Source organism: Panthera leo, chromosome A1, assembly GCF_018350215.1.
Source record: "Panthera leo isolate Ple1 chromosome A1, P.leo_Ple1_pat1.1, whole genome shotgun sequence".
Lineage (NCBI taxonomy): Eukaryota > Metazoa > Chordata > Mammalia > Carnivora > Felidae > Panthera > Panthera leo.
In genome coordinates, this window is record NC_056679.1 from 38,526,498 (window position 1) to 38,598,586 (window position 72,089).

At 34.7% G+C, this 72,089-nt stretch overlaps 1 long non-coding RNA gene across 1 annotated transcript; it reads right to left on the bottom strand.

Moving 5' to 3' along the window:
• Positions 1-30,500: 30,500 nt before the first annotated feature.
• LOC122199151 lies at positions 30,501-42,752 on the bottom strand. The gene is made up of 3 exons (XR_006193383.1): positions 42,666-42,752; positions 38,206-38,243; positions 30,501-30,733 (listed from the first exon to the last, which is right to left on the bottom strand). It is a non-coding gene; the product is annotated as an uncharacterized LOC122199151 (long non-coding RNA).
• Between the last annotated feature and the right edge of the window lie 29,337 nt (positions 42,753-72,089).

Here is a 72,089-nt window from a genome sequence, read left to right on the forward strand (position 1 = left end):
CATACATTCATCAGTTGATGGACATTTGGGCTCTTTCCATACTTTGGCTATTGTCGATCATGCTGCTGTAAACATTGGGGTACCTGTACCCCTTCGAATCAGCACTTTTGTTTCCTTTGGATAAATACCTAGTAGTGCAATTGCTGGGTTGTACGATAGTTCTATTTTTAATTTTTTGAGGAACCTCCATACTGTTTTCCACAGTGGCTGCACCAGTTTGCATTCCCACCAGCAATGCAAAAGAGTTCCTCTTTCTCCACATCCTCACCAGCATCTGTTGTTTCCTGAGTTGTTAATGTGAGCCATTAACATGAGGTGGTATCTCATGAGCCATTAACATGAGGTGGTATCTCATTGTGGTGTTGATTTGTAACTAGAGTTGTATTTTAAATTAATCTGCTTATTCAACAGTCTGATGGCCACTGCATATGATGGGCTATAGAGTCCCAATTTTCTGAAGGTAATGAGATCATTACCACATTTAATTTCAAATGAGTCGAATGCTAAACACAGTTTCCCAATCTTTAGATTTGGTGCATAGGTCAAACTTTGTTGACCCATGATTTGGAGAAACAAAATGGGTTTCTTACTGAATTGTAAGGGCATGACCCCAGAAATTCTCTTTGAGTTGACTCTTAATAAACTGTCTAGGACCAGGGACTCTCATTCCCTGAAGTGGATTCTTTATAGCTGAACTTCACATAGTACCAGAAACTACCCCCTACTCCACTATTGGGCATGAACCCAATCACATCTTCCCTTGGGTTTTCAGTTGCTGGTAACTGTAATTATTAGCAGTTGTTCTTGCTAGTAAGTGTCCAAACCCATTAAATGACATAACATTTTGAATGTGTTCTCTCAGTAGGAGTTGGATATCATTTGTGAAGTAATTGTTACCTTACTTGAAAGTTTAGAGCTTTTTTGTATTTATCCTCATAAAATTAACATTTTAGCACTTTCCAGCCTATATTGTTTGTTAACAAATTCTACATTTTCTTAAAAAGTATGCTAGAAGCATGCATTGTGACTGTCAGACTTAAGTAGAAAAAATGAGCCAGCATTCCATCATTCTTGAAAATAGTCACCCAACTTTCAATACGAGCTGAATGCATTTAGGTATTATACCATTTGTATCATCCAGGAAATAGGTATCCTTTCCCTTTCCCAAATTATTAAATTTGTCTGTGGCTTTATATACCTTGCAGATTTTTACATTATAAGAAATCATAAAATTTACTGTGTACATGTTAACAAGTGAGTGATATTAAAACATAGATAAATATAAAATTAACAAAAGAAAATCATATATCACTGCTACATGACAATTTTAATCTGTTTTATTTCATATGCCCTTTAAGTCACTTATATATGTATATATTATATATAATGTATATAAATTATATATATACTGTAATTGTAAACATGTTCTGCAAGTTGCACAATAAGGATTTTTATTTACTGTGTCACATATATTTAGCAATGTGTATTCTAACAGACTGCATGATATTGAATAAAATAGATATAAATATGTCCTAGCTTTGGTTCACAGTTCTGTTTGCAGATATCTCAGTATAGGGTTAAATTTTTTGCATTTAACACATTACACAATTCATATTGAAATGTATTTTAAGATTAATTTATGTATTTTACCTGGTCAGATAATTTAATGTTTACCTTAGATTAGAAACTTTATGGGTCTGAAGTAAAATGGGCTGAACGCTCTTTGACTTGATTTTTCCATAAGAGGGGTCATCAGCCAAGTTTATGATGAAATTTGAATTGTTCTGCCATGCTCTTTGTGCCAAATTTCCTCCTGATGAATTTGTCACTATATATTAACATGTTAGGAAAAATGATGTTTTTACTTTTAGTCATTCCAACTTAAAGATTATTTCCTTTTTTTCCCCCAATAGGCATATTAGTGTATTGAAACGATACCAGCATTATGATTGACAAGGTAAGCATGTGAATCCTGGCTTTACCACTCCTAAGTAGAGCAGTCTTCCAGAAATTAGTCACATTATTCATTTTAAAAATCTGGATGATAACTCCTACTTCAGAGGATTATATTAGAGACAAAACAATATATCTGAAAGCTCCTCCCTTATTGCCTACTACATGATGTAAATTCAAAAAATATTACTCGTGAAGTTTTAACCCCCATTATTTTGAATCTGTAATAAAATGAAGCAATATTACTGATTCAGTAACCCACACGGTTTATGTATTAGAAATGTAACTTTAGTTATACTGAGTGTGATTTAAAAAACATGCCTACCAGTAATAGTAGAGACTGTTGGTTCCATGATTCAGAATATGAGATTAATTTTTAAAAATCAGTTTATGCACACACAAACACACATGCACACATAATAGGGAGAGTGTAGCTGATGCTGCCTCACTTTTCACAGTCAAGTTGGGGATTAGTACTTGCTCTTTTATTGTGATCTTTCATTTGCAGAGACATTGTAAAACTGAACTTAGTCTGATGACTTACTGGACATACATCTGTTTTTTTGATTCTCAATTAAGCAGCAGGTTGCTGGCCTTACTGTCAACTATAGTTTTGTTGCTTTCTTTTTCATATGCATTATCTGTCTGATTAACATTTTAGGTAAAGGTTAGGTTTTCAATAAGAAAATTGATACATTTATTTTCTTTAGATTGCTTCAAAAGCTGCGTTGGGTTTAAGAATTCATCAACTCTAGACCAGAGTCTTGCATGTTTTAAGAATGCTGATTTGATATTTCTGTGCACATTGTTATTAATTGCTCTGTAAATGGTTCCAAGTAAAACTCTCATGCATACCTATTACTCATCTATATTTCATAGTTTAATACAGTTTTCTAGAAAGTCTTAATGTTTTGTTTTAGTGCTTAAATTGAAATAATAGATTAAAACCTTGGATATAATTAGCAAACATTTTTGTAGTTGTGCAAAGGTAAACTAAAAGACATTTATGTGCTTAGTTCCAACTCTAATGGAGAGCAAATTACATTTTTATTGCAAATGTATTAAATAGTGGAATATATCTTTGTGTCTAAAATATAATATTATCTCTTATTGTCTACTATGAGATAAAGTGAGATTATATATAATGAAGCTTACACATAATGCATTTTAGTAACAATTCAGTTCCTAATTTAAATTTGTCATTCTAAATGAGAATTTCTATAGGTAGGTGACGTATTACTTTGTGGAATTTGGGGCCTGTACCACAGTTATTATACTGTTGTTGCCAACATTGTACATTACTTATGGAGTAGTTTGAATAAACCAAGCCTTTGAAAATTAATTCTAATTATCAGATCATTAGTCGGGCCTCATCATATGATTAGTTGTGCCTTATATCTTTCATTGAAATGAAAGATAATATTTTGACTACCAACCATGTAGTTGATGAAGTTAACATTTTGTTAAAAATATAAGCGATTGCTTTGAGGTCTTATGCTGATTGTGGGTGGAAGCAATAATCGTGATATAAAATGACCTTTACATACAACATACACAGTTATAGATTATACATAATAAACTGTACATACAACTCAATATTGAACATATATAAACAATACATGTGTATGATATACATACCATATGATGAACAGACATTTATTTCACAGTTCGATAAATGTCGAAATGTACACATTTAAGTAGTCCTCAGTCAAATCCAGATGCATTCCTGAAAGTCCGCTCATGGCTTCCCTTTTACTCTCCAAAGTAAACAGTGATCTGTTTTACTGTGGAAATGGAATCATACAACATATACTGTTTTGTATTTGAATTCTTCTTTCAGCATAATGACTTTGAAATCCATTCCTGCTTTTGCAATTTTCTGCTTTTTATTTTTTAAGTTTCTGAGCAGTGTTCCATGGTATGGGTACCAGTTTGTTTATCCATTCATCTGTTGGTGGATAACTGGGCTGTTTTCAGTTTTGGCTATCATAAATAAAGTTGTCATGACAATTTGTCTGAATGTTTGTATGTGTGTTTGTATGTTGCTGGTTTCCTGTGGACATCTGTTTTTATTTCTCTTTGGTGAATGCCTGGGGTGTACAATTGTTAGATCATATGGTAACTGTATATTTAACTAAAGAAAGTATCAAACTGTTTTCTACAATTGCTTTACTAGCTTTAGAGTTCTACCAGCAATGTATGAATGTTGGAGTTTTCCAAACCTAGCCAATATTTGGTACTATGGTTCTTTGAATTTTTAATTGTAGTCAAGTTTTAATATTTTTTCTTTTTTGAGAGAAAGGGAGAATGCAAACAATGGAGGGGCAGAGGGAGAGGGAGAGAGAGAATCTTAAGCAGGCTGTGTGCCCAGCACAGAGCCTGATGCTGAGCTCAATCTCACAATAGTGAGATCATGACCTGAGCCAAAATCAGGAGTCAGACACTTAACCAGCTGAGCCACCGGGGTGCCCTCACATTGAGCATTTTAAATTGTACTTACTGGGTTCAAAATCCTAGCTAAGATATTTTATGTGTTTATAAATATTTCTGGACTTTATTTGTTGATATTTTTGATAATATTTGTTGAGAATTTGTTGCCTGCGTTCATAAAGAGTAACATTCTTATGTGAGATCTTTGTCAGTTTTTGGTATCCTGGTAATATTGTCTTCATATAATGACTTAAACAGAATCTCATTCATTTTTACTTTCTGAAGGGCTTTGTATGCTATTTATTTGTTTTTTCCTCAAAATGTTTGGCACAAGCCACTAGTGAATTCATATGGGCATTTGATTGTCTTTATAAGAAAATACTTGACTTAATATATTTGCTTGCTATAGGAATATTCAGGTTATCTTCTGCATCAAAATTTAGTTGTATTTTTTAAGGACTTGTTCATTGTTGTTAAGCTGCATTTAAAAAAAATTAATGTTATTTAGTTTTGAGAGAGAGAGAGAGAGAGAGAGAGAGAGAGAGAGAACACGAACAGAGGAGGGGCAGAGAGAGAGAGGGAGACACAGAATCTGAAACAGCCTCCAGGCTCTGAGCTGTCAGCACAGAGCCCAACAAGGGGCTCAAACTCATGAATCGCGAGATCATGACCTGAGTCAGATGCTCAACCCACTGAGCCACCCAGGTACCTCTAAGTTGTGTTTTTTAAAGACTTGTTCATTTTCTTTTTTTTTTTTGGCAAAAATGTTAACATGATTTTGATCATAGTGTTTTGTGGGGTTTTTTTCTTTGTATTTTTAATGGCTGTAGGAGTTCTAGTGATACCCTGTTTCATTCCTGTTACCAAATGCACATTCATGGGTGTGTTTCTCTTTTGCCTTCATTAGCATTTGTACAGTTTTAACCATTTTATGGAATTTTTCCAAGAACTAAATTTTAGCTTCTTAAAACATTCTTTTCTTCTACCTATTTTGGTTTTAATTAGCTTTTCTTATTTCTTTTTTGTTTGTTTCTTAATATTCCATTACATCATAAATTTTAAGTTTTTTTTCTTTCCCAAGTTAAGAAAAGTTATAATTTCCTCACTATGCCCTACTTTAGCTGTATCCTGCTTACTACCTTCTTCAGGAGTCTATAAAGGTATAGGGCACGGTGGATGCAGCACCTGAAAGTAAGCATGAGGAGGCCCGGACATTGAGTCCTGCCATGTTGAAGACGTGAGAGAAATACCTTGGTCATGTCACAGATTCTTCCTAACAGCATAAGGTTAAATCTGACCCTCATTATCTCTCTTCTGTTCTCAATTCTGTAGCATTCTCTTTCTGGTGAGTCTTGTGTGGCTCCCTCCGTCAGCTTTAGCAGCCCCCCACCCAGGGCTCAAGGGGAATAGTCTTACAGACTACTTTTTGACTTCCCCTTCCTGCTTCACAGTGCCTGCACTGTTGTCCACAGATAACAGAAATGTCTGGGTCTCCAGCTCTAATCTGTCTCCTCTGTTCAGGGGCACCACCCTGTTAAGCTTGAAATTCGGCATCTTCCAGTAAAGGTCTCCAATGTCTTCCGTTAGAGAACCTCAGTAATAATGGGGTTCTTCACAGAAGTTTCCTTCCCTTGTGAATCACAGTTTTATGGTTCTTGCTGCCTCAAAACAGTTTTCTCTGATATTTTGTCCAGTGCTGTGTTTTGTTTACCTCGGGTGCTGGCCCAACACCAGCTCTTCCATCATAGTGGAAGCAGATGTCACTCTAGATGACTTTTAATTATTTAATTTAAAAGACTTTCAACAGAAACTTAAAGTGGTGAAATTAATTGTGAGTTGTTAATAGACCTACTACCAGAAATTAGTAAGTAGATAATTACTATAATTCTATTGCAATTTATGTTTTCTAATGTCTAAATCTTGCCATCATTTTCCACTGTGAACAAATAAAACAGTACTCTAATGGACTTCCAAATCCTCTGTTTTGTTTTCTAGTATCACTGAGGAAAAAATATTTTCAAGGAGAAAGAAAACTTTCATACATTTTAGAGAAGCACCAGTATAGAATGTTACAGCTTGTTTGAATGGTGATTTTAATTTATAAGTAGTAATTTGATTCACCTACCAAGGCACTAAAATCTTTAATAGAACTTGCACTGTCATTATTATTCATTATTCATAAAGTGATGTAAATGGAAATAGTGTCTCAGAAAGGTTAGCATACAGATAAATCCATGCCCTAAAGAACTTATAATTTTAAAATCCTTTCAACAAGCTCCCCACCACCCAACCCCTGGGCACTCATTAGAATCAGACAGCTTGTGAGCACTATTCCGTTTGGCTTTGACAGTATAAAGAAGTCCAACTAAATAGAAGCTGTAATATAATTCAAAAGTGTGTTTTCAAGTTTGAAAGCAAAACTGTAATACTCTTAGGATCCACATTATCTTCTTAGGTTTAAAGTGGATATAAATATCAAATGAATGGTTTATAGTATAGCAGTAGAGTAATATTTTATCTCAAATTTCATATTATACCTTTTATTATTATTATTATTATTATTATTATTATTATTATGGCAACTAGCAGGAAGTAGAGAAAGAACAACTCCTCTGGTACTTGCACATTGGACTGTACTAAATGATTTTAATTTTTGCCTGTGTCTAAATAATTTAATGAGGATCCTTTTCCCTGACTCTGGTTGCTGTGGATATGTCTATACAATCTTGTGTTCCCTTAGTTATTTCTATTTTGTTACTTATACTATATTCAAAAACAAATATGATAAATCAGAGTACTTCAGAATTTCACAGAAATTAAAAATATCTTGATAAATATTGGAATCATTAAGACAACTTCATTTAAAGCCTGTCTTTCTGAGCAGGGTGGAATGATTACAAATGTTCAGAGCATGGAAAATCCTTTTCTGGATTTAATTCTGACCTGAGATATCCTCCTTAATGCTTTATCATTTGAGAGCAATATGGCTTCCATTTTTAAAATGCATAAGTGGAGAGTCTGGTTTTTCCTATAGCTACATGAAAAAGTTCTCCTTCAGGAAAATACTAAATCATTTTTAAGAATTGCAACGAGAGAATAAAATTGCCCCATTTTGTGGAAGTTGGAAGAGTTTCTTTCGCCTCTGAGAGTGCAAAAAAGCCTCTACCCCCAGCAACACAGGAAGGAGGAAGACAAGGTGGGGGTCAGGAATTAGGAGATGGAGGCAGGTGTGTGAGTCATTCACTCCTGCTTCTAGGAAGAGTGATCCTCCTTGTGTTCATGCTGTCTCGGCTTTACCCTTTTTGGGGGAATGCTTCCTCCTACCTGACCAGCATGGTAAACTGGGAGTAAAACTTCCTCTGCATCAGGAGGGCCTTCTCCTATTAGGTAGGGAATTTAGGCCAGTCCTGTAATCATATTTGAAAAAAAAAAATCATTTTATGTTGGTGCTCTCTCCCTGATGTTCTTTATTTTCCCCCCATTCATCTTCTGATCATAAAGTTGTAAAACTTCAAGGGCTAAAAGCAGGAAGGAGTCTCCAATGGAAAAAAAGACAGTTTCTTCAGCAAATGGTGCTGGGAGAACAGGACACCAACATGCAGAAGAATGAAACCGGACCACTTTCTTACAACATACACAAAAATAATTTCAAAATGGATGAAAGACCTAAACTGAGACAGGAAACCATCAAAACCCTAGAGGAGAAAGCAGGCAACAACCTCTTTGACTTCAGCTGCAGCAATTTCTGACCTGACCCATCTCCAAAGGCAAGGGAATTAAAAGCAAAAACGAACTATTGGGACCTCATCAAGATAAAAAAAACTTCTGTACTGCAAAGGAAACAATCAACAAAACTGAAAGACAACTGATGGAATGGGAAAAGATATTTGCAAATGACATATCATATAAAGGGCTAGTATCCAAAATCTATAAAGAACTCACCAAATGCCACATCCGAAAAACAAATAATCCGGTGAAGAAATGGGCATACAACATCAATAGACACTTTTCCAAAAAAGATATACAGATGGCAAACAGACACATACATCATCAGGGAAATACAAATCAAAACCACAAAGAGATCCCACCTCACCTGTCAGAATGACTGAAATTAACAAGTCAGGAAACAACAGATGTTGGTGAGGGGGATGTGGAGAAAGGGGAACCCTACTGCATTGTTGGTAGGAATGCAAACTGGGCAGCCTCTCTGGAAAACAGTATGGAGGTTCCTCAAAAAATTAAAAATAGAACTACCCTATGACCCAGAAATTGCACACTACTAGGTATTTATCCAAAAGATGCAAAAATACTGAATCAAAGGGTCACATGTACCCCAATGTTTATATCAGTTCTGTCATCAATAGCCAAATTATGGAAAGAGCTCAAATGTCCATCAACTGCTGAATGGATAAAGAAAATGTGGTGTATATATACACAATGGAATACTACTCAGCTATGATAAAGAATGAAATCTTGCCATTTGCAACTACATGGATGGAACTGGAGGGTATTATGCTAAGTGAAATAAGTCAGTCAGAGAAAGACAGATATGGGACACCTGGACGGCTCAGTCATTTAAGTCTCCAACTTCGGCTCAGGTCATGATATCATGGTCCTTGAGTTCGAGCCCTGTGCCGGGCTCTGTGCTGACAGCTTGCAGCCTGCTTCAGATTCTGTGTCTCCCTCTCTGTCTGCCCCTCCCCCATTCATAGTCTGCCTGTCTGACTGTCTGTCTCTCTCTCTCTCTGTCTCAAAAATAAACATTAAAAGTTTTGTAAAAAAAGAAAGACAGGTATCATAAGATTTAACTCATGTGGAATTTAAGAAAATTAACAGATGAACAAGGGGAAGGGAAAGAAAAATAAGATAAAAACAGAATGGCAAACCATGAGACTCTTCAAGAGTCTCTCCAAGAGAACAAGCTAAGGGTGTAGGTAGGTGGAGGGGTGAGTTAAATGGGTGATAGGCATTAAGGAGGGCACTTTTAGAGTTGAGCCCTGGGATGTCATATGTAAGAGAAAAATCACTGGGTTCTACTCCTGAAGCCAAAACTACACTATCTGTTAACTAACTTGAGAGGGGGAAAAAAAAAGAAAGATGTAGGCCTAATAGAAGGCTTGGGACATCAAGATCAGATGTGGAATTGACTCACTTAGGGTCTCCATTTCAGACTTTGGGACAAAGCATTCCAGCAATTAACAGTATGCTTTTGTTTGGGCCATCCCTTATGCTGTTGAGTTCCTAAATCTGGTGGAAGGGAGTGAGTAGAGAATTGAGAGAATACAAGGTTCTTGATCTTGCTAAAATCCTTTACTACAGAAGAGCTAACAAGAGCTAAGAACTTTATTGCAAGTTGTTAATTATTGTGTTAACAGCAAGTTATTTCAATTATGGGGTTCTTTTCTTCTAAATTAAGTGTAACAACTATAAAGTTGACTCTCCAGTGTTGTGATAATACAAACTCCAAAATGTAACACTTGCCAGGGTTTTAAGAAAGTTCTACAATAGGACTTTATAGTGGGGAAAGTGCTAAAAACTGCTTAATTTAATTTAATTTTTAAGTTTATTCCTTTATTTAGAGAGAGAGAGAGAGCACAAGCAGGGAGGAGCAGAGAGAGAGGAGAGGGAGAGAATCCCAAACAGTCTCTGTACTGTCAGCACAGAGCTGACAGGCTTGAACAGACTCAAGGCTTGAACCCACGAACTGTGATACCATGACCTGAGCCAAACCAAGTGTTGGACAGTCAACTGACTGAGCCACCCAGGTACCCCAAGACTGCTTTATTTATTTTAATACATTGAGATACATTCTAATAAAATGTTAATGATTACTGCATATGGCACAATAGTTTTAATGTAATATTAAGTGAGAGTAAATTATAAGCAATTCATGCAATGTGATAATTTTTTAATATAATTAAATCTCTATATCTATATGTGATATGTATAAGTTTTAAGGTCTCCACAGCCTTGAAAATTGTAATATATAAACTATTGAATGTACAGGATTTTGTTGATTTTTGAGCTCTACATTTTCTTACATTGTATATTCCAATGTCAGGGTAATAATAGATACTCTATTATCGTTTAATAGGTAGAGTTTTTCTTTTTAACTCAGTGGTACATTTCAATATTACTGACATCTTAGATTGAATAAAATGTTATTTTGAATCAGCTTTTCTCCAGTTCTGCCGGTAACAAAATACTATTTAGCCACTTTTTCTCATTCCTGCACAATTCCTTTTTGTTTATAATCTTAGACATTTTCTTTTATGGTTCTATATCAGTGGTTGTCACTCCAGAAGTGATTTTGCTGCCTAGGGGACAATTGTCATTGTCCCAAGACGTTTATGATTGTCACAAAGGTATCCAAAAGTATATGGTCTAAATTGTCAATAGTACCAAGTTTGAAAAGTTCTGCTGCCAGGAGCAAAATCACCCCCACAAAATCATTCAGACTCTAGGGTATGAGTCACATATGTGGGGGTGTGGCTTTTCACCATTCCAGATAAAACAAAAACAAACAAAACAACAACAATGGAAATCTCTCAACTCATTATAGGAGTGGTACAGGAAAACATATTAACTGTCACACTATTTTTACTGAAATATGCATTTTTTACTTAAACTCTCTATGGAGTCACCTGGAAAGCTATGAAAATGCTGGCTCAGTCCCATCTCCAGAGATTATGAGGTAGCTGGTCTGGAGAGTTGTGGAGGAAATGATGGCCTCAATTCTTACACTCTTGGAGAAACTCTCAGAAAAGAAAACATTGAGGAATCAATCCTATATATGTTACTGTCCACAAGTACCATACAATCAGTGGAAGATAAGAGAAATATCTTATTTTTGTTAGATAAATACCCAGTGCCCTGATGAGGTTACTATGATTTTTAGGTGGCATATTTTTCCACTGTGCATTCTTTAATGGAAACTTACAAAAATACTGTGCCAATTTTAGAGATTGGTGTGATTGCATAATTTTTTTTATTTTTCTTGAATATCTCAAATTCTCAAATTATCTATATTATTTTTACATATATGTATATATTTATTCAGAAGCTGCTTCCATTTGCACAGAAAATGATTCATTGCTTTATACATCTGTGCTGGAGTGAATGACCTTTATTAATTAAAAGGTAGATACGTGATAAATTGGAGAGACAAATGACTAATTTGGTGTTAGCTATATTGAGTTTTATTTTCTGGTAACGATATTTTGGTAGACAGCACCTTTAGGCAGTTAGAAATATATAGAATAGTTTATATGTTCAAATTATTAATATAAATGTAGCAATCTTGTATAATTAGATGGTGTTAACAGTTTAAAAATAAGAGATAATTTTATCTACAGTGGAAAGCATAAAAGTGAAAGAAGGAAAATGGTGATTGAAGGGATCTGGGAGAATCACTGCATCTGGGTAGGGAGAGAAGAGGACAAGGAAGCAGAGAAGGAACAATGAGAACACAAGGGACATCATCAGTTATCCCTTGCTGCATAAGACAGTAGAGGAGGCTGTTTGAAGGTGAATGAGGATAATAAATTAGCAAATGCTAAAAGGCAATTAAAAATGATGACGAGCAGTCAGTGTATTGACTTTAGTATATGGGAAATTATTGGTGACTTTTGAGATCATTGCTCTAAAAACAACTGAGTGAGGGATGCCTGGGTGGCTCAGTCAGTTAAGTGTCCAACTTTGGCTCAAGTCATGATCTCACGGTTCATGAGTTCGAGCCCTGCTTTGGATTCTGTGTCTCCCTCTCTCTGCCCCTCCCCCACTCACACTATATCTCTCTGGCTCTCAAAAATAAATAAACATTTAAAAAAATTTTTAATCAAAAAGAATTGAGCAAAATGGAAACAGAAAGAGGAAAAGCGAGAATAAATGGAGGCCCTAGCTACAGACTGTGGAACTCTCGAGTTGAATAATACAGAAGGAAGAAGAAAGCCAAGTAGTTTGAGGTGATAGCCATGTGCAAATAAGATACGCATTTGTTTGCTTTTAAGTATATTATGATGCAATTTTAATATATTTTTTCAACAGTGAACACAGAGCTTATTAGTGAAGAAGAAAAAGAGGACAAGGGGCCAGTAAAAGCTAAAAAAAAAAAATTAAGATCAAAGTGTTGAACAGATACTTGCTATACTCTGAATAAATAATTGATAGCATGAATTATTGTTGCACAGTGGTAAGAAGCATTGAAGATACCTTAGCTTCGTTAAAAGTAAAGTTAGTTTTTAGCTTTATTGTAAGTAAATGGGGTCAAAAAGTACAAACTTCCAGTTCGAAATTAATAAGTCATGGGGATGTATTGTGTGGCATAGCAACTGTAGTTAATATTGTATTGCTTATTTGCAAGTTGCTAAGAGAGTAGATGTTAAAAGTTCTTATCACAAGAAAAAAATTATGTAACTGCATATGGTTGCACATGTTAACTAGACTTACTGTGGTGGCCATTTCCCAAAATATACAAATGTTGAATCATTATGTTACATACCTGAAAGTAATATAATATGGTACGTCAATTATACCTCAATTAAAAAAAATTAGAAAGCAAAGCTTATCAAAATATGCTAAAGTTAATTTACCACAAGGAGAAAACAGTGATGCAATTTGGAATGTCATGTTAGAGGCAATTTAATCTAAGAATGAGAAACTTGGGTATCTTTTCATGGAATTAGTTTCAAGTTGATATGCATTAAATGCCTACCATACTCCAAACAAAATATTAATACTAGGGATACAAAATAATACATAGTATCTGCCCACAAATGTCATACAGTCCAGTGGAAGATACAAATAAATTTGTATTTTTTTAAGATAATGTTTCCCTGTGGGGAGTGATATGATTTGGGATAAATTGATAAAATAGACTACAAAAATGAAATAGAAAAGTTGAATTTTGAATCAATAAATACTAAAAGATAATTTGAATTTAAAAACCTTTCATCCATATGTAATATTCCCAAATAAACTTCTGGCAGGAATTCAGGACTGACTTAGCTTACTTTTATGTATTCAGATCTTTCCTCACAATTACCAATTGTTCTTGATTATGATTTAAAAGATTTAACTAATTTGGGAGGGAAAAAAACTAAGCATTTATCCTCAGGGTATTTTAATTTGGCAAAAATCTAATTTTTCACAACTATCAAGTACATGATGAATCTATATTTATTTTCTCTTATGTATTTCTCTTCAAAATACAGTTCTTAAATGTTTTCCCACTGTGTGAGGCAAAGACTTTCCTCCTCTGTGGGATCATGGCTGAGGTTTTCAGAAATGCATAATTAACTCAAAACACTTTAAAGAGATAGCCAATGTAAATTTTGATAGAATTGTTTGTAGTGTTTTTCCTTATGTGCCTCCTTTTCCCTACCATCTCAAAAATACTTACCATTTCTTTGGTTGCTTATGGGAAATAACACTTATCTGCTGATCAAGCTAAAACTAATTAAACATTTCTGTGTTCAGTTTTATACATAAATCTAAAGTATCAAAGAAACGAGAGAAGGCAGACAATATTGCAAAATACAAATCTTCTAATATACGTCTAAATACACAAAAACATCCGAAGTCCCAAATTATTGGTTTACTTTCTGAATTTAATATTTAATTGCTTTAATTTTACATTCAGTGTTAATCTTGGAGAAGTCGAAGTTAGATTGCACATATTCTCTCCATAGGGGATGAAAACAGTGTAGAACAATGGAAAACAACTCCTGCTTAGGTTTAAAAAAATTTTTTAAAGCAAAGCAGTGGTACTTACAGAGAAAAGTACAGAGCTATTTTCAAGTCAGAGGAATTGGAATTTGAGCATTGTCTTTGTACCTGACTAGTTGTACATGGTTGACAATTTATATAAGCTATGTGGTGTTTAAGCTTCTTAAGTTAAAAAAAAGAAAGAAAGAAAAGATGAGGGGCGCCTGGGTGGCTTAGTTGGTTGAGAGTCTGACTTCGGCTCAGGTCAGTGTGGAGCCCACTTCAGATCCTCTGTCCCCCTCTATCTGCCCCTCCTCCACTTACCTTCTCCCTGCAAAAGAAGATGGTAGTAATCATTAAAGACATTGTTTTAGTAGTGACCATATAATCCACAGTACAAGTACAATAGTAGTTGTTATTAATAATTACAATGAAGTGATAGTAATAACAATATAGATAGCAATAATAAAAAGGAGCCTTGTTTCCTTGTACTGTGTGGGCTAAATTATATAAAACGTTATAAAAAAGTATACAAAAGTGATTATTCATAATCTTATTTAAGATCTGCTTTTGAAATTGTTTTTTGAAATTGTCATCTAAGTAGACTTAATTTTCTGCTTGGCTAATTGGCCATTTAACCCCTCAGTATTCCACCAGTGCGGTGACATCTCTTATTTCAAGAGGATGAATAAAGAGAAACAAATGCATGCTCTCCTGGAGGAATGTAATCACGTCACCCTGGGGCTATGGCGCCTAAATTCTCTCTCTGACAGATTTATGAGGACGTGAGACTGAGGATAGCATGCAAATGGAATTAGACACTAGTTTAACTAATCTGTTCTCAGATGTAGATATTCTATTGCCTCTAACTCAAGCCAGCTTTAAATATAGGCAAAGTAGATAATTGTGTAGGGCTTGAACTCTGAAGGAAATTAATCATTTCTCCAGGTAATGAGTCATTGCCATCCTGGAAATAATTTTTTTTTTACTGCTTTGCAAAGCTGTGGTTCATTACCAGCCAATAATTGGGGTGGTGTGTGCTCAATATCCCGTAAGCTACTTCTTAACTGAGTTATCTAGATAAGAATTCCCAGTATATTGTGTGATCTTAATCCTTCCTTTGCAACTACTTAAAAATATATTTCTGTATATATCCAGTGATGAGACCAATCCTTAAAGCTCTTCATTTAAAAACACTTGTGATAACCCCTCAATATTTTATAATTGTCACTGTATTTCAAATTGAATAGACTGAGTTTTGAATGTGTGCATGTGTGAGAGAGATTGGGAGAGAAGAGAAAAAAAAAGTTTAGAGATTGATGTCAGGAAAAAGCTTTGAAGATACTCAGCAGAAAAGCACTTAAGATTTGCTTTTTTTGCTTCTTTTAAAATGCTAAAAAAATTTTTTTGCTGTGCTTAGAATATGGAAGTGTGTTAATACTTATTTTGGATTTTCTAAAATGTCTTTATGGACATGACCTTCAAATTACTTTGAAAATCAGAAATAACTCACATTGTAATGCTATCTTGAACTGCAGATTTATTTGCCATCCTTAGGATAATATTGGTCAGATCTGAAGTTAGGGCACAAAAAATAATGACTACTATAAAGTCTATTTAATTCTATGTTTCTATTGCATGTAGTTAACATTACACTAAGTATTTAGGATCTAACAAAGCCTTACAAAGTAGATTACTTGTGAAGATATTTTGGAAAACATTGACAATGTTTGAAAAACTTGATGTGCCAGGATTAAAAGTAAAATATACGAGATTATTGGGTGAACAAAAGAAGGTTACTACATAAATTGAGTTGAAGTTCTTTGTCTGGTACTATAGATCTCTGAGGGTAACTGTGCTTAGTCTACTCAGAAAAAAGGTACCAACTCAGAGCTTGACCATACACTGCTGTTGATTACATAGGCATCCAGTTATTTCACCCAGAAGACAAAGATCTGAATCCTGCCTTCTCCATAGAGCATCTTCCCTGCTTACTCAGGGGTTTAATTTTCTTAGGACCAACAGAGGGCACTTACATGCTATTCCAGTCAAAGCAATACAAATAGATCTGATCCAACTACCCATCTCTGCTGAATCAATTCACTCTCAGGCTTTCTTCCCTTTCCCAGACCTGAGCCTCAGTTTTCTTAGTCTACTTAAAATAATTCAAAAAAAAATTATCTGTATTATAAAATATACATGTGTGATTTTATGTCTTTCAGATTATACAAATAATAACGTAATTTTTTTTTTCTTTGCTGAAAGCTAGATGTGGTTAAGTCAGGAGAAGAAACTAGTGATTCTGTGTTCACTATATACTGGAAAACATCGTAATTCATAACATAATTTTAGGTTTTTACATGTAAATCATGTTTATTGAGTAATAATTGGTACAATTTACATGTTCTAAAAGTTACCCTTTTGGCGAGTACCTTTTCTATATTCTGGTAAGTACCCGGTGTTGTGTAACTGCTACTGTAACGGAGGCACAGCGTATTTCCAACAGCTCTTAGCTCTCTAGCCCATGGCAAGCATTGATTTATGTTCTGTCACTCTGGTTATTGCCTTTTAAGTAGCTGATAAAAATGGAATTATGTGTTATCTAAACATTTGTACATGGCTTCTTTTACTTTTAATTATTATTGTTTCATGCCATTAGATATGTAAGTAGTTTGTTCCTTTTTATTGCTCAGTTTTATTTTGCTGGGTGTATGTACCACAATTTGTTTATCCATTCACCATTTGAAAGACATTATAACTTATAGTTTTGATAATTATGAGTAAAACCACCATAAAAATTCACCTTTAGCTGTGTGTGTGTGTGTGTGTGTGTGTGTGTGTGTGTGTGTGTTTCATTTTTCTTGGCTAAGGATCTAGGAATGGATTGCAGAAAAATGGAAATTCTGAACTATTTTCCAAAGTGGCTGTGTCAGTTTGCATTCACATGAGCAACATAAGAGAGTTTTAGTTGCTTCACATTCTTTCTAGCACTTAGCATTGTGAGTTTTTCAGGGGGCACCTGGGTGGCTCAGTCAGTTGAGCGTCTGACTTCGGCTCAGGTCATGATCTCACGGCTTGTGGGTGACAGCTACATAGGGCTCTGTGCTGACAGCTCAGAGCTTGGAGCCTGCTTTAGATTCTGTGTCTCCCTCTCTCTCTGCCCCTCGCCCGCTCACGCTCTGTCTCTGTTTCAAAAATAAATAAATATTAAAAAAATAGTTTTAATGTTTATTTTTTGAGAAAGAGCGTGAGTGGGCGAGGGGTAGGGAGAGAGGGAGACACAGAATCCGAAGCAGGCTCCAGGCTCCGAGCTGTCAGCACAGAGCCCGATGCGGGGCTTGAACCCACATGCCGTGAGATCATGACCTGAGCCGAAGTTGGACACTTAACCAGCTCAGCCACCCAAGTAGCCCTCAAAAATAAACATTAAAAAAACAAACAAACAAAATTCAAAGTGGCTGTGTCAGTTTGCATGTGTCAGTTTGCATGTGTTATGTTGCATGAGCAACATAAGAGAGTTTTAGTTACTATACATTCTTTCCAGAACTTAGCTTTGTGAGTTTTTTTAACTTTATCCTTTGAGAACATTTTAATGGTTTAGTTGTAGAAGTTCAGTAGTCTTGGATTTTACATTTCATCCAAACACACTTCAGGTTAGTTTTTTACAAGTTGAAAGTATGGGTCAGGATTCATTTTTTTCCCCATAGGGCCATGAAGTTCTTTCTATACCATTCTGTTTAATGTTTATTTATTTTTGAGAGAGCACAAGCAGGGAAAGAGCAGAGAGAGAGAGAGAGAGAGAGAGAGAGAGAGAGACAGCCAGCAGCTGAGCCATCAGCACAAAGCCTGGACACGGGGCTCAAATTCACAAACTGTGAGATCATGACCTGAGCCGAAGTCAGACGCTTAACTGACTGAGCCACTCAGGTGCCCCTCTATACCATTTTTGAAAAAAGATGATTCTCTGCTCAGCATGGAGCCTGATGCATTACTTGATCCCATGACCCTGGGGTCATGACCTGACCTGAAATCAAGAGTCAGACACTCAATTGACTGAGCCACCCAGGCACCCCCAAAAAGATGATTCTTTGTGCATTGAGTTGCCTTGATGTCTTTGTCAGAAATTAATTGATGGTGTGAGCATGGGCCTATTTCAATTATGTTGAATGATACTTCTGCCATTTTGACAATAACACACTGTGTTTATTTCTGCAGATTAAATCTCCACACTTACCGTTGTTTTTCAAAACCACTTAAATTCTATTTGTTCTTTTGTTTGGTCACATAAATTCTGTAATTAACTTGACAATGCCTACAGAAATACTGCTGGAAGCTTGACTGCTCACACCTTCTGTGTGTCTGCATAACCAACAAGGGAGTCTCTCTCTAGTTTCCTGTTCTGCCTTCATTTGGTCTCAAGTAGCAAATAAATGGAAGTTCAAGAAAAAAAGAGTGTAAATGTGCACTTCCTCTTTTTTGGTGGAAATCCCAGGGTCACCACAGTATCACACTAGTCTATATTTGGTATTTTGCTATTCATTAAAAATTTAGGATATTTCCTCCCTAATATATACTACTTTCTCCCACATACAAAACTTCGAATCTCTTTAGCCTGTGCTCTGTCACAGGTGAGGCAGTTACGACGACTTGTTTTCCCTTAACAGAAGACTGCCTTTGGATTGAGGGTTATTTCGTTGGCCTGGAATTTTGTCTTCTCTTATGTGTTCAAGGTGGTTATGATTAGTAGTTGTATGGATTTTTTTTCATTATTAAGAATAAACTTTTGGGGTGCCTGGGTGGCTCAGTTGGTTAAACATCTGACCCTTGGTGTCAGCTCAGGTCATGACCTCACAGTTCTTGAGATTGAGCCCTGCGTCAGGCACCGTGCAGACAGTGCAGAGCCTGCTTGGGATTCTCTCTCTCCCTCCCTCTCTTTGCCCCTCCCTCTCTTAATTTTGCCTCTCAAAATTAAAAAAATACTAATAATAAATTAAAAACTTAACAAAAAAGAATAAACTTTTTTCTGCTTTCTACATACTAGCTAGAAAGAGAAGTGAGTCTGCCTTTCGTTACTATTTTTAAGAAATTTAAATTATTGATTGCTAAGTTGTGATGTTAACTTTTTTTAAAAACCATTTTGGAAGAGGCTTTGCTGGTTGGGATGCGTGGGTTATCAACACTATACACCTATCAATGGTGAATTCAAAAGCAATGTCATTTTTTTTAATGTTTATTTTGAAAGAGAGAGAGTGTGTGAGTGGCAGAGGGTCAGAGAGAGAGGGAAAGAGAATTCCAAGCAGGCTCCACACTTTCAGTGCAGAGCCCAGATATAGGCTCATTCCCATGAACTGTGAAATCATGATCTGAGCTGAAATCAAGAGTCGGACACTTAACTGACTGAGCTACCCAGGTGTCCCAAAAGCAATGTCAATATTGATTGTACTAATAATTTACATAAAATCCATATGCTAATGAAATGACTATAGTTAACAGTACTTGTATATACAGAAAGAGATATGTTAAGAAGCAGCAACCAGGAGCCAACCTTAGAGGGACAGCATCTACAGTTCTGTCAACTATATGTATTCTGTCTTACCCTTACTTCTTCTTTCCTTCCTTGTTTCCTTCCATCCTATTTTCTAATCCATTCTTTACTTCAGGCCCTTCTTCATCTTAAATTATCCCCATTAACTTTACTATTTATCAAAACATTTATGAAATATCCATATATTACAAACAGTCTCTTAAATGCTGGGTATACAGTCATGTTAACAATATTTTCAATATGAAGTGACTCACAGGCTAATGAACTAAAACTTGCAACTAATATGGCAAGTGTCATAACAGATAAATGAATAAAATGTTTCAAAACACAGTATAGTATAAGAGTAACTGTCTCAGGGAACCTGGGTGGCTCAGTCCGTTGAGCATCCGACTCTCGATTTTAGCTCAGGTCATGATCCTAGAGTCATGAGATCAAGCTCTGAGTCAGGCTCTGCACTGAATATGGAGCTTGCTTGAGATTCTCTCTCCCTCTGCCCTTCTCCCCCAGTTGCATGTTCTCTCTCCCTCTCTCTCTCTCTAAAAAAAAAAAAAAAGGTAACTTTCTTGGAATTAGATGTAGATTGACACAGTTATATCTTGAAGAACTCCTAGGGTTTGTTACATGAAGATTATGGAAAATGACATTTTGGAAGTCACCCTTAAGGTCCTTAATTAAGGAATGCAATATGAATGTCATAGTACCCGAGTGGTAAACTAGACATTCTTGATAATTCCAAAAAAATATCCGTGAAGATATATCACAGTGTAGTAACCAATTATGGAGTTAGCTGGAAATAGCTTTTTTTTTCATTTGCCAAGAAAATGCTTAGAAGTGTCAAAGGCTATGAACTCAGCAAAGTCATATGAATTTTATTTTTCTTTACAAATTCTTTTCTTGTCAAAATAGAGCTTTCGAATAAAGTGAAGATAACTTGATATTGACCTCCAATTGAGAATTAAGAAGTTATTTTTTCTTAAACTATACAGATGACTTCACAATTCCCCCTTAAAAGTTACCAGAATTTGTTTCTTTTTCTCTAATCAAGAAATCACGACTTTAAAGTAATCAAGATTTTAAGGAAATATTGTGAATTTAATTTTACTCAAGAGTTGGAATGAATTTGCAAACAATACATTCAGTGTTCTCATTATCTAAAGCAGTATGTGTGTCTTTTGTGAAGAGTGCTTTTCTTGAAATGTAGTTGATATAAATCAAACATATAGTAGTCCTCCCTTAACCACAGTTTTGCTTTTCCTGTTTTCAAGTTACCTACCATCAACCATGGTTCAGAAGTAGATGATCCTTCTGACTTATCATCATAAAATCAGTTGTAATCTAATGCTGCATCACAGTGCCCACGTTATTTACCTCACTTCATCTCATCATGTAGGCATTTTATAAATTCACATTATCACAACAAAAAGGGTGAGTGCAGGACAGTAAGATATTTTGAGAGAAAGAGAGACACTAAATTCACATCACTTTTATTACAGTATATTGTTATAACTGTTCTATTTTATTATTCATTGTTCATTTCTACTGTGCCTATTTTATCTGTTAACTTTATCATTGGTACATATTTATAGGAAAAAAAACCATAATGTATAGAGTTTAGTACTGTCTGCAGTTTTAGGCATCCACTTGGAGTCTTGGAATGTATCCCCCAAGAATAAGGAGGGACTACGGTATTCTTCAATTATTAAAATTTGTTAAAATAAATCCTAGATAGTTGAGAATAGAAAGTCAGGGGCGCCTGGGTGGCTCAGTTGGTTAAATGTCCGACTCTTGATTTTGGCTTGGGTCATGATCTCACAGTTCATGAGCTTGAGCCCCTCATCGGGCTCTGTGCTGACAGTGCAGAGCCTACTTGGGATTCTCTCTCTCCCTCTCTCTCTGCCCTGCCCCCACTTGTGCTCTCACTCTTTCTCTCAAAATAAATAAATAAAATTTTTAAAAAGCATAGAAAGGTCATATGTGGGACATGTAATACATTTTATTTATCATCAACCTCAATATTGATTCATCTGATATTAATAAGGCATTTTATGTAGGTAGAGCTTATTTTACAGATGTCTTTGCTACCAAATACATCTAATTCTTATAATATCACTTTGATTTATGTGTTTTGTTTTTCTGAAGAAGTTAGGTGATCATTTGAAGTCCCTCAGCTTGGAAACATTGGATTATGGCTTTAGGAATGGTGATGCAGGGTCTGCAAACTTAAGGTAATGAGCTACAAAGAGACAAGCAAAAGTTAAGTGAACAAAGAAGATTTGAGACAAATGAGTCTGAGAGGGGTGATTTAAACACAGTAGGTTAAAAACTATGCCATTGTAGAATACCCTTGTTAAAATTAGAGTTGTTTGTCCTTTGAAATATACCTATGCTAGGCTAACAATGTCTTATTATTTTAAATAAGTCAGATGAGCAAGTTAAAACAAAAATAATTTGTATGAAGTACAAATACAAAACTTAATCTCACAATTATTGTAAGCCCCTAACCTTTAGTGTCCCTTACACATCAAATAGTCTTGGTGTATAGACTCATATATGAGAAGCCATGCCTTTTTGTTTATTTTACTCACAGTTCAAATCTTCAATTTCATTTTGTACACAGTGGGCACAGATGGTTCCAAATTTGGTTGACTGCCTCTAAGTTATTTTTATATGGATGTAATTTTGTCAAAAATGTTATCTCATTAGATTGGAGAATAATTTGTAAGTGAGTTTACAGACATGTGTTTGTGTGTGTATATGTGTGTGTTTCTGTATGTGTAGCTATCTGGTATACTCATCTAAATAGAAATATTTCCACTCAAAAAATAATAATTTCATTGTATTTTTAAGTCTTTTGAGCAAATTCACTTTATACTTTGTTGATATTTAAATGTTATATATTAATACGGGAGGTATCAATAAAGATATCTTCAAGGTTTACTTAGAGCCATCACATAAACAGGAACCATCAAAGACATATGTATGCTCTGGAAGGAAGAGTGATTTCATGCCAGTAATTGCAAATTGGAATTGGAAGAGCCCCCTTTGGAGTCAGTTTCAGCATTTACTGAGACTCTAGGTAACTCACGTAGCTTCTTAGTACTACAGTTGTCTCCTTAAAAAAAAGTTAATAAGGTGAATTTTTAGGCTGAACAGTTTTGTAATGTACCCTGTGGGTTTGAGCTGGTTTTTCTTCCTTCCAGCTTGAAAAATCATTTGACTGTATTACAAATACATAATGACTATCTCAGGATTTGTTAAAGTACTTGTTAGTTTTGGTTTAAATATGAATTTTTCAAATGACAGTAAGTTTCGATTATATTAGTGTATGTATACTCCAAATCAGAATCATTTTGAAAATTGGTACAACATAAGAGAAACTCTGTTTTTATGTGGATACTAGAGATACATTGTGTCATTGCACTAATGAGAATTATTTCAGTTCCAAGAAAGTACATCAGTGTATCGTTTTCATATAAAATATTTAACATGTCTTTGTTCTAAAATACTTAGGAAGTCACCTGTTCTTTATAATACAAATGACAAAATTACATTTAGTCCTATAAGGATTCGCTTTTGAGCATAAAATATTTTAATTTGATTTTTAACCACTGTCGCATATTTCCATTGAAATTATTTTTTAACATGATGGGGAGCAATGGCATTGTTATGAAAGTCCAACTTTTACGGCATTCATCTTTAAGAAAAAAAAATGATGCCCATAATTGTTGTTAATGTAATACATGTACTAACATTGTATTTTTGCTATCAGTTTCTAGGCCATAATAAAGATAAATAGGCAGCTGACACAGCTTTGAAGATACCATTCCAAATGTCTGGCTTGTAAAAAATTCATCATACTGTCTAATACTTACCAATGAAAGTAATTCAAGGACAGCTCACTCTGTACCAGCACTTCATCATTTCAAAAAGCTTACAGCCAAAGGATAGTTTTTAATTGTTTATGTGATATATGACTTGATCTTCTCCTTCACTCTGCACCTAGGAAGAACAGAGTAAATTAATAATAAGCTTAGGCGCACTGCAAAGGAAGCTGCTAGGGAATTCAAGTGATTTATATCATGGGTGATGATTCTTGGACATTAGATAAGTAAATAAGGAATATAAATTTTCTTCTGTATCTTAAGTCAGAATCTCGAATGTAGGTTTCCCAAATTTCAGTTGAAACAATGGTCTTTGAACTGTGAAGGTTAGGAAGAATACGATTGTGTGTTAACACTGATGGGAGAATAGCAGATGAAAATTGAATGACTTTCTTGACTATATTCCCTAGCTTTGTCACACATTTATATGGAGCAGCAGGTATTGAATTCCTACAAGGAAGCAATAATGAAAAGTAATGCAGACAGAAATAGCTTGCCTCCAGCTAGACTAATGGCAAGGTCAGATTACATCAATTAAATCAGTAGCTCTTCAAGATAAAATTCACTAACACACTCAGGGATTTTATTTTCCCCCAAATAAATGTCTGATTTTATAAGTAGTAGAATTTCACTGTGCTTCCATATCGGTAACAAAATAAGGTGAACAACAGTAAAGAAAAACAAGGACAGTTTTATATATATAATTTAATTTTTGTAAAATAGTATTTGCAGGAAATACAGAATAGACTAAGCTATTAAATATGTATCATTATATTTGTTGATATTATTTTTAGTAACACTTGGGTTTCAGGAGCAGTAGGAAGGAAATGGTTCCAAAAACTTTGCTGTGAAAGTATAATTAAGACTTTTTTGAACATCACAAGAAGCTGTATACATTTAATGTGTACAACTTCATGAGTTTGAAAATAAGTATAAACCTCTGTAACCTTTACCACAATCTATGCCATAAACATATCATATCCATCACCTCCCAAAGTTTCCTCCTGTGCTACTTATTTATTATAATTTTGTGTGACAACACAACATATGACCTACCGTCTTAAAAACTCTTAAGTATACAATGCAGCCTTGTTAGCTGTAAGCAATACACTGGGTAGTAGACCTGTAGGGCGTATTTGTCTTGCATAACTGAAACCTTGTACTCTTTGCCTAATTCCTCTCTGTTTACTCTTCTCTCAACCCCTGGCTACTACTGTTCTACTCTGTGCTTCTACAAGTTTGACTATTTTAGACAATTCGTATAAGTGATACCAGGTGGTACTCATCCTTCTGTGTCTGGTTCATTTCACTTAGAAAATGTCCTCCAGGTTCATCCATGTTGTCACAAATGGTGGGGTTTCCTTCTTTCTGTGACTAAGCAATATTCCACTGTGTGTGGACACCACATTTTCTTTATCCATTCATCGATCAGTGGACATTTAGTTTGCTTCCATATCTTGGCTATTGTGAGTAATGCTGCAATGAACTTGGAAATGCAAATAGATTTTACGTTTGCCTCCAAAACACGTGTTAACTTGAAGACTATTGTGGCCCATTTCAAAAATGTATTTTTCTGGGGCACCTGTTTAGCTCAGTTGGTTAATTATCTGACTCTTGATTTCAGCTCAGGTCATGATCTCACAGGTCATGAGTTCGAGCCCCGTGTTGGGCTCTGCACTGACAGCAAGGAGCCTGCTTGGGATCCTTTCTCTCCTCTTTGTCTCTCCCCCGCTTGTGTGTGCATGCTTGCTCACATTCTCTTTCTCTTTCTCTCTCAAAATAAAGGAATAAACTTTAAAAAAGTATATTTTTCTTTCTCAGTATTATTTTAAATAACATTAATCATTTGAGACATACCATACAAAGTTAAGGAGTGGAGTATAGATAAAAGTGGTAGGTCTATATGGAAAATGAGTTTTAGCATTAAAAAATATATTTTTGCTCAGATACTATTTTTCTTAAGTAATTACAAACAGAACATCATTTTTATATACAGGAAATAAAGTAAGAGCATTCTAGTAGCTATTTCCTATTAACAAGCCTTTACTGATTGCCTACCGTAAGCAAAACTTGATGGTAAGCAATCCAGAAGAAATGAAGATGAACTCTACAGGAGGCCTTCACATAGCTTGCAGAGTAGTGAACAAAAGAGGAAAGCACACAAATAACTATTGTATAAGAAAATGCAGAGGTTTGAAGGTGAAAGGATTTTCAAAAATGATGATTTTCAATCAAATCATATGTGACAGATGTGTCCAATTAAATAAAAATTTCTATGCATTTGGAGCCTAGAATGTGATGTTTCTGTATTGTCATACTGGAATGTGGAAAGATAACCTATGAAATCTTTAAAAAGCACCACTAGAAAAATAGTTACTCAAAATTATAGATAGTAAAAAATTTACTTTATCTGTATAAAATGAAAGGGAAGTTATAGAGATATTTGAATCTGGCAGATATCTTTCTAAAACAGATTCTTGTTCTCTTTGCTTTTATTATTCCATTTAATTTCCAATTGTGTTTTCTTGTTCAAGACCCCTCCTCCCAATGTATCATATACACTGCACTCAAAATAACTTCTCTTGAATGCTAAAGGCTTTAGAAATTCTGTTCAGCTGTGGACCTTTGTGCCATTCTAAAGATTTTATTTCTGAGTGAGATTGGAAGCTACTGGATGGTTTAAGTGGTAATCATCCCCTGATTTAAGATTCAAGGACACATTCAAACTATGGAAATGTACCCATGTCAGGGTGCAAATGTGTAAGTGAAGAATACTGGTAAGATGCTATTTTAATAATCCAGTCAAGAGATCATTGTGTGTTAGACCAGATTGATAGCTGAGAACATCTAAGAAATGCTTGGATTTTTAATATATTTTTAAATATATCTAGTTTTGGAACTGAGAAGTAAAATAATAGGATGTTATTAGTGTTTGTGACATAAATAGTTAATGGCCAACCCATCATCTAATTTACTATATTTTTTTAAAATAGAATCCTGGTTTTCCTGGGTGTGTCAACTAAGAAAATTCTCACTCAGGCTTGAAAATATGATGACCAGTGATTATATTAGTAGTTGTTAGAGGAATGCAAATTCAAATCACTATGAGATACCACTATGCATCTATCAGAATAGCAACAATAGTTTAACAATGCTAAGTGCTGATGAGGATTCAGAGCAACTATCATACACTGTTTAGAAAACAGTTTGGCACTTTCTTTAACATTAAACATATACTTAGTGCCTGACCCACTAATCCAACTCTTAGGTGCTTGCCCTAAGGGAAGTATAGCTTAATTTTCCATATTTTTTTTTTACAAGGTTTTGTTCTTAAGCAGCAAAAATTGGAAATAACCCAAATGTCCTTCAGATGGTGATTGAATAGAAAAAAGGAGGTATATTCATATAATGAAATCACAAGTAGCAACAAAAGTAACTGCCTGCTAATACAAGCATAGATGAGTCTCAGTGTAGTTGTTGAGTGAAAGAAGCCAATTTCAAAAGGTGGGATACCATTTATATGGGAATCTGCCAAAAACAAAAGTGTGGGAAAGGACACCAGATCAGTGTTTGCCAGGGGCCAGGGGTATGGTAATGGGTTGACTGCAGAAGGGCTCAAGGAGAAGATTTGCCGAGATAGATAAGTTTTATATCTTGATTATGGTGGCCATTCTATGACTGTATGCATTAGTGAAGATAAATAGAATTGTATTTTATAAAGGGCAAATGTTATGAAGTGTGAAATCTATCTCAAAAACATGACATAAAAGGGTGTAATTAAGGCTAGGGTTGAACTTATTCAACCCTATCTACATATGGGGCCCCTGGGTGACTCAGTCAGTTCAGCGTCCAACTTCAGCTCGGGTCATGGTCTCACAGTTCATGAGTCCAATCCCTGCATCAGGCTCTGTGCTGACAACTCGGAGCCTGGAGCCTGCTTCGGATTCTGTGTCTCCCTCTCTTTCTGCCCCTCCCCCACTCATTTTCTCTCTCTCTCTCTCTCTCTCTCTCTCTCAATAAACATTAAAAATTTTTTAAATTTTTTTTAAATTTTTTTTTAACGTTTATTTATTTTTGAGACAGAGAGAGACAGAGCATGAACGGGGGAGGGTCAGAGAGAGGGAGACACAGAATCTGAAACAGGCTCCAGGCTCTGAGCTGTCAGCACAGAGCCTGATGCGGGGCTCGAACTCACGGACGGCAAGATCATGACCTGAGCTGAAGTCGGCTGCTTAACCAACTGAGCCACCCAGGCGCCCCAAAATTTTTTTAAATTTATTTATTGAGAGAAAGAGAGTGTGCATGAGTGGGGGAGGGGCAGAGAGAGAGAGAGAATCCCAAGCAGGCTCCACACTGTCAGCACAGAGGACACAGGACTCCATCTTTCAAACCATGAGATCATGACCTGAGCCAAAATCAAAATTTGGACACTTAACTGACTGAGCCACCCACCCAGGTGCTGTACACCTGGGTGTTGTAATTTTAGTGTAGGGGACCCTTATACCAGTGGATAGGAGAAGATAAGTAAATGCTGATGAGAATGGTATTGTATCATTGCCTACATGGCATGCAATTAAAGATCTTCATGTATTACTGAATGTAATCAGACTTCCAGTTTGTGAGTTAAAATTCCTAAAATTAGAGGCACTGTACTAAATACACCTTTCTAATTATGATGTTTAACATGTTATCAAAAGGCACATGTCTGGTGTTCTTCTCTTAAGTAATGCTAGGTATCCAAAAACTCTTCTCATCCTCCCATCCAGTGGTCTTAAAGAACAGGGTCCTTGCATTGGGCAGTGCCTTCTGATATTAAATCACATGCGCATGAGATACACCTTAAAGACTGAATATTTATCATTTTCATTTGCTTTTGCCATCACTTGTACAACAAAACAAGATATTAATCATCCTGTCATTGAAACTGTTTGGAATTCGGTTGTATACTATTTTACTTGGTAATTTTTACTTTTGATGTGTCATATCTGTGATTTGTCGATTGTTGTTTATATCTGTCATTGAAGTTGGTATTTCTTGATTTTCTACTTTTACAGAAATATTTGGAAGTAACTTTGGCAGTTTGATCTCTTGACTCTAAAGTGCTTTCAAATAGATCATTTTTAATAAATACTAATTGAGTAAATGAACTAATCTTTTCTTTAATGTTGTATATATTATAATTTCTTTAAATAAAAATTTATTAAAATTCATCATCAATGTTCAAAACACACAATTAAGTCAAACTATCTGGCAATCTTCTGACAACATTCAATTTTATCCCCTTTTTTCTTATTGTATACATTTTGAAATTTTGTCTCCTGTAAAGGTTGGATGTTCAAGTCTGTGTTTTTGTCTCTAAAAGTAAAAATAGGGGCACCTAGGTGGCTCAGTTTGTTAAGCACCTGATCTTGATTTCAGCTCGGGTCTTGATCTCAGGGTCATGAGTTCAAGCCTTGCATTGGGCTTCTATACCAGGTGTGGAGCCTACTTAAAAAATAATAAAGTAAAATAAAATAAAAGTATAAATAAGTGTTAGTCCCATGACAGCTCTACTTTCTGTTATTTTCTGGGGCGTTAACAGTAACAACAATAGAGGGTAACTCATCTTGCTCCTCCTCCTCCTTCTAAATATTTAAAATTTACTGATTCAATAGTAAAACTTCAGATGACTAATGAAGTAAAAATTGTAATGGGGGACATATTTTAGTATTAATGTATCATTATTAATTGATATTCATAATTATTTTAGCTTATTTTTCTTTGTAAAAGAACCATATTAACGTCTTCTGTGTGTAGAAGATAGAACATTTCTGCCGCTTTGCCTTGTAAATATATTTCATAGTAACTACACTAGTTCGTGATGTAGTCAGAAGTCACTCAGATATTTGGATGAATCTTAGATAGTGCCTCTGGCTTAAATATTGCATTTGACCCTTATGTGCAGAGAAGAGTATATGTAGCAAATCGTTCATGTTACAAAGAGAGATCTATACTATACAGGGCATTATTTTCTGTACTTACGGGGTTTGTTTATTTCTGGGAATTTGCAACTGTAGACACAGAGGTAAATAAAGGAGAGGATAACAGGTATTAACCAGAGCCTTGCATGCAAGAGGAATATTTAATTTCAAATAAATTGTATTCTTTAATAGGTTAATCAAGTTTAGCATTATAGAAAAAAGAATAATATTAAGGGATTTTTAACTGCTGTCTAAAGACGGAAGTAACTGAATCCATATGAATGCTCATGTTCTTTATGAACAATTGCTGGGCAGAGAGGCCTATACTCAGCTGATGCTTTGTTAACCAAGGAGTCTTATCTTTATTTTAACAAATGTCAGCATTTTATAAATTACAAGATAACAGGTGATTGTTTACTCTGTTGACATACTATCAGTAAATAATACTAATCCATAGAATCAACTGGGATAACTTTAAGATATTAACTACTACAATAACAATATTAACCACTTTTAGTATTTAGATGCTTGAATAAAAAAAAAGCCACAAGGTTTTCTGTTGGTGTTGCTTATATTTTCAGAGCTTTAAGCTTATGGAAGCTGCTGAATGTAAAATATTTAATGTTTCCAAATAAAAAGAAATCTATTTAAAGAACTTTAGTTTTGTATTGAACATGCAGCTATCATTAATAATCATGCAAATGTGTTTTTAAGGATCAATGTGGCTTCCTTCAAATCATCTTAATTTCATTGGAAACATCCTTAAAATTTGTATTTTACCTGAAGTTATTTTCACAACAGTTTTCTATTACATAATCCTATGTTGAGATTGTGTCATGCTGACAAGAAGTTAAAGAAAAAAATCACAAAATGTTTTTCTATATAAGTTATATGCTCTTGTGGCATATAATTTTGGTAAAAATTCAGTTGCAATTTTAAATTTAAAAAAACTTACAAGATTGGTAAGTAGGAGGAAATTCAGGGTGAACAAAAAGATGAGTAATGATGAATTACCAGTAATAACAGGCAGAGATGATCTTCTAACAACATTCGCCCATCTCCAAAGTCATAATTTTTGTTTTATTGTGTTTGTTGCTCAGCTTTCTATATCACGTTAAGTGTATATCATTTCTCTTTAGAAAATATTAAATGGTTTCAGAGTAGAATAAATTGCCAGCTTTCTTTCAGTTTTCATAGTGTCCTTGACCATAGCAGGAAGTCATTGATGCCACAAGGTGCATCTGAAGCCATACAGGAATCTGAAATGGAGTGCATATTGAATTTAATTAGAAATTACAGTCCCTAATACATTCGCAAAATATAAAGATTCCCCCCCATCCACATCCTCAAAGAATGTTTTCAGTTAACACTAAACTTGTTTCTCCATTTCTTAGAATAAGGTGATACTCATTTGGCTTTGAAAAACGAAAACGCCCTAAAAACTATGGTCTCCATCTCACTGCCTCTGTACAACTCATGCTTCCAGAGAGCTCTGCAATGCTTTTAATACAATCTTGCTGCTTTTGGTTTGGAAAAGAAGCATATTAGGGATGGCACAGTGTATACTCTTAGGCCTAGCAGCTCACAGTGTGGGAACATTTTCCATCTCTAATGTATAACACGTGCTTTTTAAATATGAATTAAAATAGTATCTGTGGGGTGGGGTAATTTTGTTTTTTAACACTGGATGTTAACCTTGGAATTTAGTCTAATATTGCTTTATTTTTATCTTCAGAACTGCATATTTTACTTTTTAATTTGTATTAAATTCATTTGAATTCACCAAATAGTTCCATGATACTGGAATTGTATGCAAGGAGTGCTAGCAACTTATAATCTAAATAAGCAGGTTAAGCGGGTTAATTGGGTTTTCACTTTCCCAATTACATTCCTGCTTATTTTAATGAATATTGTTAAAGTATATTGATATTATATTAGCATCTGCTATATAATTTCTTTCATTCATGTGCAATTTATAGTGTTTGCCCTTTACTTTGGAGAAGCCACTCTTTCAAGTAAAATTATATTTCACAACTATGGATGCCTTTTTTTCCCTCCACTCCTCTTTTTTAATGTGTCTCAGATCTAATTAAATGTCTTAGAAGTTTGTGTCTACTGTTTGAACACAATTGAATGTATACATGGGGCTACCCCAGTGATTTATTTGCCTGAATTTCCATAGTTTGCTTATCTGTTCTCTCTTACCGACCCTGAGGAAATTCAAGACATAAGTATAGGACCGATAATGGATGTCACCACTTAATGTCAGAAGCCTAAATCAAAAATTTTGATTCAGTAGGTCTTCCTATGGGCTTATTCTTTATTTTCTATGTCAAAATGATCTCATCTGTATAATTGATATTACTACTGTGTGGACTAGGTGAACTTTTCACAGAACACCATTTAGTGGGTGTACAGTTGTTTATGTTTTTGAGAAATACTTTATTAAAGTACATATAATACATATCTAAGCAGCTTCTTTTCCTCTGCTCATTATCTTCACCATATTTTTGCCACTCATTGGCCATCCAGCCTTCTTCTTTGATATTAGCGCTGCACAGTTAGTACTATTTATGATGTCTAAGGAAAGATAAGTCACACACACACACACACACACACACACACACACACACACACACCCCAAACATATGGTAATGTTAGAGTGCAGTATTAGAGTAACAAACTGCACCCAAACACAGTGCATTGTAATTAAGAAAATACCCTTGAGTGGCTGGGTGGTTCAGTCAATTGATTGTCCAACTCTTGATTTCTGCTCAGGTCATGATCTCATGATCTCATGGTTTGTGAGATTGAGCCTCACATCGGGCTCTATGCTAACAGCAAGGAGCCTGCTTGGGATTCTCTCTCTCTCTCTTTCTCTCTCTCCCCCCTTCTCCTCCTCTCCCCTACTTTATTTCTCTCTCAAAATAAAGAAATAAACATTAAAAAATACCCTTACAACTAGACATCTGGGGTTCAAGCTTGACTCTTTTCCTAATAGCTATGTGATTTCAGCCAATTTACTTAACCTTATTGTGTCTTAATTTCCTCTTTTTAAGAATGGCATAGCAAGGCACACCTGGGTGGCTCAGTCGATTAAGCGTCTGACTGCAGTCAGGTCACGATCTCAAGGTTCCTGTGTTCTAGCCCCACCTCAGACTCTCTGCTGTCAGCACGGAGCTGGCTTGGGACCCTCTGTCTCCCTCTCTGTCACTCCTCCACTTGCACTCTGTCTCTCAAAAATAAATAAGCATTTTAAAAATGGCATAGCAATACTACCTATTTGGGAGATATTATGAAGGTAGGATGAGTTGTTTTTATATATCAAGTGACTGGAAGAAAGTCTGTGCTAAATAAATGTTAGCTTCTATCAGCACTACAGAAAATTTGTCATGAAGGGATAGATTTTCTAATACTATACATTATCTAGATAATGTGTTTTGTGGAAGGCCATAAATCTCAGTTTGCATGAGAAAGTTCTGGTTCATCCCTGTGGCCCTCTTCTAATAATTCATTCATATGATAATAATTCAGTGCTGCATTTTACTCTCAGAAGTGTAAATTATAGTCATCCAACTTCCTCCACATAGAATTCACTAATTTTTTAGCTTCTTCCTGTACTTTTCTAGTAATGCTCTTCTGAATAAGGTCATCAAGAAATGTTATGGTATTCTCATTTTGCATTTTGTTTTCTTCTCTGAATTGAGTGTCTTATAGCATATAGCATTGTTGACTACTTCCTCATCCATAAAGTTTTTTCCCCTTCTAGAATTTGTCTTTCCTTCTTCTTGCATTTTCATTCTCATTTTCTTTTGTATGATCCTTTTTTGTCCCCTCTCAATTATAAATTTTTACTTGCCCATTGTTTTCTTCAAGGTTCCATTTTCTTGTCATCCTATACCTTGTCCCCATGTTCCTTATTTATTAAATGAGCTATCTGGAGGAAGTTAGACTAAATGAAATAAGCTAGTCACCGTAGGACTATAGGATTTCTTCTGTGTGAGTTATCTGAAATAGTGGCACTCATAGACGTGGAGACTATAATAGCAGTTGCTGGTGGCTAGAGAAGTGGAAAGTTGTTTTTCAATGAATGTAAAGTTTCAGTTACACTAGATGAATACATTCTAGAGATCTACTGACAACATAGTACCTATAGTTAACAATATGGTATTGTGCACTGCAATATCTGGAGGTTAGAGCTTAGGTTAATATCTACTTTAAAACAATGAAACAACAAAAAATAAAAAGAAACAAATAGACATGAGGAAACTTTGGGAGGTGTTGGGTGGGTCTACTATCTTGATTGTGGTGATGGTATCATAAATGTAGATTTCCAAACTCCTCACATTACACACATTAAGTATGTATAGCTTTTTGTTTATTAATGATACCTCCGTAAAGCTATTAGAAAAAAGACCCTAGTATATAATAAATGACATATGAATTCCTCCATATTATTATTTATTGGTTACTTGTACTTTTTCCATGAATTTTCTGTACAATTTTTGTGATTTTTGCCTAATTGGCTCTTGATGCTTTTACTTTCAATTTGTATGAGTAATTTATATATTGAAAATATTAAATTTGTGATAAAAATATATTAGGCTGGTAGGATTTTAAACTACTATTCCTAGCACAGGCTCATTTATAATAAACACTTAAAACCCAGATATGATACTGTTCACTGGAATGTACCACAGACATCACAAATACAACCTGTTCAAAATTTGACTTGTCATTTACCTGCTGCATATCTGCTTTTCCTATATTCACCATCTCAACATTTCATGCTATTGTTCTACTCAATGCCCTCAGCTATAATTATGGAAAACATTCTTAAATCTTCCCTGTGTCTTATTGAAGCCAAATATAAAATTATTGTCCTTTTAAAATATACCTCTAAATGATCTCTGTCCTTTTCTTTATTACATTGGGTGACTGTACATTCTTGCTGGAATTAACATGACAGCATATTACCTGGGCTCTCAGTCTCTATTATTGCCTTCGCATGACACCTTCTTATACTTTGCTGTAAGATTTATCTTTACAAATGCCAATTTGTTCATATTCCTCTGTTTGTTTCACTAGTTTCCATTGGCTCCAGAATCTAATAAAAATGACCTAGGTTGCTTAAAAGGCCTCCAAGTTCACCCTTAACTATCACCCCTCTCATGAACTTATTGTTCATGGGAAAGATTTTCTTTTAATTCCTCTCATCCAAAGCTATAATTGAATTTCGTACAAATGAAATAGATTCTCTCCTATACCTATTTTAAATTTTAGTTTTACCTCAAGAATGAACAGGCTACCTCTCTTAAAAACTACCTGTCCCTACTTTAGAATTCTTTTTTATAGGCACATAAATATCTTTGTATTGGAACACTCTGAACCTAGTGATTCCTATGAGCTTTTATTTTTTCCAGAGTAATCCAAGAGGATAAAAATATATGGGTCTAGGAATAAGCTTGTGGAGACACTAGAAGTGATTCTCAGAAGTCTTTATTTTACATTGTTTGATTCTCTATAGTAAATAATCTCAGAGTTTTTAACAAACATTAGTCTTTGAGTCCTTATTATTTCATGACATATCAATGCAATTCTTCAAAAGGATGGCACAGCAGTGACAGCTTAAATTGAATGAGTAATTTTCAAAGGAGGTACTTTTCATAAAATAGCACTGAGCATGTCTTCCATACATCATCAACAGATGTGTTTTGTTGATGTATTTCACTACAGTCACACTTAATAAAGTATATGAATATTTGTCAAACATCAATTAATTGGAAGTTCACATTATGAAAATTCAATTTCTTCAAAGGTTTCCCATTTATAATTATCCCTAAGGTGTTGAACAAACAACAAACAATATAAATTATCAATAATGTGCCTTCACATCCACTGTATTCAAGAGAGAAAGTTTATTATAGGACTACGAGCTACTTTATTCTAAAATGAGTAAACTTACCTAACTTTTTCACATTATAAAAGTCTTTGTATATGATGGAGATATTATGTTAGATAAATCATTTTTTTCTCAATAAAAGTGAAATACACATCTCAGTAGCAAAGTCTCCATGGTAATAATAAGAGATTTTAAATGATTTTGTTTCCTCAGTAGAATAGGACTTTAAGCCAATTGCAGAAAATGCCAACAACAATCAATTATGAATGAATTCACTTAGGGGAAAAAAAAAAACCTGTATTACAGAGGTCTGTTTATGCACCAACAAAATTATACTGGAATGTTTCATTATTTTATGATTATTCTATGATTTTGAAGAATTTCTTGTTTTTTTTCCATTTGGTTATGTATGTGTGGACCATCATGCAGAAACAAGATTTTTACACATGGACACGATTATGGAATATGAGGAAGAAAGGGGAGCCTGGGTAGCTCAGTCAGTTAAGCATCCGACTTCAGTTCAGGTCATGATATCATGGTTCGTGAACTCGAGCCTCGCATCAGGCTCTGTGCTGATGGCTCAGAGCCTGGAGCCTGCTTCGGATTCTGTGTCTCCCTCTCTCTCTGCTCCTCCCCCACTCACATTCTGTCTCTGTCTCCTCTCTCTATCCTTCTCAAAAATAAATAAACATTAAGAAAAATTTTTTTAAAGAGAGGGAGAGAGTAAGAAGGGAGAGTAGGAGGAAGGAAGCAGGAAGGATGGAGAGACAGAATGAAAGAAAGAAGGAAAGTCAACTAACAGAAACAACACACTCTAAAACAAGGCCACTTAGGCCTTGAATCTCAGAAAGAAATGTTCTGGATAAGAATGGCAAAGAATTCTAGCTCCTTCTGCACAAAAATTGTTGTCTGTGTACCTCCTTTTTTAAAGAACAATTAACCATTTTTGGAAAACATTAGCTAATTGAAAATGACCAATGTACTTTAAAACCAAGTTTTGGAGAAACACCAGTTTTGGAAGGACCTCCTGGTAATTTTAATAATATAACTCATTTTCTATAAGAATATATATACATACATGTACTCCATACTCCATTGTGGCTATGACTGTTTACACATTACCTCTGTCATTTCTTATTTATCCTGTTTTTCATTTAATCTTTATTAAAATCCTGAATATCTCTTAAGTAAGATGCAAAGTACTTTACTACATAAAGAGTGATATGGGAAGGGGTTACATAATACGGTAGGTCAAAGTTGAAGAATAGCCCCTGGACTACAACAAGTTACAACTTGTTTCTAAACAATGAGGGACTCCCCCCATTCTTAGATTATTGTGTTATAGACGCTTAATATATATGTTTGTAAATCGATTTTATGCCAGTTTAACAAAAAATATATTTCACAATAGTTTACAATTCAACCAAGAACTGAAACTTAAGGATAAACAGCATAAGCCTTTTATGTCCTATATCTCTTTGTATCATCAGTAAGGTTACCACAGGATGTTGGCCTCAAAAAACTAATATAATTGATACTAAAGTGTATTCATGATGTAATTGATTTGAAAGTGCATTCATGGTGTATTCATGATGTTCATGAGATTTGTAAGCTGACTATTCTTGTTTGGAGATCTCTAAAGGTATTTAAACTTTTTCTTCTGTAACCAGAAATTATGGTCTAATTATCAGTTTAGGCATTTTTGGATCTTATTATTGATCTCTTATTTCTCAAGGGCTTTTACTTACCTCACAAATTGACTTTGCCCCCTGTGTCTCACTGTTTATCTTCATATTTTATGCATCAAGTTCTAAACCCAACGTTATAATAGACAAATGTTGTTATGAGCCCTGAAGCACTGAAGATCAATTATCGTGTTTTAATTGTTATTATTGGACTAATTTCAACTGTCCTCTGGGTACAAACAAATTAAGATTTTAAAAAATAGTCTGCATCCTTTCAATAGCAGATGTTTCGAAGCTACCAGCTGTATAACAGTTGCTTTACAAGAAGTAGTATGTAAAATAAATATAATATACATTTATTATAGTTTTTCTACCATTGTTAAGTTGTTGAAGTTAAAGAAAAAAAAGTCCACATAATATGGCAGAGGTTTAACCTAATTTGAAAAAGAATGGCTGTGAGCATGCAAAATACCGGCAAATGTCATATATATTATAAAACATTTATATTGGGCATTCCCAGTATAAATTTGAAAGGGAGGAGAAAGGTAGATATGATAGATACATGCACATACACATAGATACCTAGAAATAGTATTTTTCTGATAAGAAAAAAATATGATCTTGGTTAATATTATGAAAGATGATTGACGTTTAATGTTCTGTCTTAAAGGATTCAGTATGTGCCCTGAATACACAGTATACAATGTTATATCTCCCTTAGCCAGAGTAGACAAGACTAGAGCAGAAGGGAGAGTGGCTTTAACTAATAGTCCACTAAATGTGCTTCCTATTCCTACCACCTTGAGCAGTGCCGATTTGAAGGTCTTAGATCCCAAAGGAGAATGCTTTCATCAGTGCAACCAACAATAGTCCACATAACTAGAAGTGGGACTGCCGTCTGGCCTTTGTGTGTTTCTTGTGCTCCTGAACCAAACAACAAAGTTTTGGTTTTGTCTTTTATATTTTGGATGAGTGACCCAGATTACCAAGTGGAGATTAGTTTACTGCCTAACAGTAGTAACAGAGACTAGGTTTGGAAGCCAAAATGTAGTATGGGGTTTAGCACTTTTATATCCAAGAGAAAAGGTTATGACAAATTATATGGCAACTAAAGAAAAAGTTCATTAACATGTAAGATACTGACCTTAAGGAATGAAGGTCTGAGTCATGAACCACATGGACCTGGTTGAGGACAAAAAAGCATAGAATGTGTAGTAGAAAGAGAAATTATAGATATCAACTGTAACCTTGTACTCAGTTATAAAAACACGGAACATAGTAGCTGCACATATCTTTCATTTATTATTATTTGTATAGTTAACTAGTTTTTTAACTCTTAAGAAATTAACTGTGCTCTCCATTTTTGTTATTACTTGATAGACATAAATTGGTACAATTTAGTCTTTAGTAAAAGAATGTTCAGATGTGGCTATGACCAGAATGAGAAGTAAATAAGAAAGACCAGAAATGGATAGGGGAATTTATGACAACTGCTTGCCATAAATGGAGTGTAATGACTCTTGGGATTTTGTGTCTTCTCAGCTTTGTGAGAGAGTGAGATCATTTTTTATTATATAAAGCAGGGATTAGGAAAAAACGGGCTATGGGCCAAATCCACCCTTCAGCCTGTTTTGTAACAGATTTTTGCCACAGTTTTGCAACCCAAGAATGTTTTTATACATTTAAAAAGGTTGTGAAAACCTAACAGAGAACAACAACAACAAAAGGTGATTATGCATCAGACCATGTGTGGCCCACAGGAACTAAAATATTTACTACCTGGCCCTTTAAAGATAGTTATACCTGTTGTTAGTGAAAGCAAAAATTGTTTTTATTGTGGGTTGAAATATTTGTAGAAGGGTGTGCACAAGTGCTTAGTAATAGGCAAAGTTACTAAGTAACCCTTTGGTATGCTGTTGTCTCTCATCAAACCACCCTTCCCAACACTAGTTTGTGATGCTGGTGTTGAGACACTGTAGTACACATGCCTGCTGAGAGAGCTGTCTCTGGAAACTTCAGACAACTGTGAGTGGTAGAGCAAACTGGAAAGCTGGAAGAGGATTTGCTCCTTCCATCTTGTTCCCTACTCCTGGGAACATCACCTTAGCAACTCTTCCTTCTGACAGTGGCAGTATGTTTTAGTAACATGACTTGAGTCCAGGGCTTGGTTTTGCCAACACTTGGAAAAGCAGCTTATTTTGCCCTCTCAGCGAAACTAGCCCCAGCTGGTCAGTGCTCCTGTTAGAGGTCTGCATTCTCTCGTCTCCTTTGAGTTCAAAGACAAAAACAACAGCTGAGAAGCACCCTCTACTCTGTTGAATGAGTGTGTGTATTCTCTGCAAGAATCTTCCTTCAATCTTAAAACTGTAAATAATTTCAAGTATAGTCACTTTTCCCCCAGTCCAAAGAGTAGTACTGTTACCAGGTTGCTTGGATCTTGTCCCAGACGCACCAAAGAATTGGAGACCCAAGACCAGAAGGAAGAGATAGTTTATTGAATAGATAAATATAGTACACTTTAAGGAGAGAAGGCAGGCCACTGCCAGAGCAAGAGTGGCAATGCCCACCAACCCCCCCGACTCCACTCCCACCCCGCCAAGAAGCTCTAGCTGCATCCTTTTAAGCCTGCTTTCTGCATATTTAATTTGCCTTTGACATTTTTGATTGACAGCTGCTGGTTATATAACATTTTGGCCTTTGCACATGCCCATGATGCATTCTGTTATAATTATATTTAGTTAACTATTGTATATTTGTGGGTTTTTAATGAGACTTGTTGTGGCCATAAATGTACTTAAGGGCAAGTTGCACCTCTTGTGCACATGCTCAGCTCTTAGAAGTTCTCTTGTGGCTTTTGAGGCAGCTCTGTGGCTAAGCCTTTCCCGATATGTTAGCTCTTAGAGGTGGCTCTGAAGGTGTGGCCAGCACCTGCTTTATCCCTCCTTGCTCATGTCTAACTAACAGCCTAACAGTAGCAGCTTCGTTTTTAAGAGTATATTCAGTACCTAACTAACAATTCCTCATATTAAATTGTCTTTATTAAATTTTTTTGGTTTCGGGGCGCCTGCGTGGCTCAGTCGGTTAAGTGTCCGACTTCGGCTCAGGTCATGATCTCACAGTCTATGAGTTCGAGCCCCGCGTCGGGCTCTGTGCTGACAGCTCAGAGCCTGGACCCTACTTCGGATTCTGTGTCTCCCTCTCTCTGACCCTTCCCCATTCATGCTCTGTCTCTCTCTGTCTCAAAAATAAATAAACATTAAAAAAATTTTTTTTAATTTTTTTTGGTTTCTGTCTCCCAAACAGATCATAATTTAAGTTGGAATTCACTCAAGAACGAATGTCAACATAAAGGTTTTTTTTTTCTGAATTGTTTCTTACAAAATTGTTTTTTCTTACTCATTTCAGGTCTTAGTAAAAGCTTCCCCCAAAGCCATACTTTTTTCCAGTTGATAATTTTGACATTTAACCAATTGGCATACTTTATTTTTTAATCATTTCAGATATTTAAACAATTGATATGCTCTTTTTTTCTAGTTTGCTAATTACTCTTTTTAATGAAAAAGACTTTAAAGAAAACTTTGCAAATTGTGTGAGCAAAAAAAGACAAATGATTGAATGATTTTTTTATTACAATATTAGTGACTATTCCTCTGGGTGTACTTTTCATCTCTATGACTATTTTATAACTGGAGGTTTGTACCTCTTAATCTTTTTCATCTATTTTACCCATCCTCCCATCCACCTCTCCTCTGGTAATCACCAGTTTGTTCTCTGTATTTAAGAGTCTGTTTTGGGGGCACCTGGGTGGCTCCGTCTGCTAAGCGTCCATCTTCAGCTCAGGTCATGATCTTGCAGTTTGTCAGTTCGAGCCCCACATCGGGCTCTGTGCTAACAGCTTAGAGCCTGGAGCCTGCTTCAGATTCTGTGTCTCCCTCTCTCTGCCCCTCCCCTGCTCACACTCTGTCTCTCTCTCTGTCTCTGTCTCTCTCAAAAATAAACATTAAATTTTTTTTTAATTTAAAAAAAGTCTGTTTGTTTTGTTTTGATTTTTAGATTCTATATGTAATATAAATGATATCACATGGTATTTGTCTTTCTCTGACTTATTTCACTTAGCATAATTCTTCTAGGTTCATTCACGTTATTGAAAATAGCAAGGGTTCATTATTTTTATGGCTGAATAATATTCTGTTATATATATGTATATGCATATATACATGTTCATGTGTATTAATATACATATATACACATGCGTATATATGTTTATATATATATATATATGCATACATACATACACACTACATTTCTTCAGCAATTCATTTATCCTTGGGCACTTGAGTTGCTTCCATATCTTGTCTGTTGTAAATAATGCTACAGTAAACACAGGGATGCATATATCTTTTTGCATTAGTGTTTTTTGTTTGTTTCCTCTGGATAAATACCCAGGTGTGGAATTACTGGATCATATGGTATTGCTATTTTTAATTTTTTGAGGAACATCCATACTGTTTTCCACAAAGGCTGGACCAACTTACAATAATGGTTCCTTTTTTCCACATCCTCTCCACACTTGTTTCTTGTCTTTTTGATACTAGCCTTTCTGACTGGTGTAAGGTGATATCTCATTGTGGTTTTGATTTGCATTTCCCTAATGAATTAGTGATGTTGAACATCTTTTCATGTGGCTGTTAACCATCTGAATATCTTCTTTGGAAAAATGTCTATTCATTTTTTAATCAGATTCTTTGTTTTTGTTTTGTATTTATTTTTGGTGTTGAGTTATATAATTTCTTCATATATTTTGGATATGGTGTATACATTTTTTTTGTATTTCCAGTATTTTTAATGCATAAATATATTTTTACATGGAGTCATAGTGTACATATTTTTACCCAAGATACGATGTCCTTTCTTCTGACATCAATCAACATCATTTAACAGCTTTTAAGACTTTGTATACATTCATGATGTTTTCTGAAGCATACATTTACAGGTAGAATTTTAAAATCACAAGGAAAGGCTTAAGGATTCTGGTATTGATCGCCAGAGACAGTATCTGGTCACATCTCACCAGCAGCACTGAACTCCCAGGTTCCCTGAATTTTCATTTCATGAGGGGAAAAAAAGTGCCATCTCAACTCTTGCTTTAATACACATTTTGCAAGGCTGACCATTTGTTGTCCGTTGGCATTTGTTCTTTTGTGATTTGCTTACTTAAGTACAATCTTTTCTACTGGGACTTTTCCATGGGGAGATACTAGAGATAAGTGGCTCCACAGAAAGGTTCTGGATTCCTATTGGCTGGGTTCAAAGTCTGACCTCACCACTTTTTAGCAATAGGATACTGACTAAGCCATGATCCTAAGCCTTCATTTCCTCATCTGCAAAATATGAGCTGTTCAGAAAGATACATATGTACAAAGCCTCAGCAAAGTACCTATTATGTTTCTTACTGATAAATGTTAAGAACTCTCTGTATAAATAATCTTTCCCTTTTGTAATATGCTTTATCAATTCCTACTTAATAATTATCCTACCCTTTTCAGTTTGTTTGAGTCTTCATCTTGAGAGGAAACCTCAGAGTTGAATATGAATAGTTCTTACCATGTTACTTTGTTATCCTGTCCCTTTGTGTTCACATTCTCTCTCCAGGCATGGGCATTTAGTCCACCTGCCAGCACCTGCTCATCTACATATGACCCAACAAGAGTGCTGTCTACTTATCCTCATGAAAATTCTTTTCTTATGCACAGGATTCTAGATTCCCATAGATTTCTGGTTTTGGTAAGGTGTGTTGGAACTCTTACTGGTTAGGTATTCTGAACATGATTTTCTGTTGCTCACTAACTTATACACCTTATCTATATATGGATATCAGATAACAGATATATCATTTGCAGAACATCTTCTCCCATTCACTATGTTGCCTTTTGTCTTATTGATCTTTTTCCTTTGCCGTGTAAATGCTTTTAATTTAGGTGTAGTTCCAAAGTTTATCTTTCTGTTTCCCTTCTTTGAGAAGACATACACATAAATATGTTGCTAAGGCCTATGTCCAAGAGATTACTGCTTCTGTTTTCTTTTAGTAGTTTTATGGTTTCAGGTCTCACATTTAGGTATTTAATCAATTTTATCTTTGCGTGTTGTATAAAAAGGTGGTCCAGGTTTATTCTTATGCATGTAGCTGTCCAGGATCCCAGCACCACTTATTGAAGAGACCATTCTTTACCCATTGTATATTGTTCCCAACTTTTTGTCATAGATCAATTAATCATATAGATGTCAGTTTATTTTTGTACTCCTTATTGGGTTTCATTAGTCTATGTGTTTTGTTTGTTTGTTTTGTTTTGCTGGTACCATACTGTTTTAATTGCTGTAGCTTTGCAGGATATCTTGAAATCCAGGATTGTGCTACTTCTAACATTGCTCTTCTTTCTCAAGACTGCTTTGACTATCTTGTGGTTCTATAAAATTTTGGGGATTATTTGTTCTAGTTTTCTGAAGTATGCTGTTGATATTTTGGCAGGGATTACATTAGATTGCTTTAGGTAGTATGCACATTTTAACAAAATTAATTTTTCCAATCCATGTGCATGGTGTATCCTTCCATTTGTTTGTGTCATCTTCAATTTCTTGATTAAAACTATTTTGGAAAGGAATGTGTTGATTCTTTACTTTTAAAAGTATTGATGTACATAAGTGCATCTTTCTAATGTGCCAATCTTACCAGAAAACTTGTACCAGCTAATATTTTCTCTTAAGGAATTTAAAATAATTGGATACCATAAAAGTTCTGCAGTAGCTACTAAGTAAAATTAATTAATTAATTATTATTATTATTATTGTTATTTTGTTAATGTTTATTTATTTTGAGAAAGAGAGAGAGAGTGTGTGCTAGGGCACAGACCCTGATGTCGGGTTTGATCTCACAAACTGCAAGATCATGACCTGAGCTGAAATCAAGAGTCAGACACTTAACCAACTTAGCCACCCAGGTGCTTCAGTAAAATTAATTTTTAAATCAAGAATATACACTAAGTGTGTGGTATGTATAGAAATTTTTCTTTATGTTTTTCTGCATATTATTGAAACATCATTAATTCTAGCCTAACTAGGGCTGAAAATTTATTTTCTTGAAGACTGATTTGTTTTGTAATCTATAAATCCCTTTGTTCCAATTGAATTGTGATGGAATTTATTATGTAGTAAATGTCTGGGTTCCTCCAAAATTCATGTGTTGAAGTCTACTCTCTAAAGAGATGGTATTTGGAGATAGGGCCTTTGAGACATAATTAGGTCATGAAGATGGGAACTCATCAATGAGATTTATGCCTTTTACTTATTTTTTAAGTTTATTTATTTTGAGAGAGACAGAGACAGTGTGAGTGGGGAAGGGACAGAGAGAGACAGAGAGACAGAGAGAGAGAGAGAGAGAGAGAGAGAGAGAGAGAGAGACAGAGAGAATCCCAAGGAGGCTCCACACTGCCAGCACAGAGCAGGACGCAGAGCTCAAACTCACATTGCCGCAGATCGTGACCTGAGCCAAAACCAAGAGTCAGAGGCCTAACCAACTGAGGTACCCCGGCGCCCCAGAGATTAGTGCCTTTTATAAGAAGAGGCTACTGAGCTAGCTAATCTTTCTGCCCTGCGTGGGTATAATGAGAAATTGGCCTCTGCAGAGCAGAAGAGGGCCCTCACCAGAACCTAACACTGCTGCGTTCTGATCTCAGGCTTCTAGCCTCCAGAACTGTGAGAAGTACATTTCTTTTGTTTAAGCCACCCAGGTTATGGTCATTTGTATAGCAACCCCAACTGACTAAGAACCCTAATTCAACTGTCTGCATACATTTTTTATACATAAATTATGTAATATGATTTTGACAAGATAAGACACATACCATTTTTTTCAGAAAGCGGACATACTATTAGCATGAGATTATTTTGTGAACTGTGACATAATTTGTATTGTATAGGTAAACATCAATGGAAGCCTGAATTTTTATGGCTGCAACAGATGTATAACACATGAAAAGAATAAGATACAGAAAAGTGACAGTAACGTCAAAAGATATTAATGAAATCAGGATAGAACAAGCAAATGACAAGATAAACAACTATACATTTGCAAGGATGTGTGAATGATACTTACAAAAGCTATTATTTCAAATTTTGTATGCTGCATTTTTCATGACCATCAGCTCTTTCAAATTCCAAACAACTTCCCAAAATATAAGAGGGAGCAAGTGTGTATTACCTTGTTAGTTGATCTGTTCTTGTGTTCTCATGTCGAACTATTTTGTGAATTATTATTTAATAAGAAGCAAATAATTATATCAGGTAGCACATATGTATCCATTTTGAACATGTTCAGCTCCTTACATATTTTTCAAGCAACCACTTTGCTTTAAAACAACACATGAACTTGTGGGAAAATGTTTCCATATATCTTCAAATATCTAGAAATTTTGAATTACCAACAGAATGAAATACCATCCTGAGCATGTTGCATAAAGGATATTTATCATTTTGACCTAGATATTTGTGAATTCAAAATCCAGTTTTCAAGAAAATGGATTTGATTTGTAGTTACTTTCTTTGATTCTTATTAATATTGAACACAGTTTCCATATAACAAAAAGTTACACCCTTACTAGAAAAAGGTCTTTTGTATAGATAGGAATAAATAAATGTTTGCTACTAAATAGTATATGATAATAAACCCTTATATGCTTGTAGTTGTAACTAGAAACTAATCCTAATATATGACTATGCATTCTCATATTTGAAATTATAGCCTACCAGCTTCTTAATGTCATAAATAATTTGATTCCTCTTATCTTATGCTTAAAGTGATTCTACTTTTTTTATGATGCTATTTCAGAGATTATTGTTTCCAAGATCTAGGTCCACAGATTTTTTTTAATTTCATAAATAATAAAAAATAAATAAATTTATCTAAATGTGAAATAAGAATAATAATAATTACCACTAGGATTATTGTAGCCTCTTCCTCTTACTTACTAAGAAATGATGCAGGGAATATACAGGATGTACCTGTAGGGTCTTATAATGTCAAAAATTAAGTAAATATCATTTAAAAAACATCGCCCACCACCCCCCCACCCACACATACACATGATATGATCTGTCAAAGTGATACAGGATCCAACTGAAAAAGCACCCTATCCAAAGCCACAACAATTTAAGAAACAAAATAGTATTGGATTGTAACCCAGGTATAAAATAAATATCCATGAGTCCATACTGATATAAAGAAGCAAGCAAGCAAACAAACAAATAAATGGAGAAGGGAAAAATCCTTAATCATTTGTAGAGATACTGTGCTCTTAAGGAAGTGGAGCATAACTCCTTACTCTTCAAATGTTGATTGAGCATAGTGATTTCCCACCAAAGAGTAGAATATGGAAAAGTGGTGGAAAAGAGTGACTTCATAATAGAGGAACCTGACAAACCATACTTCAGCTAGGTGATTGATGTCACTGTCAGCAGTAATAAGACGTTGTTGATAGCATATAAATTTGATATGATGTCATGAAAAATGGCACTTACTTCCATGGTACTTTACCTCCCATAAGCTCAGACCCCCAGTCTAACCACTAGAACAGTATATTAGAAAAATCTCAGTGAGGGACACTGTACCTGACTAGTACTCCTCACATCTGTCAGTCATTAAAAACAAAGAAAATATGACAAATTCACAGACCAAAGGAGCCTAAGGAGATATGACAATTAAATGTAAGGCCACGTCCTATAAAGATTTTGGAACAGAAAATGGACATTAGGTGAAAGTGAAGAAAATCTAAATAAAGAATAGACTTTACCATAATGATCAATGGCTGAGTAATTGTACAAAATATATTATTGTAAAATGTTACTCCTAGGGGAAACTCTGTACAGGGACATGGAAAGTTTCTGTATTATATTTGTAATTTTTCTGTAAATCCAGAAGTATTTTTTATGACTCATTAATGAATAATTTATTTGAGTGATATAAGGAAGCTCATAAATCACGCAAGACTCCAAAGAACTAGGCTGAAAAACATGAAAGGAAAATAGCAACTCTAGCCACTTAACCAGCAAAAACTACTCAAATAGCTGGTATGGTCACTATCACTGGAGTAATCATGGGGTTATATTGTCGTGGTGCTTGTTGTGTTTTTGTTTAATGTTTCAGATTCTTACTTTTTTTCCACCAATTGGATCTATACTCTGAGCCACACACAGGTTTTGAGAATATGTTTTGGGGTGTTACTTTGGTCAGCCTTTGCCATGATTAGTTTGTGCAACGAGCATTCCAAAATCTTGGTGGCCTTCAGAAGCAAGCCTTTATTTCTCATTCATGGGTTTGAAGTCTGACCATAGAAAGTCCAGAAGCATTTTTAAAAATTAGTTTTTTTTTAAAGGACATGTTTTAGAAAATGCTGGGTGACATTGCCCAAATTAAGTTAAAGAACTTGATTTTTTTTCTATTTTCCTTTCTGCTGTACAGATATAAAATGCTGCTTTTTGTGAGATCCTGCTCTTAAAGAAACAGCATTTAAAAAGTAGTATGACTTAAAAATATTATTTTAAACTTGCATTAAGGGGTTCAATTAATCTATTATCTGAGGAAGGAACTCCATTGATTTACTTTTCTCATCTAGACAAGGCACTTCATCTTTCTGAGCATTAAATTTCTCATGGGTAAAATTAAGATATTAATTGCTTTACCCTAAGGTTGTTGAGAAATCTAATGATACAATGGATATTAAAAGTCTTTTAGGAAATTATAATGTGCTATACAATCTGTGTATATAATATCTCCCTTTAGATTCTTAACACTGATATATATACTTACTATTTATTACTATTATGAATATTACTAAATGTTTATGTTTATGAATATAATAAATGAATTTAATATTTGTTTAGTAGAGAAATCTCAATTGTCAAAAAATTCGTAATGTATTAACAAAGAAATTCCACTGTAAGAACACTGACTTTGATAGCCTTCTAGTTTTCCCTGAATCTAAGTTTTCTTGTATTTGTTTATCTCTCAAAATGTTAAATAAAAGGAATCCCTGAGAGTCTGTCTTCCTTGTCTTGATACTAGCTCATCTCATACATATCTATGGATTTGTAAAAATTTATCATTGGATTACTCCTAAATATACAGGTTCTTCCTATTTATCCAACTCTGCACATACTTTCACTGCTTAAATATCTACCAGGCATCCCAACTTAGTAATTTCAAAATAAAGCTCTTATTTCTCTCTCTAATCTTTTTCCTAACTTATGCATTCTCAGATCAATAAACAGCATGAAAAGTCACCTATTTACTCCACTCAAAATCTAGGTATTATTATTTTTTTTAATGTTTATTTTTGAGAGAGAGAGAGACAGAGACAGAGAGAAAGAGAGAGAGAGAGCAAGCAGGGGAGGGCATAGAGAGAGGGAGACACAGAATTCAAAGGAGGCTCCAGGCTCTGAGCTGTCAGCACAGAGCCCAATGTAGGGCTCGAACTCACAAACTGCAAGATCCTGACCTGAACTGAAGTCACATGCTCAACCTACTGAGCCACCTAGAGAATTATTCTTGATTCCTCTTTTTCCTTTTAATCCGTGTCCAAATGTCAGTAAGACCTGTTAGCTTTACCTTCAAAAAGTTCCAAATGTGACCACTTTTCAACAGCTCCACTTTTAACACCATACTCCAAACTCATCATCGTGTGTCATTTACACTCTCCTTGATTACTCTCTTTATTCTTCATACCCTATTCACTCACCCACAGCCTGTGCAATCATATCTCATTCCTTCCTCAACACCATCAAAGCTTTTTCAAAATAAAACTCAAACTCTTTCTTATGATCTATCAATTCTTATATGATTGAACACTATTGATCTTTATTTTTCTTTTCTAATGAAACTATTCCTTTCACACCCTCTTTTTCAGAGACATTCACTCTCTTGCTGAACTCAGAAAATGCCAGATTCATTTCTGCCTCAGAGCCTTTGCCTTTGTGTGTATTGTACTCTCTAGTAGATTCATCTTCCCAAAATATGTCATGACTCTTTTTCTCATTTTAACGAAGTCTTTTCAGAGAGACTTCCCAGTTCATCTTATATAACATAACACCCCATCTATACAATGTCACTTTCTTCCCTTTTTTTCCTCTCTATTATGAAGATAAAGGGGACAAATTCATATGTTAGGTAAAAAGAAGCTCTATAAAATTTGCATACAAGAAGATTAAATGGAGAAGAACACACAGCCAAACAAATGACAACACTTCTTAGTGTCATAACCCAATATATCTTATAAAATATTATGCACATATATAATATTATAACACTAAAGGATTTTAAAACATTTATGTAGAACAAATATGCAGAGCTAGGTTGAGAACATGAACAAATTCCAAGAGTTTGTATTTTTTCTTATCAGTGTCACTGAGGCAGAATTTGCACAAATAAGTTACATTTTATTTTATTTTTATTTTATTTTATTTTATTTTATTTTATTTTTTTAATGTTTATTTATTTTTGAGAGGGGAAGATAGGCAGAGTGGGAGAGAGGGAGGGACAGAAAGAAGGAGAAACAGAACCCGAAGCTGGCTCCAGGCTCCGAGCTGTCAGCACAGAGCCTGACACAGGGCTTGAACTCACAAACCATGAGATCATGACCTGAGCCGAAGTCAGACACTTAACTGACTGAGCTACCCAGGTGCCCCTAAGCTACATTTTATAAAAGTATACAGTTTAGTAAGTCTCTATGTTGTGTACACTGAGGAAATCACCACTGCCATTACAATGCAAAACATTTCCATCATCCTAAAAATATCCCTCACATGCCTTGTATCTGTCTGTCCCTCTGCTTATAGTTTTAAGCAACCACTAAACTACAGATCAGTTTGCATTTCATGAAATGAATTGAATCATTTCATATGTATGTATTGCAGTCAACGTTGTCATTGACCATAGTGAATTTGAGATTTATTTATGCTATTATGTATATTAGTAGTTCATTTCTACCTATTGCTAAATAGCATTCCATTATATGGACATTATATGGACACATACTATTTATCCCTCTACCTGTTGATAGACATTTGGGTCATTTTCAGGTTTTGATTTTTGGAAATAAAACTGTTACGGATACTTGAATCCAGATTATTGAGTGGATATTTCCCTTATTAATATCAAAGAGTGAAATGGCAGAACTGACAGTTTTACAAAGTTATACTACTCATATCCCCATTAGTACCAGTTGCTCCGTAGCTGAACCGTCCTCAATAATGGCAGGCTTTTTTATTTTAATCATTCCAGTGGATGTGTCATATCTCATGGTTACTCTAATTTGCATTTCCCTGAAACCTAGCCAGGTTGACCCCTTATTTGTTTGTTTATTGGCTATTTATTGTTTTCTCAAAATGTTTTAGCAATTTTTATTGTTATTTGTATTCTTATTATTAAATTGTAAAAATTCATTATGTATTGGACATTGTAGCCCATGATCAGATATGTGTATTGTTGATGTATCTCTTACTGTTACTCTTCTTCTTTAATGGTATCATTTAAAGAACAAGTGTTTTTTTTAATTTTTATAAGGACATAATTTTGTTCTGATCTAAAAAATATTTTTGTACCCTAAGGTTCACAGATATTTTCTTTTAAGATTTCTTCTTCAAGTTTTGTTTTAATATTGAGTCTGTGATCCATTTCATTTTGTTTATGATGTGTGACAAATATTCATATTTCCCTCTTTTCCCCACAGAGTCATCCGGTTTTTAGAGCACTGTTTGTTTAAAAGATTTTCCTTTCCCTTTTCTGTTGCTTTGGCCCTTTGTCAAAAATCAATTGATCATAAATGTCCAATTCTGTTACTGGGCACTTTATCTTGTTTCATCCATTTAAATGTCAATCATTTTACCATTCTCACTGTCCTAATTACTGTATAATTAGTTATAGTAAGCCCAGAAATCATGTAGTACTAGTCTTCATTTGTCATATGAATCCCATTTAGAATTTCACATTCTTCATAATAGTTGATTGCCAAGATGGATAAAAGCATGGAGTCCGGTGCCTGTTCTTGATCAGTTTTATCATTGTAGATATTTTTTTTTTCTTTTTCTAAGTTTCCTTTTATGCAGTCTGTAGGTAAAAAAAAAAATTTACTCATTTGCATAAATGGGTGCCCTATGTTAATATACCTTTGCTGGTCTAGTCTCTTTTTTTCAAGCCTCATTATTGAAGTATGATTGACATATAAAAAGCTGTGCACATTTGATGTATACAACTTGATGAATTTGGGATAGATATGCATCATGAGACCATCACCACAATTTATACTATGATAAATCTATTATTATTAGAACATTTAACATTAAGACCTAACCTAATAGCAAATTTTAAAATATGCAACTATACTGTTAATTATTGGCACCATGCTCTACAATAGAATTCCAGGACTTACTCATCTTGCAAAACTGAAACTTAGCACACTCTGAATAATGCCTCCCCATTTATTTCTACTGCAGCCCCTGGAAAACCCATTCTGTTCTCTGCCTCTATGTATATGACTGTTTTAGATTCCTCATATATTTGATATCACATAGTATTTGTTCTTTTGTATCTGGCTTAGTCTAATCTTAAAATTTTTCTTAACATTTATTCATTTTCGAGAGACAGAGAGAAAGTGCAAGCAGGGGAAGGGCAGAGAGAGAGAGAAAGACAGAGATTCTGAAGCAGGCTCCAGGCTCTGAGCTGTCAGCACAGAGCTCTACGTGGGGCTCAAACCCACAAATGGTGAAGATCATGACCTGAGCCAAAGTTGGACGCCTAACCGACTTAGCCACCCAGGCGTCCTGGCTTAGTTTAGTCTTGAGTAGAGCAATGACCTGACCATACATCAGCATTCTTAACTATATTCCATTATTGTCTGGAATGACTGGAATTGTCCTCTGATGTGCAGCCCTGTCAGTAAACCAGTTCTCTTTATTAAATGGTAAATTATATAATCAAGAATTTGGTGAACTATGGTCCACAGACCTAATATAGTCAGTCCTCTGCATGGTTTTTAAAATAATGTATATTGGAGTACAGCCGTCCCCATTTATTTATGAACTCTCTGTGGCTGCTTTCATGCTACAGTAATAGAGTTGAGTTGTTGTGAGAGACATCCTAGGCCCTGAAAAGCCTAAAATGTTTATTATCTCCACAGGAAAAAAAAATTGCATCCCCAGAATGAAGAATCAGGGAGAGGGATCTCTGTATTTAAGGAATGAGTCTGCTCTTGTAGCTAGCTGAGATTTCAGAGGCCGGGCTAGACTTGTGATTGGATATATTGCTTCATTTTACAGTAGAGCTTTCTGGAACTTATCCCATCTTGTGAGATTATAGTTCAGGGAGAACCTGTTACAATATAGGGATTTCTGGTCAAGTAATTCATTTTCACTAGACCCCTATAACAAAACAGTAGTTTTCTTTCAAAATACATATATTTTTTTCAATGGCTGGAGGAAAACATGGTTCAGAAACCAAACGTCCAGAGAATTCTGAGAGAGTTTATTGCTAGAGACTCCAACAGATGTTAAAATCAGTCACAGACACTTGTAGTTCCAAAAGATATGAAGAAAATAGGGACAGAAAGGTATGGCCTGCTTTATGGCTAATCGCAGGCTTCCTGTTATGGAGACCACTGCTCACTTTCAGTACGTAGCTTGCCTGGTAAGCTGCCATAAGGCCTTTCATAAATATCTATATTGAGGTGTAGTCTTTTGAGTATCAAGGAAACTTATCAAGTTATGTGAAAAATCAGGATACGCTTACCAACATCTCAAAAATAATATGTTGGCTTCGTGAAAACCTTAGGAATAGAGTCCCTGAATAGAGCTGAGAGCTGACAAAGGAGAATAGCAATGTTCATAAAATATCCATGATCATTTAAAAATAATGTGTCCTCAGGTCTTGTTTGTATGTTTCTTAGGTTATATTAGTTAGGTTTTTAATGTCTAAAAACCTTGTCTCTTTCACTTACTAATTTGTGAAGTATATCATTAATGTAAGTTATTTAGATGATATATTTGTCAGTTTCTCCTTTTAGTATTATTGTTCTTTGACCTTTATGAGTTTGAGTCTATCATTTTGATGAATATAAAAATTGGTATATCACTCTGACAAAAAGTGAACTTGACAATAATCATTTTTTTAACTCTCGTAAACATTTTGCCATAAATTCTATTGTGTATGTTGTCAGTTATCAATTCATTGTCTCCCAAATATGAATTAATCCTTCAGTATATGTCCATCCTATGATTAAAAAAATTCCTTCAAACACTCTCATTTAAAGTGAGTACAATGATAAAATGTTCTTGAAATAGGGCTTTTGGTGTGGCATGGGGTCAATGTTGTAGATGTGAGAACATCCAGTGAAGCCTGATCATCCCACAGACCTAGAATGTGTTGCCTTGGTAAACTTGGAGCCAGCATCAGCCTACCAATTAGCTTTCCTCTTCCCTCCTGACGTGGAACCATAAGCACTTAGCAAGTTGTCTAGTTTCCCTCAGCAAGCTCTCACATGACTTAAACTTGAGAAGTTTGTTGTTTGCCCAATAGCTTCAGACCAGCTATGGACTGACCTAACCAGCAAAATCCTCTTCTGTCCAATGACCAAACCATAACTTCTCAGTGAGTGAGGAGTCCCTTCTAAGTTTGTCCTTCCTTGGGTCCTTTCCTTTAGCATAGGGATAATATGTAGAGTTTCCTTGGATCTTATAGTTATTTTTTACCATGGCTAATAATTACCTATATTAAACTTTACCATTTAAATTACTGTGTGGCTTCTGTCTCCTGACTGGACTCATATTTCTACAGAATTTGTATCCAGAGTAGTCCCAGAAGAAGAACCCTAAAGATGGGATGCAGAGATGGTTTTGTTTTTGCCTTTGGTTTGCCTGTATGTTGAGCCCCTTGCCAATTAGAAATGATACCTTAGTAAACCATGATGTGTAGTAGAACCATAATAAGGTTATCACCTCTGGTTGATTTTGATAAAGTGACAGTTGAAGCACAAGCCCTTGGAGCTCAAGTGGCTGCTGAACTTGACCATTATGTCAGTAATTATGACTGTAAATACCCCAGTGTGGCTTGTATTGTTTGAGTGCATGAGTGCTTACAGAGAAAAATGACAAGCTCAGGTCCGTTAACCCTAACCTCAAGTCATAGTCTGAGAATCAGACAGCTTTCATAACAGCCTAAAAGAGTCTCTTATTTCTTGTATCTGCAGGTTTGATATTACTGAAAATAAAAACAATATTTAGTTGTATGAGTGCCGAATACAATGATAATTGAAGTGTGTGTCCCTGAGTTTTTCATGTGAAAGTTAGGGGATTAGTTGGGAAATAAAGGTATCATGAAATGTGAAGTGGGGACTTCTGGTACGATTCAAATAAATACTTGTTTTGTGGACTGACTGAAACTTTTCTACAGAGGGGCCTACATTTAATGAGATTGAGATGTCAGAGTTTACCTGGTATCATCAGGAATCCAAAAGATTAGTATCAAAAAGTTGAGGCTAGGCATTATAGGGATCCCAGAAGGAGAAGAGAGAAAAAAGGGAGCAGACAACTTATTTGAGGAATTAATAGCTGAAAACTTCCCAAATCTGGGGAAAGAAACAGAAATCCAAATCCAGGAGGCACATAGAGCCTCCAGTAAAATCAACTCAAGGAGGAACACACCAATACATATAGTAATTAAAATGGCAAAAAGTAGTGATAAAGAGAGAATTTTAAAAGCAGCAAGAAAAAAAAATAGTTATATACAAGGGAAATCTGATAGTAATATCAGCTGATTTTTGAGGAGAAATTTTGTGAACCAGAAGGTAGTGATATGGTATATTCAAAGTGCTGAGAGGGAAAAAAAAAAATTGCAGCCAAGAATACTCTATCCAGCAAGGCTATCATTCAGAATAGAAGGAGAAATGAAGAGTTTTCCAGACAAACAAAGTTAAAGGAATTCATGACCACTAAATCAGCCCTACAAGAAATGTTAAAGAGGATACTTTGAGTGGAAAGGAAAGAGCATTAATAAGGAGAAAGAAAAATAGGAAGCACAAAAGCAGCAAAAATAAATATAGTTAATAATCAGTCAAGCAACTCACAAAATAACAGATTGTAAATTATGACAATGTCTACCTAAAATGTGGGATTGGGAGAGAGGAGTAAAAAATGGGTTCAAACTTAAGTGACCATCAACTTAATATAGACTGTCATATGCAGAAGATGTATATACAAACACAACGGTCCAAAATCTTTGGAGTGCAGCAAAATCTGTCCTAAGAGGGAAGTTTATAACAATATAGGCCTACATCAAGAAGCAAGAAAAATCTCAAATAAACAACCTAACCTTACATCTAAAGGACAAACAAAACTCAAAATCAGTAGAAGAAAGGAAGTAATAATTTTGGAGCAGAAATAAAATAGACTACAAAAAACAGTAAAACAGATCAATGGAACCAGGAGCTGGTTTTGAAAAGATCAACAAAATCCATAAGCCTTGATCAAGATTCATCAAAAAACAAAAAAGAGAGGGCTAAAACAAAATTTAAAAAATGAAAAAGAAATAACAACTTACACCACAGAAAGATACAGGATTATAAGACAATATTATTAAAAAATATATGCCAACTAATTGGACAATGTTGAAGAAATGGATAAATTCCTACAGATATGTAACCTCCGAAAAGTGAATCAGGAATAAATAGAAAATTTGAACAGAATGATTTCCAGCAAGGGAATTGAATCAATAATCAACAACTCCCAACAAACAAAAGTCCATGACCAGATGGCTTCACAGGTGAATTCTACCAAATATTTAAAGAAGAGTTAATATCTATTCTTCTCAAACTATTCCAAAACTTAGAAGAGAAGGATAACTGCCAGATTCATTCTGTGAGGCCAGAAGAACCTTGATACCAAAACCAGATAAAAAAACACTACAAAAAAGGAGATGTACAGGCCAATATCTCTGATGAACATAAATGCAAAAATCCTCAACAAAATATTAGCAAACTGAATCCAACAATAGAATAAATACAATATAATACAATTTAAAAAATCATTCAAGTGGGATTTATTCTTGGGATGAAAGGTCTTTCAATATTCACAAATCAATTAACATGATACATCACATCACCAAGAAAAAGGATAAAAACCATATGATCATTTCAAAAAATGCAGAAAAATCATTTGACAAAGTACAACATTCATTCATGATAAAATAGGTTTAGGGGAACATTTGTCAACATAATAAAGGCCATATGTGAAAATCCCACAGTCAACATCATTCTCTATGGTGAAAATCTGAGCTTCCTTCTAAGTTCAGGAATAAGACAATGATGTCCACTCTCTCACCATTTCCATTCAATGTAACACTGAAAGTCCTATCCACAGCAATCTGACAAGAAAAAGGAATAAAAGGTATCCAAATTGGTAAAAAGTAAGTAAAATTTTCAGTTTGCAGATGACATGATGCTATGTTATAGAAAACCTTAAAGACTCCACCAAAAAATTAGTAGAACTAATAAATTAATTCTGTAAAGTCACAGGATACAAAATCCATATAGAGAAACTTGTCGCACATCTATATACTAATAATGAATCAGCAGAAAGAGAAATTGAGGAAAAATTCTCTTTTACAATTGCACCAAAAGTAATAAAATATGTATAAATAAACTTAAGAGGTGAAAGACCTATACCTGAAATCTGTAACAAACTGATGATAGAAATTTAAGACAACAAAAAGAAATGGAAAGATATTCCATGCTCATGGATTGGAAGAACAAATATTGTTAAAATGTCGATCCTGCCCAAAGCAATCTACAGTTTTAATGCAATCCCTATCAAAATACTAATACTATTTTTCACAGAAATAGAACAAACAATCCCAAAATTTTTGTGGAATAACAAAATACTCCAAATTGTGAAAAGAAAACCAGAACTGGAGATATTGCAATTCTAGTTTCATTTTATACTAAAAAGCTGTAGTAATCAAAACAGTATGATACTGACACAAAATAGACATATAGATCAATGGAACAGAATAGAGAGTCCAGATATAAGTTTACAATTATATAGTCAATTAATCTTATAATGGAGGAAAGACTATGTGATGGGAAAAAGAGACTGTTCAACAAATGTTCACAAAACTGGACAGTTACGTGCAAAAGAATGGATCTAGGCCATCATGCACAAGAATAGACTCAAAGTGAATTAAGGACTTAAATGTAAGACTTGAAACTGTAAAAATTCTAACAGAGAAGACAGGCAGTAGTTTCTCTGAGACTAGCCATGGCAACATTTTTCTAGTTATATCTCCTGAAGCAAAGAAAACAAAAGCAAAAATGAACTGTTTGGGACTACATCCAAATAAAAAGCTTCTCCACAGGAAAGGTAACAAGCAACAAAATAAAAAGACATATTACTGGGTGGGATAAGATATTTGCAAATGACAAGTCTAATAAAAGGTTAATATCCAAAATGTATAAAGAATTGATACAACCAATACCCAAAAACCAAATAATCCAATTAAAAAATGAGCAGAAATTGTGAACAAACATTTCTCCAGAGAAGATACCCAGACGCATGAAAAGATGCTCAACATCATTCATTGTCAGAGAAATGCAATCAAAACCACAATGAGATACCACCTCATATCTGTCAGAATGGTTAAAATAAAAAACACAAGAAACAAGTGTTGGCGAGAATATGGAAAAACAGGAACCTTTGTGCACTGTTAGCGGGGATGCAAACTGCTGCAGCCCCTGTGGAAAATATTATGGAGTTTCCTCAAAAAATTAAAAATAGAACTACCCTATGATGTAGCAATTCTACTGGTCATTTACCTGAAGAATATGAAAGCACTAATTCAAAGGGATATGTGCACCCCTATGTTTATTGCAGCATTATTTACAATAGCCAAATTATGGAAGCAGCCCAAGTGCCCCTTGATAGATGAATGGATAAAGAAGAGGAGATAAATAGATGCAATGGAATACTACTCAGCTGTAAAAAAGAATGAAATCTTACCATTTGCAGCAACATGGATGAATTTACAGAGTATAATGTCAAGTGAAATAAGTTAGTCTGAGAAAGACAAATACCATATGATTTCATTCACATGAGAAATTTAAGAAACAAAAGAAATAACAACAAAAAAGAGACAACCCAAAAAACAGATTAACAGTAGGAAAAAAACTGATGGCTACCAGAAGGGAGGTGGGTAGAGGTATGGGTGAAATAGGTGAATGGGATTAAGGGTACACTTACCTTATGAGCACTGAGCAATGTATAGGATTATTGAATCACTATATTTTACACCTGAAACTAATATAACACCATACATTAACTATAGTGGAATTTAAAAACAAACCAAAAAATCCCCAAAATATTAGGGCAATGGGAACGTTAGACACATGTGACCTGCACACCCCCCCCCCCCCCCCCCCCCCCCGTAACTGTGTTCTATACAAGGGCTCTCAGGAAACACTCCCTTCACTAAGGCATTTAGAAATACATGGATAAATACACCTGCATCCCTAAAAAGCTTTGTGGTACTCTCCTTTGTAAGCCAGGTATTACAGCACTTGGTACTACTTTTGAGATGTAGTTTAATTTCACTGGGATGATCAGATCCCAGAATATCAGATACCACGTGGAAGCATTTGTCAAACACATGTGTGTACTTCAATCATAAAATACAAAATGGATATAATTGTAACCAGAATATTTTTGTTTGTAAATTTTTCATGGTGGCTGATTTATCATGATTTCTTGGAATGAGACAGATAGGTAGCCTGTTAGTGTGTTTTTCTGTATGTAATAAGAAAACCTCTAAATATGGTAGCAAGAAACCTGACTTGAGTCATCAAAAACTAGAGAATCATGGCCTCTTACCCAGATTTCAGACCTAACTCAGTTAATAGACTGGAGAGCCCCTTGACCGAAAGGGATGCTGAGTCCCTTGAGGAAAGACTTTACTGTTGCTTCAAGCACACACTGTAAGTCTTCATACAAGCCTTCCCTAGAAGAAACCTTAGCCATTAATAAAGTGGGTGTTCAATGGGGGAAAAAAGCATACCCAGACCTTTCATGGATAAATGGACACTAGCTCCAAAATAACAGTCATTTCTGGTGACACAGTGAGTTTCTGTGGCCCATGAGTCAAACTAAGGGCTTTATGGTGGGCATGTGATAGATGGAGTTAAGTCTAAATCACGTTGAGCTTAGTTGGTTCATGGATCTACTTGTGATTATTTCCTCAGTTCCTGAATGTATGATTGGAATAAACACACTTTAAAACTGGCAGTCTTCACAGTGACCGTGTGACCTATAGGGTGAGGCCATTAAAGCTAAATGGAAGCCCCCAGTCACTTTTCCTTTCTTTCTAGATAATAAACTGAAGTGATACTGCATCCCAGGGGAAATTTCTGAGATGAATGCCACCATCAAATAATTGAAAAAATGAGGATGCTTTTAATGATCATGTTCCCATTTAATTTACCAATTTGGCCTGTGCAGAAAACAAATGGATCTTTGAGAATGACTGTGGACTATTGTAAAGTAATGAGGTGATGACTCCAATTATAACTGCTGCCCTAAATATAATACTTTTAGTGGAGAAAGTCATAGCTTCTGGTACTTGGTATGCAGCTACTGACCTGGCTAATGCCTTTTTCTCTATACCAATTTGTAAGGACCACCAGAAGCTGTTTGCTTTCACCTGCCGGGGCCAACAGTATATCTTCACAGTGTTGCCTCAGGACTACATAAATTCTCTTGCTCTTTGCCATAATATTTTCAACTGAGATCTTGATTGCCTTGACATTTCACAAATCATCACACTGGTCCATTAAATTGACGACATATAGGTCCCTATGAGCAGAGCATAACAAGTACTTTCACTGGTTTAGTAAGGCTTATGTGAATGAAAGAATGGAAAATAACCCCCACAAAAGTTCCTCCCAGCACTATCTCAATGAATTTTCTGATTTAGTGGAGGTTTAGATATTAATATATTTCCCCTAGGCTGAAAACTAATTTGCTAAAAGGAAAGAGGCAACCACCTGTCGTACCTTTTCATATTTTGGAGGAAACACGTACTTCAATTGAATGTGCTACTTCTTCCCTTCTACAGAGTTGTTCATAAGGCTAACTGCTTTAGTAGGAAGTAGACCAAGAAATGGTACCACAACATATTAAGTCTGCAGAACAAGCTGCTCTACCACTCATTTGTCATAATCCAACAGACCCCACATCACTTAAAATATTTGCGGCAAATAAGTATGCTGTACAAAATCTTTTGCAAATACCAATGGAAGAATCACAATACAGATCTCTGGGATATTGGGGCTGATTTATGCCTTCCTCTGTACAGAGCTATTCTTTTGATAAAAGTTTATTCTTTGCTACTGGGTCTTGGTAGGAAACTGAACATTTAATCATGAGGCATGATGTCAATTAACCATGTGGCTTGAAATTCCCATCATGAACTGGGTATTATCTAATCTAACTGCCCATAACATATGGTATGCACATCAGAATTCTATCACAAATGGAATTGGTACATAAGAGTCCAAGTGTAGAAAGGTTTAAAAGGTACAAGTGAATTGCATCAACAGATGGCCTAGACTTCAATACCAGCTTGTGGTATATTGCCTTCTCTACCTGAATCCGAGCCAATGGATTCCTGGTGTGCTCCTTATGATCAACTAATCAAATAAGAATTGAGCATGCTTTACAAATGAGTTTGCACAATATGCCAATGAGATCTGAATGTGGATAGTTTCAACACTAGAGCCCCATTCAGGGGTGACTCTGGAAGACAGTAATAAAGGAAATTCCTCTCAGTGGGTAGACTTTTACATGGTTCAACTACATGGAATGTCCATTACCAAGGGTGACCTGGCTACTCCTACTTGCCAAATGCCTAATTGACCAATAACAGATACCAACATTGAGTCCTGGATATGTCACTATCTCTGTGATTACATCAGACCTTTCCTTCACAAAAAAGGCAAGTATTTGTCATCACTGGAATAGCCACACATTCTGGATATGGATTTCCCTTCCTTACTCATAATAATTCTGCTACTGCTGTCATTTGTTTTTGCCTAAAATGCCTGGTGCACAGTCATGGCACTGTGGACTGCATGGTATTGGATCATGAAACTGATTTCATAGCAAAAGAAGTGTAGCAGTGGACTCAGACCCATGGAATTAACCAGTCTAATCAATTACTCTATCATCCTAAAGTGGCTGACTTAACAAAAATGTGGAATGACTATTAAATGCTCAGTTCAGCACCCATTGCAAAACAGCATCCTGAAAGTATGTGGTTCTGTTTTATAGGATGCAGTTTATGCTTTCAATCAGAGAATGCCGTATGGTGCTGTTTCTGCTGTAGTCCGAACAACTGGATACCTTTGGGATCAAGGGGTAGAGGTGGAAATGGCCCTTCCCACTAGTAAACCTGATAACCTCTTTGCAGAATTTCTGCTTTTGTCCCAGCAACTTTAAGCTTCTTTGTCTTACAGAGCTGATTCTCCAAAGAAGGGAACATTTCCACAGAGACACAAAATTATTCTTGTCAACTAGAAGATGAGACTTCCACCTGCCTATTTTACCAGTGAACTAACAGACAAAAAAATTTAAAAAAAAATTACTTCTGGAATGATTGATTGGTCATGACTCAACCTCAGGTGAAATTAGGAGCCATTACATAATAGCATTAAGGAGAACTGTGGCTGAAACTTAGGAAATTATCTGGATATCTCTAAGTTATTATTATTTATTTATTTATATTATTCATTATTGCCTGCTCAATAATAAACTAAATAATAACTTCAAAATGAAAGCAACCGATAAAAAGCAATGTGATTGAGGACACAGACCCTTCAGGAATGAAGGTTTGGGTCAATTCCCCAGTAAAGAAATGAGAGCATCAAAGAAGCTGTAGGAAACCACTTTAATCTGAGAAACAGTTATAGAAATGAGGACCATAGTAGTTGTGCATATTCTGTTGCAACTTATATTCGTCTGTGTAAAGGAATCATTCTCTTTTTTATCTTCCTTCCCATTTTTTCCCTCTTTATTATGATTTTTTTACAAATGTCCCTGGAGGTTTAGAATTTAGTTTTTAAATAACAGAATATTCAGTGAGACTGACTGAATTTGAAGATAATCAATACAGCTCATGATAGCTCTAATGACTATTAGTCATCTCACTTAGGGGAAAGTGAAAATTTCTTCACTTTTAAGAAATAGAAACATCCTTTTAGGTAGTTCAGTTTGCTACCCTTTCAGTGGTAAGGGATTTCACATGTGTGTAGAAGGGTGTGTATGGAAGCTGAGTCATCAAATGGGTAGACTGTGCCTATTATCAGTTTATTGCCTCTCTTCCTCAAAAGCACTCTTCAATATAAGCAATAGGATAAACAATGGAATCCGTTTAAGCGCTAATCATTTAAAGTGAACATAATATAAAGCTTCCTCAGAGAAGGGCACTTTAGAAACAGTATAGGAGGATGAGTCTTCCTTCATTCTCTGGTGAATGGACCAGGGTTAGTGGTGTGGGCATGAGAACATCTGGTGGAGACTGCTCCAGACAGAAACCCAGACTGTGGTCCCTCTGCAGCATTGCAGCCCACATCCACCTGCAGCTTTCTCAGCCTTCTGAAGGTGGAACCTACAGCCTCGTGCAGCCTGCAAGCACCTACCTATCCGTACTTCTGGGCAAGCCCCACACGGCCTGTACACAAGAGGACTGCTTGCTGTTTGTCCACCACCTCCAGCCCAACTCGGGCCTGGCTCTGCCAGTAAAATTCTCTTGTTACCCAGTAGTTGAACACACCTTCTCCAGCCACTCACACTGCCAACTCAGAAGGGCTAGACCACTTCTGAGTATCTCCCTCAGCCCTAGAGAACTATATAGAATTTCTTTATATTTTATAGTTACTCATTTGTCATAGTCAATAATTTTTACATATATATTTTAGATTCCTTTTATTTTTCACAGGGCAACATGGGTGTAACAGTAATTCTCTATATTAATTTACCCTTGTTCAACATACTGTATATTTTTGTCTCCTAGTTAGATCCAGACTAATATATTAATATTTATTCACAAGTTTGCTCCCATTTTCTTTAAATTTGCAATTATTCTTTTTTGCTTTCTTTCAGAATAAAACTATTTTTTAAGATGATTTTGTTTTCTCCATTATTTGTCTTTAATGTAGGTGAACATATTTTATTTTAGGAAGTACCTGTAAGTAACTGTAAATGCATATTGAGAATAACTCAGATAATAAATTAATCAGTAAATTTACACTCTTTCTGAATAATACGAAGAACTTTAAATTTTTAAAAATATCTTAATCATGCACTTTTTAACATATTTTTGTTGTAAAGTAGTATTGGAAAATTTTAATTTTTTTCTCATGAATTATAAATAATTATAGTGTTTTCAAGTCAGTGTTTATTTAAATTTATTTTCAAGTCAGTGCATTTATTAATATCTTTTCTGAACTTTCTTTCATAACCCAGAACACTATGGGATCTTTTCTCTTTTTCTTTTGTGGTCCAAAAGAAAAACTGAGAATTTGTTGGTATTTTATTTGGTTCATCCCCACACCTCCTTGATTCTTTAACATCATTTCCCATGCCTGCTCATATTTTTTTCACTATTATTTCCTTAAAAATATAAAATGTATTTATTTTAAATTTGAATCTGATAACTTTTTTATGGTTCAGTTTCTAGGTATGTTCTTTTTAGTGGTTCTTATTTATACATAATATGGTATATTCTTTTTGTGTTAACTGATTCTTGACTGTGCATTCTCCGCATTCCATCAAACTTTATATCTCTTTGAGACCATCAATTAAAGTTGTTTTCCTCATGAGAATATTCACTTGCACTTCAGCCATTTGCCTTAGGCATGACCAATATGAGAGTACATTAAATTAAATTAAATTCTCCACTTGAATCTTTTGGAAACTTTGTGGACCACATAGCATGGATTTGGGCTGCAAAAATATATGATGCCTTTTTGGTGGTTATGAATTCTTAAGAATGATTTTATTCTCTTTCTACCAAGTTAAAGTGGAAAGAAGCACGTTCCTTTGTGTCTCCTTCTGTGTACTGAGTTTGATTCCTAGAGTAGCTTTTGTGATCCTAATGTTTGTAGGAGTTTCCTCTGAAATTACACCACTGAGGCAGATCCTAAGTCTTCTTCCCTCCCCCTAACACACTACATGTCTCAAAGCAGAAGCTCAAATTTACATATTGGGCAGAAACTCTGGGAAAAACAAAGCAAAAACAATTGTGTGACTTGTTTTCTAGGTTTCTTTTTCATAGACTCTGGTTTTAGGCTGTACAGATTTCTTTTTTGGTATCAGGCCAGTAATGGCATGTAAAATGGTTTAGTTTGATCCAAAATTTTACTGTTTAAGTTAGGAGAGTGATTCATCTCCTGTAGTGCTTAAAAACAGCACTTAATAATAGAAAACAACTTATCGCTTTTGAAAAGAAAGAATACTTCTTAAAAGTTATTTCAAAAATTCATCAGACATTGTTGGTAAAAGCTCTAAATGAGATATATGTGTGTAGAAGAAAACAACCAAAGTATTAAAATGACTACTCAGTATTTACACACTGGCAAATATTTTAAATGGTAAACAAGTCCAATCTATTTCCATTAACGTTTTTATTTCACATTCCTTTGGAAGTTCTTATAAACATAAGAACAGAAGGAAATAATGAGTTATATATTTGATTTCTCTCCTTTGCTAATATATTGTGATTTGAAGTGACAAAATCCAGAAAACACAGGAAATAAAAGAAATAATATGGGGGTATGGCAAAGTGACTAAACTCTAAATATAAGAGCAATAACAATTTTTTTCTAAGGTAATCAAAGATAGTCAAGGTCTATACACAACTGTGAAAATGTTTAGAAACCTAAAATTTTTCGAAATGTATACAAGTTATGAGGAGAAAATCTAACACCTTTAATAACACAATGAAACAAAATCTAAAAAAAATTGGAACACACATATTCTGTGTTTTCATTTTGGAGAACAACTAGTATTACAACATTGCTGGTTCCCTGTATATGTCTATCTCTATCTCTTCATCTATCTATCTATCTATCTATCTATCTATCATCTACCTGTGTAGCTACCTACAGACCTACCTACCTATCTTTCCATTTGGAATGTTAGTAGAATCACAATCAAAAAAAATTTAGTGTGTATTTTTTGAAAGCAACAGAGCGCACGCAAACAGGACAGGGGCAGAGATAGGGGTCAGGGGATCCAAAGTGGGCTCTGCGCTGACAGCAGCGAGCTTGATGTGGAGCTTGAACCCTAGAACTGCGATATCAAAACCTGATCCAAAGTCGAGACACAACTGACTGAGCCACCTAGGCGCCTCCAGAATCACAATTTTTAAAAATTGAATAAATTCTACAGAATATCCGAGAACATTATTTAAAAATAATTATGGGCCTTTTTTTTTTTTTAACCTAATATCAATATAAAACAAATCTATTTTATTCTAAGATATTTTCTCAGGAATAGACAAATCAGTAAAATAGAATTCAGAAAGATCTCATTAGATGGGGATTTATTATATGATAAAGTTGTGTTTTATTTCAATTATGTATAAAAGTGGTTGCATCTCATGTGACAGTCATGAAATAAATCTATAATTACAGGAATAAACATATATAAAAAGTAATTCCCTATTAACTAAAATCTGAAAAGAAACAAATGAAAAAAATCATTTAGGAGATTCTAGACAATCTAGAGATCCAGATTTGTTTTTCAAAAGGGAATAAATAAAATCTTTAGAAGAGAAATATAGTCATAAGTGCAAGTGAAAATTATATTATAAGGAAAAATATAGCAGAGCCATATCAATAAATTGAGGCATACTGTCAATGACCATTAATTTAAAATATTAAAATCTGTAAGGTAAAAATATAATTTTGAAATTTAGAAAAAATGACAGTTATATACAAAAATGGATTAAGTATATGAACAGACAGTTCACAGAATAGCAAACCCAAATTACCTGAAAAATAAAAGGATGCCAAATTAAGCAACAAAAATATACTTTTATTTTAATAAATTAGCAAATTTTAGAAGACTATTACATATTGGTGGTGAATATAAGGGGAAATATCTGTTTCCTAATAGAAATGTGTATTTCTTGAACACAATTATAAGTCACTCTAGCATTAAGTATTTAAGTAAAATTTGAAAAATAAAAGACACTTTAGTCCCTCAATCTTACATTTGGGAAACCCAAACACTTAAATGAAAGCATCAGCAAAGTGTCAGTCAATTGAGGCAGGTTATAGACGGTGCTTACAGCTGTTTGGGGAGAATGAATACAATGAGTAGAGGGAATTAATTAACTTCACACATTGGACATTGAGGGATTTCCATATCATAATATTATGTTGTTCTGAATTAAGTTTCAGAATAATGTTTCTAAATATCATGATAATTGTAGAATTGTGACCAATAAAGTAGCTTCTTCAATTATATAAGGAGAAATTTATGGACAGATACCCACCTTAGAAGAGAGAAGAAATAAGCAAGAAACAAACATACCTATTTGCTATTCTTGTTTTGCAACTTAGTATTTAAAGATATAAACATTTTAAATTACTAGCTAGAATCAGTTTTAGAGTTGATGATCTTACAACCTAATCATCAAATGCTATATAAATACATGTATGTATTTGTATAATATATAATACATATTGTATGTGTCCAATCTAAATATATGTTCACAAATATTAAAAGAAGTAATTATAAGCAGAACCTAGAACAACTCAAGTTGTTTTTTTCCATATTTCTTTATTAGGGCCTAGGGGAGTAAGGAGTAATTGATCTATATAAATTTACTCAGAGACAGAATGTTCAGGAGTCCTTTATTTTATGCAGTTTTAATAGTTCATTCTCAATAATTGTATATTTCCTTCTTTGCAAGAGTTAATCCAATCAGTAGGTTTTCTCATATTCCAAGTTTGCCTAGAGTATCTTTGTTGAAGAAAATATATCAGTTTGAGATATGCTTTCTTAACAATTGCTCTTTTTGTCTTTGATAAGAATTTTATTTCAGTTGTGAGTATATAATTAAATTCAAATATTTCTTATATTGGTTTTACGACCATGAACTTTAGGTATATTTTCTCAAAACATGGCATTGTAAATTAAATTGCTTTTTCAATATATCTCAGTAATTTTGTTTTCTAGTCCATATCCTTGACTTCTTTTATTATATTACTACTGATTTTTGAAAAAGTGAAATCCAATTCTGTAATATATCACCAAGTGTTTGGAAGAGAACTCTGGATTGTGGCATTTTCAAAAAGAGTACTTAACATTCATGTATAAGAATTGTACTTCATTTTCTGCTTTTTGGAAAGATCCACAATCATGTTTCTTAAATTATTTACTTAATAGAAAGACAGAAAATCTGCATTGTTTGGATATACTATCACTCTCATTTTATCACTATTTTAAGATGATTTAATTTTATTAAAACATAAAGTGAATATTACAAGTTTACGAACAAATGTGCATACAATTCCAGTTTGCTCTTACCACAGAGAGAGATTTTGTTTTTAGAAATCCAAGCACTATACTTGTATACATCATATTTGTGTTGCATGTAAACTGAAAGTTAAGCAAACTATTCCATTGAAAATGAAAGGAATCCAGCAGTATATATAGAACCTTTGATATCTTATTGATAGAGGAGAAGGATGTATTTCTTATATATTTAGGTAAGAAAGATTTTTGTACCTGAGCATTATCTTAGTATAATTTATTCTCTGTAGTATTTATAAAAGTGCAAGCCTAGAATAAACAATGTTGTAGGTTTTTTAATTTAAAAATACCCAATCCTAATAAAAATAATAACCGATGGAAAAATCAATTAATAAAAAGTAGTCTTTTATTTTGAATCAAAGGGGCACCTGGGTAGCTCAGTCAGTTAAGCATCTGACTTGGTTTCAGCTCAGTCATGATCTCACGGTTGGTGGGTTTGAGCCTCACATCAGGCTTCACGCTCTCTCTGCCCCTCCCCTGCTCATGCGCTCTCTCTCTCACTCTCTGTCTCTCTCTCACTCTGTCTCTCTCTCTCTCTCTCAATAAAAAAAAAAATCTCCTTAAAACATAAATCAATCAAATAAAACACTGAATTTTATACTATTAATTAGTATATTTACTGTCAACTGAGCATGGATGCTGAGTATACAGATCTAAGTACACACACATATATTTCTGTATATACTCTCCTATCAGACAAGGGCATACGTACACATATTCAGCAAGTACCTATTATGACTCCACACAATTAATATTTTGAAAAGTCAACATGATATTAACCTATATAACAGCATTCTCAGAAAGGTAAATATTAAAAGAAACTTGATCTTTAATAAGAAGATTATGTTTCTGGTTGCTGCAGTTTTTACTAATGTAGTATATATTAAGTAATGTCACCATTTTTATTTTGCAGAGGTGAAAACAGAAATATCAAAAAAAGTGTAAAATTATATCTGGGATTATAATCAGAGTACAAACTGAAGACATATCGGCTAAATTCATTTTTGTTCTCCTAAGCCAGTATTCTTCCCACATATCATGATACTCCTATTGTTAAAGACAAACAAATACAGCTTGCTCAGTTTCACCTGCTCTGTGGCCAGTTGTGGGATGGGAGGTAACAGGGAAATCTATAAGTTGTGCCATATGTTATAGAACTAAATAATCAAATCATGGCAGGGAAATGTCTATTTTCAGAAAACATGCATTAACAGAGGATAGAGTTACCCTTTTTAAAAAAGTAAGCAACCAATAGCAAAAAATAAAGATTAAGCATATAACCAAAGGTTTTTCACCTATTAGATACAAGACAGCACAAAATTTCTTTAAGATACGGGACTGACTTACATTTTTTTTGATATCCTCCATACTGTTTTCCACTGTGGCATTGCAGCTGTACCAGTTTACATACCCACCCTTTTCTTCACATCCTAACCAACACTTGTTATCTTCTGGGGTTTTGGGGTATTAACCATCCTAACAGGTGTGAGGAGATATATCATTGTGGTTTTGGTTTGTATTTCCATGATGGTAGAGATGGTGAGCATTTTCTCCTATAGTTGATGGCCATTTGTATGCCTTCTTTAGAGAAATGGTCATTCAGATCCTTTGCCCATATTTTAATTGGGTTGTTATTATTTTCTGCTATTGAGATGTAGAAGTTCCTCAAATATTTTTCATATTAACCCTTTTTCAGATATATAGGTTGCAAACATTTTCTACCATTCTATAGACTGCCCTTTCATTTTGTTGGTTGTTTCCTTCACTATGCAGAAGCTTTTTAGTAATCTCTTGTAAACTCTATTTTTGCTTTTGTTGCTTGTGCTTTTGCTATCATTTCCAAGAAGTTATTGCAGCATTATTCACAATAACCAAGATATGGAAGCAATCTAAGTGTCCATCAGCAGATAATTGTTTTTTAATATGTGATATTTACATAAAATACAATATTATTCACCCATAAAAAATAAAAAATCCTCCATTACAACATGGATGAACCTACAGGACATTATGCTAAGTGAAGTAAGTCAGACAGAGAAGAACACATGGTACATGATCACTTGTATGATGAACCTAAAATAGTTCAACTCAGGTAGAGAGAGTATAAGGGCTTACAAGGGGAGGGGGAAATGAAGAAATGTTCATCAAAGGATACAGTTTCTGGGGCGCCTGGGTGGATCAGTCGGTTAAGCATCCAACTCTTGATTATAGCTCAGGTCATGCCCAGGTCATAATCTCAGGTTGTGAGATAGAGCCCCACATCAGGCTCCACGCTGGGCATGGAGCCTGCTTAAGATTCTCTCTCTCTCTCTCTCTCTCTCTCTCTCTCTGCCCCTCTCCCCTGCTCTCAAAAAATAAAAAATAATAAAATAAATTTTAAAAAAGTTTCAATTAGGCAAGATTAATAAATGATAGAGATCTGTTGTACGGTATAGTATCTATAGTTACCATACTGTTGTATGCCTAAAAATCTGCTGCATATAGTTAACTGATACCCTCCAGCCACATCCTTGTTCTTCATTTCTCCCAGGCTTCTCCCAACTGCTGAGTGTGGCAGGAGGTCTAGGACTGTGCTGTTCCTCTTCTGGAAATCAAATTTTTCCACAAGCTAACTTAGAGGCATTCCACTGGTTATGTCAAAAGTTTTTCAGAACTTCACGGCAGCCTGGGGACCTTTCTACTCACCCTTCTCTTCTTCCTCTGCTTTCAAGCGTTTTAGCTATATTGAGGTCTAAATCTTGTCTGTGTTCTTCTCCCTTCCCCTTTATCTGGCACAACTGTTTCTCCTGAAAAAGCTCTGCACATTTAATCCTGCCTTGATGTAATCTTGGAGGATTCAAAATGGCCCAGAGGATACAGAGTAAAGTAAAGGAATAGGCACTAATATGGTATTTTGGGATTGGTTTACCAGCTCTCAAGGAATATTCCATGTAGAGTGGCATGGTGTTCCTTGGCTCAGTGTAGTAGTCACACTGCTGAAGATTTTACAAGAGGTGACCTATGAAAATGTACCCTACACGGAAACATGGGCCCTCTCAGAAGCGACTCCTGTCTTCTCTCCTGAGCTGTAGGAGGTCTTCTCTTCAATGTCTCCTTTCTAGGAACCAAAGATGCCTTTTACAGATGCCTAAAGGCTGACATATTTTTCATATTCTATTGGCTAGATTAGGTCAAAGGCTTTTGTTTAAATCAGTCACTGATAAAGACGAAGGGTCTCAAGGATTGGTTTAAATGACTAAAGAATAAACTCTGAACTTGGGTTGCATTCACTTTCCCCCCAAGTTAAGTGGAGGGTAATATGTAGCACTCTTCCATCTTTTTCTCTCCTCTCTCTATTTCCCTGCCCCCATCCCCATCATCATCATCATCATCATCATCATCATCATCATCACAGAACTGTTTGGAAGATCAACATCTGGAAACAAACTATTTTCCCAGATATCTAAAACCAAGTATCTTGATGATAGCACACTCATATCAGAATTTATACAGAAGTTAAATCTATATATGCAGGCATAAAATATTTATATTACATATCATTAGGATTTTTGAAAAGGAGGAACACAAGTTCTAGAACAGATTTCAATGCATAATTCTGTTGATTATAATATACTCAAATAGAAATATAAACATATATAGACATATATAGATAGTGGTATTCTTAATTATAACTATAACATTTCTTCAAGTACACAGCAAAAAAATGTGTTTAACACTGGGACTGATATTTGGGTGAGTTAGAGAAGGGAAATTGTATTTTCACTTTGAGTTCTTTTACATAATTGGATATTTCTTTATTAGCATCATTATAAAAATAATAGGAAGACAAAGTATACAGCAGAATATAGTGATTGCCTTACTGTGAATGTTGTGTGACTCGATTTTACTTTTCTTAGCTTTCTACATGTACAGTGTCCTTTTTTATTTTGCAAGTAGATATATTCATTCTCTTTTAGAATATAAATCATTATAACTTTGTCCATGAGGTATCACTTGACTTCCTAGGACATGCAGATTCATCTGGTATTTGCTAGCATGAAACAGAATATTTGAGAGAGGTATTTTGACCAAAACTTATACTCAAAATGAATGAGGGCTAGATTTGAATCATCTTTAGTTTTGAAAACATTTTATAAACATTTCAACTCTGTGCAGAGTACTTTTTCTGGCTCAATAAATCTCTTGGTCAAGTCCCTTTTAAATGATCAATGATGTAAAGGGAGAGTATGTTTCCAACAGTATCCAAGTGAAATATATATTTATCATGTAAATTCATTTATAAGTCATATTTTTTAAATGAATATTAGTTGAAATTAATCCAGCATCAATTATTTTATGTCAATTTAT